This window comes from Euleptes europaea, chromosome 13, assembly GCF_029931775.1.
Source record: "Euleptes europaea isolate rEulEur1 chromosome 13, rEulEur1.hap1, whole genome shotgun sequence".
NCBI classification, from domain to species: domain Eukaryota; kingdom Metazoa; phylum Chordata; class Lepidosauria; order Squamata; family Sphaerodactylidae; genus Euleptes; species Euleptes europaea.
Window position 1 is genome coordinate 18,486,179 of NC_079324.1, and position 68,214 is coordinate 18,554,392.

The following is a 68,214-nucleotide window of genomic DNA, read 5'->3' on the forward strand; positions in this document are numbered from 1 at the left end:
GAGCCACTGCCAGTCTGAGTAGACAATACTGACCTTGATGGATAGGGTTGCCAACCTCCAGGTACTAGCTGGAGACCTCCTGCTATAACAACTGATCTCCAACCGATAGAGATCAGTTCACCTGGAGAAAATGGCCGCTTGGGCAATTGGAGTCTATGGCATTGAAGTCCCTCCCCTCCCCAAACCCCGCCTTCCTCAGGCTCCACCTCCAAAACCTCCTACCGGTGGCAAAGAGGGACCTGGCAATCCTATCAATGGACCAGGTGTCTGATTCATTGTAAGGCAGTTTTATGTGACCATGTGTAGAAGCTTTGATTCTGCCCTCCCCAATAATCAGAGAAAATGAGGCTCCCGTCTCTGGAAAGGCAAAGAAATAAAAAGAAGACCAACCGTCACAGGGTTCCACGATCCCCAAATATTCTTTCCACACACAAAAAAGGGAAAAAAGATAGAAAAGAAAAAATAAAATAAAAGAAACTGAGAGCCATGTTTAGTAACAGAATGTCCTGTCTCCAAAGTTTGGGATAGCACACCCTAAGATAAGAATTGTTGAATTAATGGAAAAGATGAAATCGCTTGGGCTCAGAAGATTTTCATGGAGCCTCATCAATGAATCAGGACTTCAATATTTATCCAGAAGTTTAATGATTCAGAAGAACTCTGGAGGGTACCACCTTTATGTCTGTAAGAACCACCCATTCAGAAACAGCTGCCTTCATCTCTGGAGGATGCTTGGCTTGGAACCTCCTAACATATTGTGATTGGCCCCGGTTCCCATGGCAGCCATTTTGTGGTGGTGCCCCATCTTCCATTCCCAAAAGCACCCACAAGTTCGATGAAATTGGGGACCTCTGCTATATGGTCCCCAACCACTGATCCCTCCAGTCCAACATTGTCTAGTGTGACTGTCAGCAGCTCTCCAAGGTCACTGAAGATCTCCTGCAGATGCTTTTAAATAAAAACAAAAACATTGTGAGATCGGAACACAGATCACTCTCATAGTGTGTAGTGTGCCCCCCTTCTGGTCTGGGACAATGCTTTTTACATGGCTTGACACCTTTTGGTCCTATCAAATCTTTTTATGGCCTTCAGAAAGGAGGAGCTCTTGACACACAAGATTCCTGGCATCTGTTCTTGAAGGCTTCTGATTGTTATCAGGCATGGCAGTTCAGGGATTGGTGGTTGCTTATCGTGTCCCTGAGGCTCCAGGTGAGACTAGGAGTGTATCCCAAAAGATGGCTGAAGTCCAGGGTTGGAGGGTGAGGAAGAAGATCTGAAATATAATGACATCCAGACTGCTTGAGGCTCTTCTCTGCCTACTCTTCATTTCTTCTGCCACTCAATCATTACCCTGGATTCATTTTCTCTGCTGTAGCCTCTTCTGGACTGTTTGAAGTCAGTGAGATCAGTCAACCGACTGTCAGTGTTTCTTTATCAGGAGAAGAAAGTTTAATAGTATGCTTAATCTCCCCGGGGATCTGCTTGCAATTATCGTAGAATAGTAGCAGCTTAAAACACGCTCTGCCACATTCACTATCTCGATAGGTAGCTGTGGCTGTGCGCTAAGTATGTTTTATTCATTTGCGATATTCATGTACCACTTCTCAACACGTGTTCTCGAAAAACAGTTTACATTTTTAAAAATGGCAAAACAAAATGTCTGGAACACAGAAGCGGAAACGACATACAAGAGGAAATAACAGCACTCTGCATGGTAGCACTGCATCCAGGCATTATGGAAGGCACCCGGCTGCTTCATCCTCTCCCTAGGGTTGCTAACCTCCAGGTACTAGCTGGAGATCTCCCGCTGTTACAACTGATCTCCAGCCGATAGAGATCAGTTCTCCTGGAGAAAATGGCTGCTTTGGCAATTGGAGTCTATGGCATTGCAGTCCCTCCCCTCCCCAAACCCCGCCCTCCTCAGGCTCCGCCCCCAAAACCTCCCACCAGTGGCAAAGAGGGACCTGGCAACCCTACCTCTCTATCTGATGGCTGCGCTGCTGGCAATTGAAAGCTGGAGAGACTCTCAGCTGGAGCTGGATCTAGGCCCAATGGAAAAGCGCCTGGCCGTGTCTTGCAAGGCATGTGTAGGTGTGTATAAATGAAGCTAGTTATTTGTTTAAACCATTTCTACATCAGGGCAGTATCCCTCCGGGAACTTTCAATGTAAGTGAAATGGCCAGTCCGCCCCGACTTCTACTGTTCACAGAGCAGATTCCAAAACAACATAAAATGCATCAACAAAGCAATAAAAGGAACAACGATAAAACATCATAAATAAAATAATATTTAGCCCTACAAACTGTGTTTCTCAAAATCTTTTTGGAATGGGACCCGCTTAGGGTCGCCAGCCTCCAGGTACTAGCTGGAGATCTCCTGCTATTACAACTGATCTCCAGCTGATAGAGATCAGTTCCCCTGGAGAAAATGGCTGGTTTGGCAATTGGACTCTATGGGATTGAAGTCCCTCCCCTCCTCAAATCCCGCCCTCCTCAGGCTGTGCTCTAAAATCCTCCCGCTGGTGGTGAAGAGGGACCTGGCAACCCTAAACCCACTGCTAAATCTAATGCAGTTTTTGGGAACCTCTCGAAAAATAACTGCCTTTCCCTCTCCCAATCTCTCGTTAGTTAGTGCCAGTCAAGTGTAGAATTTGTTTTTCATGTTCACTATTCATAAATACGTAGCACTACTGAGCAGCAGGCTGTATTCCGTGGCCATTTCACACATACAAATTTGCCATCAAGCCTGCCAGAGACCCCGGCCTTGTAACTCAACTGCAAGAGAGTCACAGACCCACTTTTCAGGTCCCAATCCCCAGTCTGAGAACCTCTGTCCTACAACAAAAGTAGACCCCGTTGCCAGATGCAAACCCATGCCCCACAAAATGGCTACCAGTGGAAGAAAAATCCCATAAAGACCAATTCAGCCTATCAGCAAATTAAACTCCACAGCACTGGGATTTATTTATTTATGTATTTATTTATTTTATTAAATTTATAATCCACCCTCCCCAGCCAAGGCTGGACTCAGGGCAACTCAGATATAATTATCCTAAAACATAATAAAATGGTTAAAACAATGATTAAAACCAGCCTGCACATCCATATGCAATAATATAATAATTTAGCAGTGATGGACCTCAATTATGGTAATGTTTCCATGCAATCCTAAATAGAGTTACCTTTCTTTCTTTTTTTTAATAATAATTTTATTGGTTTTTACAATACAAATTTTCCATGATAGTAAACAACAATAAAAGAAATATGAAATTCAAAATCAAAATTCTAACTCTATGTTGTTATAATTTCTTGAATTCATAACAAAAAAAAAACAAATTAGAGGAAAATTTATGACTTCCCCATCACCTCTCTCCACCTCTTAATAAAATATTCATCCCATCGTAATTGGTCTGATCTTAACTGTTATAAATTCATTTAACTTTCATAAAACATTTTCTATTAATCTAAATGATTATAACTCTTACTATTAATTGTATCTTCTAGATCAGATTAATAAGTATTCTTCCATTTTCCCCAGTTTTAATTCATATTCACAGTATTTCATCCAATCCTCCCATTCCCCTAAGAATCGAACTTTGTCTTTTTCATTTAAAATGGCTGTAAGTTTTGCCATTTCCACCAATTCGAACATTTCCCCAATCCAGTCTTTTTTCTCAGGAATTTCTGCCCCCTTCCATTTTGCTGCATAAAGCAGTCTCGCAGCTGTTGTAGCGTAAATCAAAAAAGTTCTTTGTATTAGCAAGTCGTCAGGTATCATACTTAATAGCATCATTTCTGGTGTTTTGGGTATATTTTTTTGTACTATTAGTCTCAGTTCATTGTATATCATATCCCAAAAGTCTTTAGCTTTATCACAAGTCCATCACATATGGTGAAAGGAACCAATTTCCTTATTGCATTTCCAACATTTGGGGGATGTCACTTTATATATCTTTGCCATCTTCTTAGGTGTTAAATGCCATCTATACATCATTTTATAAATGTTTTCTCGAATTGATTGCGCATTTATTCCTTTCAAGTCTTTTGACCAAAGTCTTTCCCATTTGTTTAAAGGAATATCATGTCCAATATTTTGAGCCCAATCAATCATAGTTGGTTTAATTGTCTCCTGCTCACAATATAATGTTAAGAGTAGATTGTACATTTTAGAGATCAATTTCAGATTGTTCTCTAGTAACATCTTGTGGAAAGGGGACTTTTCTTTAGAAAATCCATTTTTCATATCTTGTACAAAAACTGATTTAATCTGACAATATTGCAACCATTGTAAATCCTCTTTGAGAAATTGAAATTCCTTTAATGAACATTTTTTCCCCTCCCAATTAATTAATTCCTGGTAGATTATGAATTTGTCCGGTCTAAGTGGTCGAAGTGTTAACATTTCTTGCGGTGAAATCCACATCGGAGTTGTTGGTTCCAAAATATGTTTGTATTTCATCCAGATGCGCAGTAGAGAGGACCTGATTATATGATTCCTAAATGATGCTTGTATCTTAATTTTATCATACCATAAATAGCCATGCCATCCACTAATATTATTAAAGCCTTCAAGCTCCAGTAAACGTGTATTTGATAAGGTTATCCAGTCTTTTAGCCATGTTAAGGCTACCGCTTCAGCGTAAAATTGAAAGTTTGGTAGTGCTAAGCCTCCTCTAACTTTAAGGTCCGTAAATAGAGTTACCTTTCTAATTCCACTGAGCTCAGTGGGTTTAGAAGGATGTAATATTGCTTAAGATTTCACTATCCCTTACCAAAAGCCTGCTGGACTGAGGTTGTCTTGCACAGTTTCAAAACTTGACCGAAAACGACGCTCTGTGTCCTGCTTCCGGTGACCCATTTCAGACAGTGACTGTTGAAGAGAAGGCTGTGGCTCTGAAGAAGTCCATGGACCCATCCCAACAGAAGGACAGTTCCAGAAAGTGGTGTTGGGCAAACCCAAGTGGGCACGTGTGCCCGCTAAAGATTTTTTGCAAGGCATCCCCCAAGGGAGAGGCTGTGTTTCAGTGGTAGAGCCTCTGCTTGGCATGCAGAAGGTCCCAGGTTCAATCCCCGGCATCTCCAATTAAAGGGACTAGGCAAGTAGGTGATTTGAAAGACCTCTACCTGAGACCCTGGAGAGCTGTTGCCGGTCTGAGTAGACAGTACTGAGTTTGATGGACCAAGGGTCTGATTCAGTATAAGGAAGCTTTATGTGTCCATGTGTTCAAATCTCCCCAGATGGAAAAAGGAGCAGACACGGGAAAGGTTCTAAAAAATTAAGGCTGTTCCTTGCACACTGGGACCGGTAGGGTGTATGCTTCAGTGCACAGCTTCATCCTTTGAAGTTGACTTGTGACAAACGTGCCCCAGAGACTAGCTGCCGCCCACCACACACCAAGGGCTTCTGAGCTGTCAGCAAGATTCTATGCCTTGGGCTTTGATTGGCAGTGATGCAGGGCTCTAAATATCGGCTGATCTGCCTACGAGGATGTCAGTCAGGAGAAAGCAGCTCTAGGTGGGGTGCTGAGCTCAGCGCAGGGATTGCTTGCAGCCACTGGTGTCCCAGGCTTAAGGGGTAGGGAGGGAGACTCGGGGTTCCTGATTCAGCACCGTACAGAAAAGGAGAAGGTAGTAATCAAGAACTATCACCCCCCCCCCAGTCAAAAATGTAGACAGAAGCAACGAGAAGCATCATTATCTAATCTGCAGAGAGTCGGAGCCGGCTTTGATGACAATTTTTTTCCTTGTCTCCTTTGCAAATAGAGAGGCAAAGAATGAGAAATAGACTTGCAGGATCAGAAGTAGGGTCGCCAGCTCCGGGTTGGGAAGTATCTGGAGATTTTTTGGGTGAAGCCTGAGGAGGGTGGGGTTTGAGAGGGAACTTCACTGCCATTGAGTCCAGTTGCCAAAGTGGCCATTTTTTCCCAGGTGAACTGATCTCTATCAGCTGGAGATCAATTGTAATAGCAGGAGATCTCCAGCTAGTAACTGGAGGTTGAAGCAAATAACAGCAGTAACAAAATGTGCCAATCACACTCAGAAGATATACAGTGTAATAGAAATTATGGAGTCACAAGACATATACAAAACATTGTGGAGAATATAAGATAATCATGACACCTATAAACGATATTTATACAGTCCAGCTTTTAGAAAATAAATAGTGGAAATATTAACGAAGTCCAAATCCAGAACAGCAAGTTTTCCGGAGTAGAGTTGGAGAGACAGTTCCCCTATGATTCAATCGTTATGCTGTAGGACTGTAGTATCATAGAATCTTCATTAGAAAGACCTCTGGCCTCGCAAACCCTGGAAATGAGCCCATGCAAACGAGCTACCGGTACAGGGATCCGGATATACCCTTGTTTCGACTGTGTCTTCTTCAGGGATCAACATTGACAGCTATGTAGCATGTTCCTGTGTTTATGGGAACCGTTGTAACTGGAGGTTGGCAACCCTAGTCAGAAGGGGTGTTAGAGGAGGTCCCTTTGGGAATGTTTGGCTTTCCCCTGGTCACAAGCAGGTGTTGATAATTAGGCTGGTCATTTAGATTGACAGATGATTCCCTGGTAGGGTTGCTATCCTCCAGGTGGTGGCTGGAGATCTCCTGCTATTACAACTGATCTCCAGGTGACAGAGATCAGTTCACCTGGAGAAAATGGCCACTTTGGAAGGTATAGCATTGTACCCCATTGAAGCCCCTCCCCTCCACAAACCCCAACCTCCTCAGGCTCCACCCTCCAGATCTCTAGGTATTTCCCAACCTGGAGCTGGCAACCCAATTCCCTGGTGGAACAGGGCTTGAAGGTTTCGATCCAGGGCTTGTTTGGAACCAGGCCTGCATACCTGAGCTCCAAACTCTCCAACGTGCCCCAGATGAAAATAGGAAGAGGATTCCAACAACCCCATTCTCAGACCAAAGATGTGCCATATTGCACATTGCTGAAGGCTCTACCACATCCTCACTCTGCTGTGTTCCCTTGCTCTGCTGTAGTCTTGAATGGCAGCAAAAGCCAAGATGGTGTTTGTTCTTTATCTTGAACATATATGGAAGAGGGAGGGAAAAACCCATAATTGTCTCTAATTATGAGCCTTAATAGCATGTGCACTGGCAGGCAGAGTGCCATAAGGCAACTTCATGTCCATGTGCATGTACTGACATGCATCAAAGCTAGAGACGAGACACAATCACTCTGCAGTGTAACTTCTGCAGACTCTAAAGAGGAAGGCGAGCCCTCGAGAAACGAGAAAACTAGCAACCCACACAAAAACAATTTTAACAAGGCATTCCCAAAAGGCAACAATAGGCACAGTGATTTGCTAGGAACTTGTTCCAGAACACAGGGCCCATCCCTGGCAAATTGGGAGTTTTAAAGACCTCATAATAAATAGCTCCCTTGACACTTGAGCTGGGTTCTTCTAAGGAGATTCAACAGCAAATAAAATCCTGGGTACAGCCGTGGGAAAAAGGGTGGAGGAGGAGAAAGAGGAGGAGGATGTTGGTTCTTGTAGGTTATCCAGGCTGTGTAACCGTGGTCTTGGAATTTTCTTTCCTGACGTTTCGCCAGCAACTGTGACAGGCATCTTCAGAGGAGTAACACTGAAGGACAGTGTCTCTCAGTGTCAAGTGTGTAGGAAGAGTAACATATAGTCAGAAAGACTATATCTCTTTCTGACTATATGTTACTCTTCCTACACACTTGACACTGAGAGACACTGTCCTTCAGTGTTACTACTCTGAAGATGCCTGTCACAGTTGCTGGCGAAACGTCAGGAAAGAAAATTCCAAGACCACGGTTACACAGCCCGGATAACCTACAAGAACCAATGAACTCTGACCGTGAAAGCCTTCGACAATATTTTTATTAGGAGGAGGATGGTTTAAAAACCCCATTTTTCCTCTGGATGGATCACTTTTAGAGCAGGTGAAAGAAAAATCTGCAACTGTTATAGCTCAAGGATGATGTATAGGGTTGCCAGGTCCCTTTTCGCCACCGGCAGGAGGTTTTTGGGGCGCAGCCTGAGGAAGGCGGGGTTTGGGGAGGGGAAGGACTTCAATGCCATAGAGTCCAATTGCCAAAGTGGGTATTTTCTCCAGGGGAACTGATCTATGTCGGCTGGAGATCAGTTGTAATAGCAGGAGATCTCCAGCTAGTACCTGGAGTTGGCAACCCTAATGATGTCACTTCCTGTTCCTACCCAGCCACCACTTGGCATCCAAGTCCTTCTCTGTACATTTTGGTGCTGACTTGTTTCCCTGTCACAATGCAATCTTTTTTTTCTGTCAGAGAAAGGGTGTCAAAGACTGGGAAAGCAGGAAGGAGAGGTTTCCGTTTCAGCTCCAGGGATTAGCTTGATCCTCAGGTGTTTGTTTTAGCAAGGTTATTGGCTGTGTGTGATTGGGATCTCTACCCGTCTCTCTTCCAATTTGCCAGTTTCCGTTACAGAAAAGCACTAAATACCAAAAATGGACCATATGGAAGGTGCCACATCTACTGTCATGGCTGTAATAGAAAATATACCATCCAGAGACATATGTGTCCTGTGGTTTTCTGTGTGTGTGTTAAGTGCTGTCAAGTCGCTTCCAAATCATGGGGACCCCATGAATGAAAGTCCTCCAAAATGTCCTATCTTTGACAGCCTTGCTCAGATCTTGCAAATTGAAGGCTGTGGCTTCCTTTATTGAGTCAATCCATCTCTTGTTGGGTCTTCCTCTTTTCCTGCTGCCCTCAACTTTTCCTAGCATGACTGTCTTTTCCAGTGATTCTTGTCGTCTCATGACATGACCAAAATATGACAGCCTCAGTTTAGTCAGTTTAGCTCCTAGGGTCAGTTCAGGCTTGATTTGATCTATAACCCACTGATTTGTTTTTTTGGCAGTCCACGGAATCCGTAACACTCTCCGCCAACACCACATTTCAAAAGAATCTATTTTCTTCCTAAGCTTTCTTCACTGTTCAGCTTTCACACCCATACATAGTAATAGGGAATACGATGGCATGAATTAATCTAGTCTTGGTGGCCAGTGACACATCCTTATACTTCAAAATCTTTTCTAGCTCTTTCATGGCTGCCCTTCCCAGTCTCAATCTCCTTCTGATTTCTTGGCTGCAGTCTCCCTTTTGGTTGATGGTGGAGCCAAGGAATAGAAAGTCTTGAACAATTTCAATTTCCTCATAGTCAACCTTAAAGTTGTGTAATTCTCCTGTAGTCATTACTTTTGTTTTCTTGATGTTCAGCTGTAGTCCTGCTTTGGCACTTTCTCTTTTAACTTTTAGCAGTAGTCGTTTCAAATCTTCGCTATTTTCTGCCAATAATGTCATCAGCATGTCTCAAATTATTAATGTTCCTCCCTCCAATTTTCACTCCACCTTCATCTAAATCTAATCCAACTTTCCTAATTATATGTTCTGCATATAGATTGAAGAGATAGGGAGATAAAATACATCCTTGTCTGACACGTTTGCCAATTGGAAACCATTCCGTTTCTCCATATTCTGTTCTAACTGTGGCCTCTTGTCCAGAGTACAGGTTGCGCATTAAAACGATCAGATGTAGTGGCACACCCATTTCCTTTAAAACCAGCCATAGCTTTTCATGATACACACAGTCAAAAGCTTTGCTGTAATCTATGAAACACAAGATGATTTTCTTCTGAAATTCTCTCGTATGCTCCAGTAACCAGCGTATATTTGCAATATGATCTCTAGTGCCTCTCCCTTTTTTGAAACCAGCTTGAACATCAGGCATTTCTCGTTCCATATATGGTAACAGCCTTTGCTGTAAGATTTTGAGCATCACTTTACTTGCATGAGAAATTAATGCGATGGTCCGACAGTTGCTGCAATCTTTGATGTCTCCTTTCTTGGGAATTGGAATGTAAATGGATTGTTTCCAGTCTGTGGGCCATTGTTTTGTTTTCCATATCTGTTGGCATATTCTTGTCAAGATTTTGATGGACTCCGTTTCTGTGGCTTGGAATAGCTGTTTTCTATAGCATTGCACAAATACCAGAGGTGTTATTGGATGCAGAATCTTAAGAATCTTAGCTTTTAATGCCAAAACAACAACAACCCTTAAGAAATGTCTTGCCCAGGAGTAGGCAGGCACACTTTGACGTATGTCAAGGGCCGGATTTAGGTTTGATGAGGCCCTAAGCTATTGAAGGTAATGGGGCCCTTTATATGTCCAGCTGTCCTTTGTCAACAACAAATTGTCGCTGTTTTTTTTTGTGTTGAATATATGCTATATGGTAATTTATGGACCTAATAGATATCTAAAGCCATTTGCACATAACAAAATATGTATTTTATCAAAGTAATTGTTGAACTGAAATACAATTAAGAAGAAGTATATTAATCGTGAAATAATTATATGTAGAAATGAGCAAACCAGTGATATTTTAGGGAGCAGGCTAGCAGGCGGGGCCCATTACTTACATCATAGGAGCCTACACAACACAAAACACTGTTGCTGTATGTAGGTTTTATTTTATTTGTTTTTTTTATCTTATATTTTGGAAATGCACATGCAGTTTTTTTTTCCTTTAAATTTTTTTGGGGGGGCCCAAGAGAGTGGGGCCCTAATCTATAGCTTGATTAGCTTATACGTAAATCCGGCACTGTGTGTGTCAAACAGAGGCACGCCAGACCATTTAATTCTGCATGGAGGGGCCCCAAGATTCCAAAAGCACCATTGGGTGGCAGACTGATCCTGCTATCTCTGGCTAAGTACAACCTTTGGTCATTCATGCATGGGGCTTTTACCTGAGGTTCGTTGCTCGCTGGACCCACACTTTCCTGTTGGGAATCTATGCACCACCAGTCTCCAAGCTCAAATCAAGTCCCGCCTCTTTAAATGCTGCTTTATAATTGGTTGCCTGTGGTGATTATAAATCAGTTCCAGGTGACCGGGCAGGTGAGACTCTGTATCTCAGGGGCATAGCACCTGCCCTGCAGGTAGAAGGTCCCAGGCTCAATCTCTGACATCTCCAGTAAAAAGGCTTAGGTAGCAGGTGATGTGAAAGCCCTCTGCCTAAGTCCTTGAAGAGCTGCTCCCAGTCAGTGAAGACAATACTGCTCTTGATAGAGGACAGGTCTGACACAATAGTAAAAACCCAAAACAGAAAAAGACGAAAGAGGTCTCAATACAAAAGCAAGCAAGAAAGAAACTGCAAAGTTAAGACTTCCACATAGGGTTACCAACCTCCAGGAGATCTCCTGCTATTACAACTAATCTCCAGCCGATAGAGATCAGTTCACCTGGAGAAAATGGCCACTTTGGCAATGGGACTTTATGGCATTGAAGTCCCTCCCCTCCCCAAACCCCACCCTCCTCAGGCTCCGCCCTCAAAACCTCCCGCCGGTGGCAAAGTGGGACCTGGCAACCCTACCTCCGCAAAATATAAACAAAATAGCCACACACAAATATAATATGTACATACATTCTCTTGACAAATGCAAACATCCAAATGTATGTATCTAATATCAAACATTTAATCAATGGCCAAATAATAACAATGTCATATGTAGTAGGTGACAGTATCAAATATTCCACTTAAATACAATTTTAACATTACATAAATTGCATGAGGAGCTCCCGGGTACTACTTTTTTCGAAAAGTTGTCTTTTCCGATTTCTTTTAAACCTTCCCATTAATTAGAGGATGAGAGCCAGTGTGGTATAGTGGTTCAGGTGTTGAACTAGGATCTAGGAGTGGCTGTGGCTCAGTGGTAGAGCATCTGCTTGGCATACAGAAGGTCCCAGGTTCAATCCCCGGCATCTCCAGTTAAAGGACCTAGGCAAGTAGGTGATGTGAAAGACCTCTGCCTGAGACCCTGGAGAGCCGCTGCCAGTCTGAGTAGACAATACTGACTTTGACGGACCAAGGGCCTGATTCAGTATAAGGCAGCTTCATGTGTTCATGATCTGGGAAACCCAGGTTGGAATCCCTCCTCCGCCATGGAAATTTGCTGGGTGACCACACTCTCAGCCTCAACCTTGGCAAGTATTTGGATGGGAGACCTCCAAGGACTACTGTGGTTGTGATGCGGAGGCAGGTAATAGCAAACTACCTCCGAACGTCTCTTGCCTTGAAAACCCTATAGTGTCGCCATAAATCAGCTGTGACATGACAGCCAAAAAAATAATAATAGACAAAATAAGTGGTTCATGTAATGCCACATGAAGCTGAGAAAGAGATAACATTACGTATTGTGTTAACTGTAACAGTCGCTTTACAGTTCACTGGATACAGTTAATTATCAGAACCCACTATTATCAAACATCTATACATAATCTATGTATAAGAGCCCCGTGGCGCAGAGTGGTAAGCTGCAGTACTGCAGCCCAAGCTCTGCTCACAACCTGAGTTCAATCCCAACGGAAGTGAAGTCACCCCATGGGTCAGGAATGATCTGGTGCTTGCACAGGGGACCTTTACCTTTCTATGCATAATTGAAAGCTGGACAATGCTGAATGGAAGAAAGTAGATTCCTTTGAAATGTGGTGCTGGAGGAGAATGTTACGGATACCGTGGACTGCCAAAAAGACAAGTAAGTGGGTTCTAGATCAAATCAAGCCTGAACTGACCCTAGAAGCTAAAATGACTAAACCGAGGCTGTCGTACTTGGCCACATTATGAGAAGACAAGAGTCTTTGGAAAAGACAGTCATTCTAGGAAAAGCTGAAGGCACAGGAAAAGAGGAAGACCCAACAAGAGATGGATGGATTCTATAAAGGAAGCCACGGCCCTCAATTTGCAAGACCCGAGCAAAGCTGTTAAGGATAGGACATTTTGGAGGGACATTGATAAATAGGATCGCCATGAATCGGAAGCGACTTGACGGAAGCGACTTAACACACACATACGTAATTGATAGAAGGAATAATATAAGCAGTTACCTTGACTAGGGATTAATCAAAAGTCTTTGCCATTCTAGCTAAGTGTGGAGAGATAATGATGACCCATTTGGTATTCAAAAAATTACAATAAATATATCGGAATTATTTAATCAACAGTATAAGGCAGTTCCATGTGTCACGTGAAGTAAGTTCTTATAAAGCGTCAAAAAGATGGTTCTGTCCCCTCCCCCTTTTCAGGCTCTCAGTATGATACAAGTGACTGGCATAGGTGTTTGTGGTTAGGCAGTATTTTGAACATTTGCAGGGAGGAGTACCTTTTGGAGCCTTATTTGCAAAGGTGCCTTAAAGCTCCAAAACAGACTTGAAAGTATGCACGCAATAGGGATAAGTGGATTTCCCCCAATTATTTCCTTTATTCTGTGGGTTTGCTCCACCCTTAATCCATTCCTTCTGTATTCCAGTTAACTAGACATATTTCTACAATTAATTCCAGATTTTGAATATGAGCAATTTGTGGCAGCTTTTTATTCATTCTGTCTATTTGCCTCTATTCCTACGCCTTGCACTACCCATGTACACACAAACAGTGATAAAACACTGCAAAAAATAATCAGTCCCAATGTGATGGGATGAATGACTGCACCGAGTGTCTTTTTGTCTGGTGTTACACTGACGCCCACAGTCGCTCTTGCATGTTCTAAAACACCACACAAAAAGAATCTTGATACAACCCTATCATCATATCAAGATTGTTTGTTAATGTTTTGTTAGTGCACCCAAATGCACATGTAAAACACTGCACACAAAATTTCAGGATGCGATCATACATCAGTCACATCAAGAGATATAGATATATGTATTTTCCCCTTCCTTACGGCTCAAGGTAGCTTGCATCTTACATTTAAAACATTACAATTTAAAACCAATAAATTAAATCCCTACATATGCCTTCCCCACAAAGTTTCATGCAGGTTAGATCCCATTAAAACCACTGGCAAATAAAATTTCCTAGCAGTGCCTCCTGAAGATTTCTAATGAAGGTATTCCCTTCACATTCTAATATAAGGTTTCCAGCTCTTGGCTGGAAAATTCCTGGAGATTTTGGGGGTGGACCCAAGCTAGGCCAGGGTTTGGGGAGGAAAGGGACCTCAGAAGGGTAAATGCCACCCTCCAAAGCAGCCATTTTCTCTACGGGAACTGATCTCTATCATCTGGAGATCAGCTGTAATTCTGGGAGATCTCCAGCCCTCCCCCTGACGTTGGTAACCCTGTTCCTCGGGGATCCTATTCCACATAATGAGAGTTGCAGTGGGAAAAGCTCTGGCTGATGCCAGCTGAGCCACCTTGATTGGGGAAAGAGCCAGAAGGTGGAAGCTTGAAGACTGTACTTGGTGCATGGGGATATATGGGAGGAGACAGTCTTCTCCTAGACCCTAAAGGGTTTTATAGGTTATAACCAGCACCTTGAACTGGACGTGGAATCTACCTGAAAGACAATGTAGCTATTTTAAGATAGGCAAGGTATGTTCTCATCAGCTAGCCACTGGCTGCTGCATTCTAGGTCACAAAAACACAGATCAGCATGGCTGAATGGGTTGATTCTAAGAAGGAGAAAGATAGTATCATGCAAAAAAAGTTCAGTAAATTTCGGGTTCGGGTTTACTGGGCCCGATATTTTTCAGTAAACTTGGAATAAGCAGAATACCCATACCGGTAAAGGGGTATTTTGGCTTTATTTCCAGGTTTACCAAAAAAATTCAGGTCCATTATAGTCATTGGGAATTTTTTTGAAGCTCCTGTGGGGGTGTTTTTGGAGGTAAAGTCACCAAATTTGCAGCGTGGCTGCAAGGGACTCTCCTTAGATGGTCACTGAAGTTTGGTGAACTTTGGGACAGGGGGTCCAATTTTATGGGCCAGCAAAGGGGTTGTCCCCATCCTCCAGGCATTTACGAGCCGAGCTGTCCATTGTTTTTCAAGTTCAGAAGTTCAGTGTTGCCGAGGACTGGCAGAAAAAGCTGATTGGCAGGCTGGTGCCTCAAAGTCTGGGGCTCCCTTCGTATCTGGGGCACATAGCATGATGTCCATGCAAATTAGCTTCCAGACTGAGGAAAAAGGCTTAAATGCAAGAAAAATAAGGCATGGAAAACATTTCTTTCGGTGGCAAATGACATCCTGTGAACAGTGCTTTATTATAGTCATCAAAAATCTGATTTCAAGAGATGGTCACAGTGCGGGAAAACGAAGCCTCTACTCAGGGTGACCTTAAGTGTGAGAGCAGGTTTGGTGGGGTGGTATTGGAGCCAGCCGAAGTCAAGACCAAGGCAGCTCTTGTGAAGGAGATTGCTCATCAGTGTGGGTGAGGAGTCTTCTTCAGAAGACGAATAAGCAGCTGAAGAAGCTAGCATTTTTTAGTTGGAGGGTATATCCCTCCAGACGAGACTGGGTGAGCCCTGCCTTTTAAATGACCCTTCTGCCTCCAGACTATTCAGATGGACCCTTTGGTTAGACCAAATTGACTCCGGTTATACGACCTCTACCTCAAAAGGGCCCCAACTATGGGGCCCTAACAAAACCAGTCAAAAGGTAGATAAATGGGAGAAAGCACAAAGCCATGCATCAGAGCAAAGGCGAATAGCCAAACCTGAAAAAGCTGAATAATTATAATGAATTAATTATAATTAATTAATTTAAAAGCAGAATAATTATAATTATTTGCCTATTTTGGGAATCGCCCGAAATAATTATTCAGCTTTTTCGGGTATCACCTATTCAGCTTCGGGCGGATTCCCAGGTTTTGGTATTCGGTCTACCTGAAACCCAAATATTGCTGAAACAGCTAATTTCAGGTTTATTTTTGGTTCGGGTATATCAATTCGCAGAACCCTAAAAGAGAGTTGGCGAACCAGGTGCAGATGAAAGAAGGTGCTCCTGGCCACTTTGCCAACCTGCTTGTCAGACAGCAAGTGTTTTTAGAGCCTTTTATCGATGCTGGCATCAGTAAAGCAGGAGATGGGGAAGAGTTGATAGCTACCAAAAGCTGTGGTGTGTTCAACATTTTTAAAAATTAATGATTCTTCACGCATCAGTTCTGCTCTGGAAACTGGACTAAATAATGCAAGGAGACATTCAGAAAGGAGAATTCTGGAAGCATTCCCACAGGGTAACATCAGGTCAAAGAAGCCAGAAAAGGGATAGTTGAGCAGGATTTCCAGTATTCAGGATGCAAGAGCTTCCATGCCCTACAAAGCTTTGTCCCTTCTCAGGACTAGCAGAAGACATAAATTCGGGGAGGGGGAGTGAACGTGTATGCAAATGTGCTCAATTCGAATAACTTACCAGGTTATTTCTTCTACTCGGTGCCTAATTTTGTTTTTAATCACATACAGCCTGACTTTCCCTTTCCTTTCTACTGGATGGTGAGGATTTCATGATTTACAATTCTAATAAGCAGAGAACAAAGCGTAAAAGCCTTGCTAGACCAGCTCTTCTGCTGCAGACTACGGCTACCTTCTGAAACTATCCCTGCCAGAGTGGCTTTTGATCTAATAGAGAGGAGGGGAAAAAGGGAAAGGGGACAGGACTGAGGGAAGAGGAAACCGGGCAGATTCATGTGCATTGAATTTACATTATGAGAAGGGCTGGATGGCCACTGAAGGACATGTTTGGGGACTGGGAAGAGCCAAGTGACAGTTGGTTGCAGCCCAAGGTGAAAACTCTTGGGCATTAGGCATGAGCTGAGGGGCAGAGGCTAAAGGGCTTGTAGACCTTCGGCTTTAGCCCAGGCTTTCAGAGGAGCCAACCTTCAAATCCAGGACCACCCCAAGATGTAGTCTGCTGTTCTGCTGTTTTGTGTATTGGTTTACTTGTAGTCTCTTTTTAGGTTGTATGCTGCGTCAGGTCCCTTTGGGGAGAAAAGCGGGGTAGAAATAAATAAACCAATGGAGAGGGCCTTGTTGCTTCACCTTCTGATGGCTGCCAGGTGGAGCGACAAGTGATGGAGACAGTTCTTCAGGCACGCTTCCGTTCATCTGGTCATCCCAGTTATTCTGCCAGACTTCATATTCTTGAGGCTGCCATGATTGTTGTCCTTATGTTTGCTTGGTTTGCATGTGAAGAAGGGGTGGGAATTATTTTCACACAACAATGGATGTGCAGGTAAGAGAAGATGAACCCAAATTCATCTTGCATCCACATATCCATTGTCTCAATAGTTATCTTTAAAACATCAACATTCTGCCATTCCTTGTTCACAGGTTCAAGATGGCTTACAACCAGTTCACAAAATACATGGTTTTCCTCCTTCAGCCTGATTCTGACCCTAGATTATTGGGTTGCCAACCTCCAGGTTGGGCCTGGAGTTCTCTTGAAATTATAACTGACCACAGACTACAGAAATCAGTTTCTCTAGAGAACATGGACTCTATGGCATCACATCTCCTCTGAGTTCCCTCCCTGTCCCCCCTCCCCAGGTACCACCTCCAAATCTCCAGAAATTTCCCAAGCTGGAGTTAGCAACCCTATCCTAGCAGTGAGCTGGCCTGGGAGAAAAAGTGCCAAGGACAATGGGCTGGGACTAAGGATGGTGAGAGCACAGTTCCCAACACCTATACCTCCATTTCTTGTTAACAAAAGACCCTCCCCTGCTTTATACATGAATGAAGCTTCTCTGTTCACAGGGGCCTGGGGCTAGCATAGGGTTGCCAACCTCTAGGTACTAGCTGGAGATCTCCTGCTATTACAACTGATCTCCAGCCGGTAGAGATCAGTTCACCTGGAGAAAAATGGCCACTTTGGCAATTGGAATTTGGCCAAGCCCCACCCAAACCCCACCCTCCTCAGGCTCCGCCCCAAAAATACCCAGGTATTTCCCAACCCAGAGCTGGCGACTCTAGGCTTGCAGCCTGTCTTGACTCAAGCAGCCACTGATTCCAGGACCAGCCTGAGATGCACATTTTTTGTTTTGTTTGTTGTGATCTGGTTTATTCATGTACCTTCCTTGCTGTAAGCCACTTTGGGTCCATTTTGGAGACAGGCAAGAGATACATGCTCAAATAAACAAACAGACACGGCTACCTCGGGCTCATCTCCTTTGGCCCGTAGCACATTTGGATAAACAAGACTCTCCTGTCATCTCGTCCCGCTCCTGCTTGCCCACCCATTCTGGTTTTTCTGTTTTTGAAAAGCCCCACCTCTTTGCCGTTTCTGAGCAGGATCCTTGTGCCTGTGCCATGCTGTGAGCAAACTGTCAAGAAAAGGCAGGGACGGCTGTTGCTTCATGAGTCACGGACAGAAAAACAACTGGTGGGAAGGATTACATGCTCCCCAAAGCCGTACCTGACAAGTGCCTCCAACATGCCCAGGTTTGCTCGAATTTGCAAAGCCAGAAATTCCAGTGCAGCTTGAATGGCAGGGGTGAGCTATTCCAAATTTAAATGAGGAAAAGAAGAAGAGAGGGCGGTGTGGTGGTTCAGATCTGTTGGTGAGAGTCTTGGTGTACCCAGCATGTTCTTCCAGGCTGGATGTCTCTGGACCACTGCAGCATGTAAGAAAGATGGGACAGGAGGAAAGAACTAAATAGAGTATTCTGGTGAAGGAGATGTCCTTGTAGAAGATGACAGCTCACATACACATACCACTGCCTTATACTAAGAACATAAGAAAGGCTATGCTGGATCAGACCAAGGTCTATCAAGTCCAGCAGTCTGTTCACACAGTGGCCAACCAGGTGCCTCAAGGAAGCCCACAAACAAGATGACTGCAGCAGCACCATCCTGCCTGTGTTCCACAGCACCTAATGTAATAGGCATGCTCCTCTGATCCTGGAGAGAATAGGTATGCATCATGACTAGTATCCCTTTTGACTAGTAGCCATGAATAGCCCTCTCCTCCATGAACATGAACCACAGCAGTGGTCTATCAAGGTCAGCATTGTCTGCTGTGACTGCAACTGGCCTCCAGGGTCTCAGGATAAGGGTTTTTCCCATCACCTACTACCTTATTTTTTTAACTGGAGATGCTGGACATTGAACCGGGGACCTTCTGCATTCAATCATATGCCCTACCACTGAGCAACAGGCTCACCCCAGACATTACGGCATCCTCTGTAGCCAAGTGCATTCCTGCCGCATTGTGGGTATCATTCATACCCTGTAACATTTCAACATTTCTGCTGCTTTAATATCTCAGTTCTCAAAGCCGGGAACTGGAGGGGATATAGATACTTTTAAAGAGGCTGATAGACTGTGATTCTCTTAGAGGCCTGCAGTGGCAGCAGTGAGACGAGGAGAATGAGTGGAATAAAGGCTGGCGAGGGGTCTAGCAAACGGAAACCAGTTCCAGCAGGATAAATCCCTCATTCCCAGTGGCAAAACTGGGACCTGGGACCACTTCCTGAGGCAGTATTCAGCATTGCTGAGGGCTGTTCTCAACACACTGTCTGCTGTATTCTGCACTCAGTCTTCCACCAATTTCAAAGCCAGGAGACTGCATATTCTTTTGTTTAAAGGCATACCAGAAAAACATCATTGTCTTGTAACAGGTAGAGCAACATTTTAGAGTGCAGCTCTGTCATGTCATTGTGTGGGACAGCGGGTCATGTACTGTAGGAGGTCTTAGTCTTAATGCGCATGAATTGACATTAGGGATGATACATCTGCACCACATTCCAGAGAAATAATGACACCTCTAACAACTCATACTCAAGAGGGCAAAAATGGGGACAATGATTTACAGAGACAGAGACAGCCCAGAAAACAGAGGCCATAAATACGGTCAGCTTGAATATGTGATCATTCACAGTGCAGGGTTGACCTATAAAATCTCAAATGCTCCGATTTCATCCTCCAGTTGAGCAAAAACTACAAGTGGAGAAATCCCTAGTTCAAATCCCAGCTCAGCCAAGCACTCAATGGGCAGCAGGGCTGGCATTTTACAGGTTTGGTCAGGAAAACGGCATTCTCATGGGTAACCACAACTGGGGTCCGAAAAGCCATTTCCGATTCTGCAAGGTGCTAGCTGCCCATAATCTGTCAGCCTTGTGCATAGGCTATCACTGGGCCAAACATGTACAACCAGTGCCATAGCTACAATCTCAAGTCCAGTAGCACCCTAGACCAACAAAGATTTCCAGGGTATAAGCTTTCGTGAGTCAAAGCTCCTTTTGTCCTGACAAAATAAGCGTTGACTCTTGAAAGCTTACAGCCTGGAAATCTTTGTTGGTCTTTGAGGTGCTGCCGCACTCTAATCTTGCTCTTCTTCTACAGACCGACATAGGTATTTTCTGTATGGCTGTTTCCCTCACTGTCACCCCTCTGATGACATTGGGTCTTTGTGTTGATTATGCATGCCGTTTCCGACTGTCAGAGGTCTCCTCGCTCTCCCCCTGCGTTTCCCCATGCTTTGCCCGTGTTTTCAGGGACCTGTTTTATCTCGAATTTGAAAACACAGGGAAACACAGGGGGAGAGCGAGGCGACCTCTGATGGTCAGAAACAGCATGCATAATCAAAACAAATACCAGAGGTTGTCGGAGGGGTGACGGCGATTGAAACAGCCTTGCATAAAAGACCATAGCTGGATCTGGGGATGCTCGGACAAGACATGTACAAACAATAGAAGAAGAGCTATTCTGGAGCTGGTCAATCATTCATCTAGTCCTGTATCTTCCTTCCTACAGGGGCCAACCAGACTCATCTGAAAGGCCCGCAGCAGCACAGAGGCCAAAATCTCCTCTGTTAGTTCACCCCAACCCCTGGCATTCAGAGGGATCGTATCTCTGAACACGCAGGTCCTGTGTCGCCACCACGGCTGATTGCCATGCAGTCTCCAGATTCTGCCAGGCGCTGCCTGTGACCTGCCATCAAACAAATATATTATTTCATTGCAAATACATTATTTCAAAATTGGCTCCATGTTTAAGTGCATACTTCCCATCCTTTCCTCCCCTGTCCTGCCTCCACCAAGGCAGGAATGCAGACGCAGCATGCAGAACGCTTATCACTTCTCTCCTTTCATCCTTGGTTTTACATTTACCTATCTAATAACAGTGGGGAGTATCTCACACCTATGCTAAGTGAACTGATTGCCTCTTTGAACTGGATCTTGTTTTGAACTGGCCTCTTTTTTGGTGACATCCTCTCCACTACCTTTCTGTAGTGTATATCAAATCAGCCCAATGGATTTGCACTTCAATGCACCCAATGAAGTGAGCCCTAACCAAAGAAAGCTTATGCTGGAATAAATTTTGTACGGTGCCACTGGAGTCCTGTTTTATATTGTCAAGATTCTGTTGCTGTCTTCAGGAAGGGAGCGACATTAAGAAACCTAATAATTTAATAAATCTTATGCATACTGGCCCTGACCTAGATGGTCCAGGCTCGCCTGATCTTGTCAGAAGCTAAGCAGGGTCGGCCTGGGTTAGTACTTCGACGGGAGACCTCCAAGAAATACCAGGGTTGTTATGCAGAGGAAGGCAATGGCAAACGACCTCTGTTAGTCTCTTCCCTCAAAAACTCTTCTGGGTTGCCATAAGTCGGCTGTGACTTGATGGTGCATTACACACACACAGTGCATTCGGCAAAAGCCTACTGCAGTTTTGGGGCAATTCCCCTCTGCCATCCCTATTACATTGTTATACCATTGGGAACCACACCATCCAATGCAAGTGCTTTTGAGAGATGCCTAGATCATGATGGGTAGCTGTGTTAGTAGGGTTGCCAACCTCCAGGTACTAGCTGGAGATTTCCCACTATTACAACCAGCTGACAGAGATCAGTTCATCTGGAGAAATTGACCGCTTTGGCCATTGGACTCTATGGCATTGAAATCCCTCCCCTCCCCAACCCTGTCCTCCGCAGGCTCCGCCCTAAAAACCTCCCGCTGATGGTGAAGAGGGACCTGGCAACCCTATGTGTTAGACTGTCTGTGGCAGTAGAAAAAAGCAAGAGTCCAGTAGCACCGTAAAGACTAACAACATTTCTGGCAAGGTATGAGCTTTCATGAGCCACAGCTCACTTCGTCACATACCTGTCCAGTAAAGAATAGGAGGTTCCCAAGCAAACTCCCCTTAGCAATCCCACTGGGAATTTGGGTGCTATGTCTGCTTCTCTCAGAAGGTGTTCACAATTCCATTAATACCTTGAATTTCTTTCTCCCCTCCCCAGCTGTATCTGCTGCTGCAAACTTTGGAAGCAGAGGCAAAAGGAACTCACTGAGCACCATGCTGTCTCTCAGCAATATGAAAGGTAAGAGTTGTTGAGAGTTCTCCATGTCCCTGAGTGGTGAGAAATCCAGGAAGGAGTACAACAGGGAGGAAGATGATACAGCTCTGGAGAATTGCACCATCTTTGCAGTATCTGTTTGCTTTAACAATACAAAAAGCAGAGCAATTTCCCCTGCTCTTCCCACTTCTATGGAGAATTAGCCTCTAAGAGAAAAGATATGGCTGAGATAAATGTTTGTGTGTGCATCCATGTAAAATGTCTGTCTCCTCCTCTCTCTGCTTGTATGTGTGGAGAAAACGTCAGAATTCTCAAAAGACAGAGCAAAGCTGTCCTGTGGTATGGGTCGTCAGCCTCTGACTCTGGATTCAGATTCCCCAGACTTGGGCCATTTATGTATGGGAGGTTTTGCCTTGGATACGCCACTCTGTAGATACACATTTTCCCCATCCGAATTCTCAAAACTCTGCATGGGAGCTTATTTTTGAGTTTTGAGAACTTAGATGGGGGAAATGTGCATCTACAGAGCAGAAAATCCAAGGCAAAACCTACCATGCATAAATGGCCTTTATTTTTCTCACACAAAAAACATGGACATTAGACCTTGCCCTTGCAGGAGAAATCATCTCCAGACCACCCCTGGCTATTCTATTAGCAATCCTTTAACAAACATCTGAAGATTACACCCCTCCTTCAAACTATAGGCTCCTGCAGCCTCAGTTTGCCTTGGAGCCATGTGAAGGGGGTTTAACCCATCAGCTTCCACCCAGAATTAAAGGGGGGAACGTATGCTTTTAAAGGATTTGTCTTTTATCTTTTCAAATATGAATAGTAGAGTGGGAGGTGGAGCCTATTTGAATACCCAAACCCAGTGGAGCCCAAAGGGTTAAATCCTCTCTCCCTTTCCTGTACTGTCCCAAGGCAAATTGAGACAGAACAAGCCTACAATTAGGTCAGAGCAAACTCTCCGTCTCCTCTGTAGAGCCTTAAAGCCTTACTTTGGCACTAATAACCAGGATCAGACATATTTTGTACTAAGGGAACCTAGATTCTGCCCTTATGCAAGTATGCCTGTATGTAATTTGCCTAATTGCATTTGACTGTAATAGCTGGCATTTGGGAACATTTTGAAAAGGGCAAGCGTAAGTGGAAAGCATACGCTCAGGAAATGTTCTATGAGAAAAGCATCCCTGAAGCTGATATAAATGGATAATTCTAGCTCACATTTGCTTGCAAATACTTGTATTTGTTAATATTCCAAGTAATGCATGTTGATGGGGAAAACCGCCTCAAAGAAGCAGATGTTTTGAGTTTGGCAAGTTGGTATTTAACATGATTGGGTTTAGAATCAATGCAACATTTGTGTTTTTAAATGGAACGTTCAGCATTCATTCATATCCTGTCCTTCTTTGAAAGACCTCAGTGGTCCTTCAATTGGATGGTCCAATTTTGTTCCTCAATTGGATGGGATGGTCCAATTTTGTTCCTCACAGTAACCTTGTGAAGTCGATGGAACTAAAAGAGAATGACCAGCTCAAGGTAATCCAGTGGGTGTCATGGAAGGGAGATCTTGACTCAGATAAGTCCATCTTAGTTCAGCATTCTGTGAGCTAGGGTTGCCAGGTCCCAAACTCGTCTCCAGCTGTAGGTTTCGGGGGTGGAGCTGAGGCAGGGATCGTGTGCGCGATTCCTTTCGGTTTACACCCGGAAGCGCTGCATCACAACAGGACTTTTACCACTCAAACTGAGCAATCATGTCGGCGCAGCCGTGCACACACGTGATCCCCACTTCCAAGCAATTGCTCACCAGCAAGTGACCTGGCAATCCTACTGTGAGCAGCTAAACCCCTCCTCCATTTATGGGGTGCCATTACAGGCACAGGGGTCTGAGACTGACATAAGAACAAGGCACTGCTCCGCATAAAATGGTTACCTCTCAGGGAAGTGGGGCACCATTTTGTGTGCATGTCACAGGTAGGAAGGAGTTGGCAGCTGTGCAGTTTCCCATGGCCCGGGGAGTGCCTGGCTGGACAATGGGGCTGATTAATCTCCATCGTCTCATCTTAAGGTGATTCAATCAGCACCCTGAGCAGACCATTAATTGCACTATCTACTACACCCATCCTGGCAATCGCTCAGTATTCAGGAGAATGCCTCAAGCATTCTGTTTCCCTGAACTCTCATCAAAGATTCATACCTGCACTGATCCCAGCAATCAAGCAGTATTCTTGAGAGTCATTCAGGCATTCCTGTGCTTCCTGACGATCCATTAAGCTTGTCCTTCTCTTTTGTCTGGACCCCGAAAAAGCAATAATTTCTTTGTCCCTGGCTTACCTGCCATAGAGTCCAATGGCCAAAGCGGCCATTTTTCTCCAGGAAATCTGATCTCTATCAGCTGGAGATCAGTTGTAATAGCAGGAGATCTCCAGCTAGTACCTGGAGGTTGGCGACCCTTCCTGGAGGGCCAGTAGCAAGCCCCAAACCAGTATTGGCTCGTGGGGTGGGGCTGTGGGTGGGGCAAGGGAGGAGATGAGGGGAGGGGACATGCCAGCCCAAGGGATATAGGGGCAAGTGGAGGCCGAGGAGGATGGAGGCTCCAGACTGGCCAGAGGAAGGTGACTGACTGGCCAAGCTGGCAGCCCCAGAGGGGGAGGACAGCTCTTACTCCCCCTCTGACTGGTCTGAGGCTGAGGAGGCGCCTCTGCGTCAACCCAACGGGGGCAGGGCAACCCTGGACTGACGCCCGAGGAGCCGCGGCGTCACAATGCCATCTATCCTCTGATATAACTTTTCAATACCTTATCCAAAACATTTGTGTGAGGCCCTCCCACAGTTAAAGAAAATTATTTATCGAGCTATGCTCTTGAAATTCTGTTAAAAAAATGGGGCTTATGCTCTGCAACTTGATATTTGCCACGTTTGCTCCAAACCGGGAGAAAGGGTGATTTTCCCAAGGGTGTATGATGCATCCATGATGGAGATGGGATTTAAACCCAAGACCTGAACCCAGGCCTCTCTTTCATAATCCTAGAACTCAGGATCATTCAGTGAAATGATGAACAGCCGATGCAGACCACACAAAATAAAGTAACTTCTTCACAAAGTGCAGAATTAGGTTGTGGAATCTGCGGCCACATGGAATGGTAGTGATGCCCCCTGGCTTAGATAGCTTTAAAAGGATGTTTGACACATTCACAGAAGACAGGTCTGTCCACCACCCATAACAGCTAAACGAAACCTCCATGTTTAGAGGCAGTCTACTTCTGAATAAGCAGATGCTGGGCAGCAAACAGTGGGACAGTCCCTTTTCATGCTCTGCTTGTGGGCTTCCTGCTGGCCATGTTGGAAACAGAATGCAGGACTCAATGGATCTTTGGTCCTCTCCAGCAGAGCTCTTGTTCTGTTCTTATGCTTTTAAGGCCAACAAATCATTTGTTGAATGATTTGTTCGCCTTTGTCTGTTCAACTTCTCCTTTGTCTGTTCAACAGGTGGCACCACTGTACCCAATGCGGAAGACCGGAAGAAGATTCTCACCCAGATGAAAGTGAAGACGACACTTAGAGGTGACAACAGCTGGATCCAGAAGAAATCGGACTCGGAGGAGGAGAAAAATCACAGTCCATCGTGAGTAGAAACAGCCAGCGGCCTTCTCTGCTCACCAGGATTCACCCTCACTATTGTGGCTCTGTCTGCCAGGATTGGGCCTCTATCCATTGAGGAGCTGCCACATGATGACATCTCCTCCCTGCATCCCAAAAGAAAGCTCTCAAGGGATCAAATAGCATACTCCGAATTCTGTGTAGTGCCATGGTATACAAACAGCCCTGATTACAAAAGAGAGCAGTGTCTGGCTGGCCAATATCTCCTGGAAGATGTTGGCATACCATTGACCATCTGAAGCAAGGAAGACGGTTCTCTGAAAGTACAGACACAGCTAGGATCACGGACTCCCTAATGACTCATCTGTTCAAATTGCTCTTAGGGTCATACCAGACGTGCCAGAGATCACAGATCACCTTGTCCTGTGGTCTCCAACATGGTGTTCGCTGATGTGTTTTCTGGTGTTCACTTGCTTCTTCCTCAAAGTGCTTCTTTCCCAACCCACAGAACCCATCCTAACTTTCCTCCACGTCATTATAGAAGAAGAATCCAAGGAGACATCCCATTGAGGGGTGGGGCTGCTGGGAGCGCCTGTTCCAAAATAGTGGTTTTTGGATTGGAGCCTCCCAGCATTTTTGTAACAGCCTCCTATAGCGGCCATTTTGTTATTGATCCAACTTCCCATGGCAGCCATTTTGTGGGAAGGATCCCACTACCCTCTCTAAAAATTCCCAAAGTGCCCACAGACTCAACAAGTCTGAAGACTCCAATCTTCTAAAGGCAAGTCACAGTTGCTCATAGACCCAATTCAGAATAGTTTAGTCCTTCCACCCCAGCATGATTTTGCCAACAAAAATCAACCCCCCAGTCTATTAACCTTTTAAAGGAACAATAAGAAGGTATGTTTTACATTTTTAAGGACTACAACAGCATGAAGAGTCTACTTTTGTATTATGAACGTCTTATAGATAAAAGGGTTATATACTTCTTCATGCAACCCCAGTCTGATTTGGGATCGAGTATTGGTATATCTACTGTGGTTTTAGGAGTTCAGAGTAGCATACACATTTCTTTCTTCCACATTTTATCCACACAACAACCCTGAGTGGTAGGAGAGGCTGAGAGAGAGTGATTGGCCCATGGCCACTCAACGAGTTTCATAGCAGGCTGGGGATTTGAATCAGGGTTTCCCAGATACTAGTCCAACACCTTAACTTCAGCACTACATAATACATGGCTGTAACTAAGCTCTAAAAGATGCTGGGAGAGCTGTTCATGGAATGTCCAGAGGTTTTATCCATTTTGACCCTTAGATTGAGGGTATCTTGGCTCTAGCAGGATAGAACCCTTCAAACAAAGTAATTAACTAAAATTCTGTTGGCCTCCAAAATGTCATGCCGCACAAACAAGCTTCTTCACCAGAAATGATGGTGTCCAACTCAACAAGACCAAAGCATGTTTGACCAGTTTTATTATTGTAGTGATATCTTTCTTTTCTCTCTCTTCTCCCCCACCCTTCCTGTCAGGCAATCACCAGTACGGAGAAGGAAGACGGGCGAGAGATCACCTGTCTCACCAAAAGTTTCGCCTCTAAATCACAGGTGATTGTGGGCATCTTGTGGACCTCCTTCATGATTGGAAGGGATCTATTCATTAGGGATTCTAGTGTGATGTAAAATGTCTTCCAACCCTCTAGTCCTTAGGATGGCATCATACGGCTGTCAACATCTATGCTGCCTGTTCTAGAAGCAAAATCAGAACCAGCCCACTAGTTCTCTCTGGGCCCTTGTTCTTTCTTCCCTAAGCATCCGGATTACATACTTGCCAAAAGAGCTCTCTGGATTGGAATGTTCCCTATTTTAATGGGAATGTTATGATGCTGTGTGCAGTGAAGGGATTATGGCCTCTAAGCTTCTGCATAGCCTAATGCTAATTTAATGGCCTTTGATTTCTTGCTCATTGTTCAAGAAGGAAACATAACATGCATACCTACACACCGGGTGACCCATCATGCGACAAAGCTTTCTCCTGCCCCATCACAGGATGGCCATCACTCAGTGGTAGAGCACATGGTTCAGATGTAGAAAGGCTCAGATTCAATCCCTGAGGTCTCCATCTCAGGTAGCAAGGCTGGGAAAAGGCTATGCACAAGCCCTTGGGTAATTGTTACCTGCCAGAGGAGGACAGGCTGAGCTCAGAGGCCAGATGTTCATATGCTTTATTCAGCAGCCGATGACTCCACAACACTCCAGCAATCAATGACTATTTATTGAGTGTTTGTTGATCTAAAAATTATCTCTTCTCATGACACAACACCATAGCATTCCCTTTCCATCATGCATTTGCGATGCTTATCCTGCCTGATGTTGATATCCTTATCCTGATGATATTGCTCTTCTGTTCTCCCAGGGCAGTCTTTGAGGAACTAGCTTCTCAAGCTGAACAACAGTCCCCTGTGGCAAACAAACCATGCAAAAAGTAAGTTGCCTTTTTCACTGCCAGAAATACACTACAGCTTAGAAAGAAAAGAAAACTTCCCTAGATCTACATTTTGGTGGACTCTGATCTGGAGAACCAGGTTTGGTTCCCCACTCCTCCACATGAGCGGCAGAGGCTAATCTGGTGAACTGGATTTGTTTCCCCACTCCTACACATGAAGCCAGCTGAGTGACCTTGGGCTAGTCACAGCTCTCAGAGCTCTCTCAGCCCCACCTACCTCACAGGTTGTCTCTTGTGGGGAAGGGAAGGTGATTGTAAGCTGGTTTGATTCCTCCTTAAGTGGTAGAGAAAGTCATCTTATAAAAACCTTCTTCTTCTCCTTCTTCTTCTAGATTCTAAAGTATTTTGAGCTATGTGTGTTATATCTGGCATTTCAGTCTGGGCTTATTGCTATTCAACACAGATACCACTGGTGTGCGTTTTTTCATGCCTAGATAAGCAGGTAGATCAAAATGTAAGAAGTTGGCAAAGTAGCGTAAGAAAATGGCAACGTTTTCAGACTTTAGCATTTGGACAATCCTTACAGTACACTGTAGACTCTTACTCCTATGGAAGTTTCCCCCATCTAGGCAATTAATCAAAGTGTGGCCAGACTCCATTTAAAGCTTTGCAGACAGACGCACAAAGAGCAACCACACTCTATAGTCTAGACCAGGGGTCGGCAAACTCATTAGTCAAAAGAGCCAAATATCAACAGTACAACGATTGAGATTTCTTTTGAGAGCCAAATTTCTTAAACTTAAACTATATAGGTAGGTACACTGTTTATTAATTTAATAAACTTTAATTAAAGTTTTAAGTCTTAATTAAACTATAGGTACACTGAATAAAACTTGATATCATACTTAATAGTGATCTTATTTATTGATAAAAATTAAATTGTAAGTCCCTGCCATTTCCCCCTCCCCGTCTGGAGTCCTTGTCTGGAGGCCTGGTCTACCGCCATAAAAGCCTATTGGTGAACCTGGCCTCCGGCTGAGTCCCATTGGGAGGCCAGGTCTACCCATTGGCTTTCTTGGCAGTAGACCTGGCCTCCGGAGGCCCATAGAAGCCAATTGGTAGACCTGGCCTCTGAAGGGGGACTTTTCCCCCTCCTCGGAGTCCAGGTCTACCGCCAAGAAAGCCAGTGGGTAGACATGGCCTCCCAATGGGACTCAGCCGGAGGCCAGGTCTACCAAAGGAAGCTCGCCCCGCCCAACAGCTGATAGTTGGGGGGGGCAGGAACCGCCGAGCCGCCCGCCCAGCAAACGCGTGGCTAGAGGGGAGGGGAGGCTTTAGCCTCCCAACCATTGAGGGCAAGGGAAAGGGGGACCCGGCCATTCTCCACGGCGGGGGCGGGGGGAGAGACAGCGCGCCCGCTCGCCCGCTCGCCCTCTCTCTCTCAGGCGCCGGCTCCACAGCCCGGCTGCTGGTGCGAGCGGGCGCAAGAGCAGGGGCTCCGAACCAAGTTCGGAGAGCCGCACTCAACGGGCCAAAGAGCCGCATGCAGCTCTGGGGCTGCAGTTTTGAGACCCTGGTCTAGACTGCAGACAGTGTGGGGGAGAAACCATTCTGAAAGAGATACAGTTGTGTGTGCATGTTGCATGTTTCCTTTTTACAACAGAGACAAAAGATTGCAGCTGCCATGCTTCAACACTGACAAGAGGCAGCACACAGTTTATAAAGAAGAATCGAAAGGAGTCCTGAATTGCGGGGATGCTGGGAATCTTATTGGTGTACACAACTGGTGTTTTTTAAAAGTGTCAATACACTCTTATTCTTCAGTACAAAGAGTTCATACTCTAACAAAGTTCTTATTACATAAAAGGTAATGATTGAACTTTCTCAAAACAATGGAGGTATTTGGAGTTGACATGGATGCTGTCCAGTAGAACCCTGTGGAATGTGAGTAGCTAGCCTATGGAACACTCACCATCATAGCAGACGTGCAAAATGTCTCCAGCATTTTGAATACTGGGAAATGCAGCTTTCCCACAACAACAGTCATTTCTCAGGGGTGAACATCTAGATTCTTTCAGCAGCTGAAAAGCCACTGTGGATTCATTTCTCCAAAGTTGGATGTCTGGAGAAGTCCAAAGACTTGCCATGCCATCCTAAGCAGAGTTACACCTTTCTAAGCCTGTGGATGTAATTCCGTTTAGGAAGGCACTGTTAATGTCACTGTTATCTTTTCATCCTTTTGGAAACCATTAATTTCTGCTCTCCATTCAGGTCCCACAGCACAACAGCAAGTTCTGGTTATCTCATCAGGTAAATGTACCAAAATCAAAAGGGACAAGAAGGGGTTGCATCCTGCTCGAGATGTGAAATGTGGCTCTTTGAGTTAACTTACCTTTTCTCTTCCCTGTAGAGGAGTTTTAACCAAGACCGTTGATAAGAATGCTCCTTCAAACACAGTCTCCAATGGCTCACAGAAAAGGTCAGTCTGGTTGGTTGCTCCCTAATAGCCAGTGTCTTCGTACATTGATCTACTCGTGTATCCCTATACTTGCAAGATTGCTTTCTGAATTATTGCTGCCAGCATGGTGCAGTGGTTAAGAACAGTGGTTTGGAGCGGTGGACTCTGATCTGGAGAACAGGGTTTGATACATGAGTGGCAGAGGCTAATCTGGCGAACTGGGTTGGTTTCCCCACTCCTCCACATGAAACCAGCTGGGTGACTTTGGGCTAGTCACAACTCTCTTAGAGCTCACTCAGTCCCACCTACCTCATAGGGTGTCTGTTGTGAGGAGGGGAAGGGAAGGTGATTGTCAGCTGGTTTGATTCTTCCTTAAGTGGTAGAGAAAGTCAGCATATAAAAACCAACTCTTCCTCTAGTGCTGCTGTGAATGAGTCTATTGTGATGGGTTTTAGCTTTGTTGGTCTGTAGAACAGCTAGATTAAAGTCCAGTAGCGACTTAGAGACCAATAATGTTTTGGAGGTATAAGCTTTTGAGAGTCAAAGCACCCCTTGCCAGATGTCAAAGCAGTGGTATTTGACGAAGGGAGCTTCGGGCAGGGGGCGTGGCTCAGTAGTAGAGCATTGCTTGGCATGCAGAAGGTCCTAGGTTCAATCCCCGGCATCTCCAGTTAAAGGGATTAGGCAAGTAGGTGATGTGAAAGACCTCTGCCTGAGACCCTGGAGAGCCGCTGCCGGTCTGAGTAGGCAATACTGACTTCGATGGCCCAAAGGTCTGATTCAGTATAAGGCGTGTTCATGTGCTGACTCTGAAAAACGTATAAGCCCAAAATCTTGGTGCTACTAAGGTGCTACTGGACTTGAGTCTAGCTGTTCTATCATTACGGCGAGTTGGGAGTGGGGGGGCCTTTGACAACAGCATGTGAATGTTCCCTAATGTCTGTAAATGATTTCTCTGTGGGAGCTAATTGTCTGGAGATAGTCTTCAGATATCTCTCTTATTCAAGCTCCCATCAGAGCCTGGAGAAAGTGGCAACCAATGGGGAGTCAGAGCCTTTGACCACAGAATGTTAATATTCCTTAATGGCTGCAGATGTTTTCTCACTGGGAACGAATTGTCAGGGGGTAGCTCTTTTCTTCATGGAGGTATCAGAGCCAGGCTCTGACCTGGATGGCCTGATCTTGTCAGATCTCCGAAGCTAAGCAGGGTTGGCCCTAGTTAGTACTTGGATGGGAGACCACCAAGGAATATTAGGGCCGTTATGCAGAGGAAGGCAAAGGTAAAGCACCTCTGTTAGTCTCTTGCCTTGAAAGCCCTAGGTCGCCATATGTCGGCTGCGTCTTGACGACACTTTTCACACATCCGACCCAGGAGAGGGTGATTCCCCCCACCCTAGCTGAGGGGAGGGAGCAGGTGTTTGTGTGCACGTGCATGTGTGCGTGCCTGCAGGCACAAGGGCAGTCTGCAAGGTGAGTTTGGAAATAACAGATGGAAACAGAGACAGAGCCATAAATTATCTAAAAAGTGAAGGGTGTGCAGGATCTCTTCTTCTCTGGGTGATGGACCTGCTGCCTTGTGGGAGCACTTCTTTGTTTCCAACAATTTTCCTTGTGTGTATTTGTAAATAAAGCAAATATTACAAAGAGACCAGGCCGGGGGGCAGGGAGAAGAATCTCACCTTAAAGATAAACTAAAGCTTATGCTGCAATAAATAAATAAATACATAATCAGGAGCCCTGTGGCACTTTAAAGATTAATACATTTTTATTTTATCATAAGCTTTCATGGTGAGCCCTGACCTGGTTGGCCCAGGCTAGCTTGATCTCGTCAGATCTTGGAAGCTAAGCAGGGTTGCTCCTGGTCAGTATTTGGGTGGGAGACCACCAAGGAAGTCCAGGGTCGCCATGCAGAGGCAGGCAACGACAAACCACCACAGGTCTCTTGCCTTGAAAACCCTACGGGTTAACCATTAGTCGGCTGCAACTTGACTGCATTTTCCACCACCCCTAAGCTTTCCTAGACTAGATTGCACTTCATCAGATACATCTAATGGTTACACACACACAACACATATATACGAGTTTATGAAGGGGGGGAAGACAGGGTGAAATGTAATGATGTAAAATTCCAATATAATCCAGTGTAATCATGTAATGATGTAAAATTCCAATATAATCAAGAAAAGTATAGAGCACTATATTTTACCTTAGGCTGGAGGAAGTTCCTCCAACTAAAAAGCTGAACTTAAGTGGTTCTTTTTTCTTCTGATGGAGACAGAGCCGCTTAATTCGGAGGAAGACTCCTTAGCCTGGAGGAAGGTTGAAACTGCTCAGTACTGGGATAGGATGCAGGCCACTGCATCTGACGCACACAATGAAGCAGGCTCTAGTCCCCCAAAATATACTAGTGTCAACTTTGGTTTGCCTTTGAGGTGCCACATGACTCTTGCTTATTTTAGCTGCTGCAGAATACCAGGACTATTCCCTGGAAATAAATCTTTCAAATGCCCAAGACTCCTTTTTGCTTTTGCCACAACAGACTGATACAGCTGCCCCACTGGAACTTGTAAAAGTCCCAAAAAGTTTCCATTGTGCTCTCGTCCAAAGAAAACCAACCCAGGCAGGACAGCTACATTTGAGTCCATTAGTAGCACCTTTAAAACCAATGAGATTTTTGGGGATAGAAGCCTTTGAGAGTCAAAGCTCCCTTCATAAGGTTGCCAGCCTGCAGGTACTAGCTGGAGATCTCCTGCTATTACAACTGATCTCCAGCTGAGAGAGATCAGTTCACCTGGAGAAAATGGCCCCTTTGGCAATTGGGCTCTGTGGCATTGAAGTCCCTCCCATCCCCAAACCCCGCCCTCCTCAGGCTCCACCCCAAAAACCTCCCACCAGTGGCAAAGAGACCTGGCAACCCTATCCCTTCATCAGATACAAAGATCGGACAAAGGGAGCTTTGAGTCTCGGAAGCCTATACCTCAAATATCTTGTTGGTCTCTAAGGTGGTATTGGACTAGAGTCTAACTGTTCTACTACAGACCAACATGGCTACCCTCCAAAACCCTGGCAAATTACTCCTTTCATTACCCATGAACTGGGAGAAGTAAGAGAGCTTGTAAAGCTATGATCCAAACCTCATAGGGTTGCCAACCTCCAGGTACTAGCTAGAGATCTCCCGCTGTTACAACTGATCTCCAACCGATAAAAATCAGTTAACTTGGATAAAGTGGCCGCTTTGGCAATTGGACTCTATGGCATTGAAGACCCTCCCGTTCCCAAAACCTGCCCTCCTCAAGCTCTACCCCAAAAACCTTCCGCTGGTGGTGAAGAGGGACCTGGCAACCCTAAAACCTCAGGTCTAAAATTGCAACCTATCCAAATTCCTTGTTCCATTAAGGGGGTAACTTTCAGCAAGGAGCATTGTGGGTGGTCCAAATTTCTGATGATCTTTGGGTATTTTTGCTTTCAGTGCCAAGAGTGCCAACTCTGCTCCTGGATACAGGATGTCAACTGAGGATTATAAGAGACTGTGAGTGAGCCAAGCGGGATTTTCCTCCCATTAATAAAGAAGCCCTAAGCGGCTGTCTCGATCCCCCTGGGTCAAAACAGGCACCTATCAAAGCCCTCAAATTGCTCATTAAAATCCTCTGAGTTCAAAGAGCAGTTTGAGGACTTGGCTTGAAATTTGTTCAAAGAGGAAAAAGGAGAGGCATGCTTCAAGCGTAGTAGAGACAATTCTCATTTAAACAGCTCTCACACTTAATCCCAAAGCTGTTAAATCAACAGCTCTATATAGCCCTGTGAGCCACTCTAATAGTTAGAGTGTCAGGCTGGGATCCAGAAGACCCAGGTTCAAATCCTCCCACTATGCACATGACATTGCTTTCCTCAGGGTCTGGTAATACCTGTAGCTCTGGAATGACTCGGTCATGTCATGCGCTGTGCCTGATACACTTTGCTTCCTGTCACTGGTTTGGGGTCTTCCGCAGAGATGAGAAACCCCACCTTTGACCTGCCTCCCCTCCCCTGTCTGTGCTCCAGAGCTCCCTACAATGTCAAGCGGGACACAGAGCCAGATCGCGTGGATCTCCCCGTTTCTCCAGATGAGCAACAAAAGAGGTATCTGGTCACCGACACTGACCCTGTGCATATGTCTGAGTTATTAACTTTAACAAATATGGTTGAAAGTGGCTTTTCCCGCCACCCCAACCTTCCCACAATGGTGTTTTATGCATGGTCGCTTAATCCTCCTTTATTCGCTGTTTCAGCCAGGATCAAATTTTTGGGAATGCACGTTATCTCATTCCTTTGAAGCTCAACGCTGCTTCAACACAAAACAAACCCGGCTTTTCCCATTCCTCTTCTTGCCTGAATTAAACCGTGAATCACTGAGCGAGCGTACAACTTTCTCGGGTTTAGCTTCGCCCCACCCTTTTCCAAACCCTTCTTCAAGGCAGCCAAACAGGGGAAGCACAGAAGATTGGCTTCTTTCACAGCCAATCACGAAGCAGTGTGTAAAGAGGCAGGGATTCCAGTGCTTCCTGCTACCTCGGAGCTCTTTCTGAGCAAAAGAAAGGCTCTTTTAAAACGAGGCTTGGATTCCCCCCCTTTCTTTCAGATTGCTCTGTTTTTTTGTTTTTTGTTCTTAAAATGCTTTTTTATGTGGCAGTTGGGTCTGGGGGGGAAGGAAGTCTTCTCTCAGGGCGAGTTGCGAAGTCAGCCAATTCCAGAGGAGCATTTAAAGGGGTGGGACTTGATTTGAACTTGGAAGGCTGCTTTTCTGTATTCATGCCTCCATTAGCACACAGTTTCGTCCCTGGTCATTCCAGCCAATGCATACAGTTTCCCCCAACCCGGGTTACTTTGATCCTGGCTGAAATGGGGAATAAAGGAGGTTAAAGCAACCGTGCATAAATGACCAATGACATTTTAAGATAACCACTGTTTGACCCTGGGGTAGAAAGTATCATGATTCATGACCAAAATGGACTTTGATTTCAACCCCAAATCTGGGCTGTACCACTTCAGAGTGTGGGTGGGTACACGGGTGATTAAATGCTTCCCCATACCAACATAATTCCCTCCAAGCAGAAATCTAAATGTTGGGGATGAAGACTGCTGTATGGACCCTCGTAATCTTTTCTCACAGGGAAGCATTCAATCACACACGAACTCTCACGATCTGAAATTATACAGTTCAGGCAGAGGGTTGAACAAGATATGATGGAGTCAGATAATTTTTTGGTCATGTGTCTGCTCTGCCTTGTTTCTATATCAAGTGGGAAGGGGGGAGTCTGATTTGTAAAGTGAAAGGGGTGTGCGGGTGAGAGGGACTGAACTTCCTCTGTCACTCACCTTAGCACCTTAGGGGGGGTTTGTGTGACATATGTGGGCATAGGATCAATGTGTAGGGTTGTCAGGTCCCTCTTTGCCACCGGCGGGAGGTTTTTGAGGTGGAGCCTGAGGAGGTAGGGGTTTGGGGAGGGGAGGGACTTCAATGCCATAGAGTCCAATTGCCAAAGTGGCCATTTTCTCCAGGTGAATTGATCTCTATCGGCTGGAGATCTGTTGTAATAGCAGGAGCTCTCAAGCCACCACCTGTAAGTTGGCAACCCTAGTTGCCAGGTCCCTCTTCGCCACTGGTGGAAGGTTTTTGGGGTGGAGCCTGAGGAGGGTGGGGTTTGGGGAGAGGAGGGGCTTCAATGCCATAGAGTTCAATTGCCAAAGCGTCTGGAGATCCATTGTAATAGCAGGAGATCTCCTGCTAGTACCTGGAGATTGGCAACACTAGTAATAAGGCTGTCTCCATTTTGGCTGGTTTTGCCTTGAGTCTAAGCAGTCGGCCGTGTTTGTTGCGCTGCTGCGGGAAGTGGCACTGCCAGATCCCAGAGTCCGGGTTTCCTTGCTGTGACCTGCCTTTCCTCTTCCCTTGCAGGACTGAAGCTGCAAGCAGCGTGCTCAGGCAATCAGCCCGCAAGGAGCGCTCCTATGTCCTTTCAGCTGCAAAGAAAAGCAATGGGTGAGTTTGAGGGGCAAAAAGAAGGGAAGCCAAGAACAATTAGGGCAGTGGCTGAAGGCCTAATCCAATTCAAACCAGCCGTGACAGCTGTCGCGTCTAGTGGGGGTTTGAGAAACACCAGCAGCCTTCTGTTTCGATCTGGAATTAGAGCTTCCTCTTTTGAGACATTTTTAACCTCCAATCCTGCCCAGGTGCAAAAGGCATCACACATAGGGTTGTCAACTCCAGGTTGCAAAAGTCCTCGAGACTTGGGGAGGGAGGCTGGGGAGGGAGCTCAGCAAGGATGTGATGTCACAGAGTCCACCCTCTGAAGCTGCCATTCTCCAGAGGAACTGATGATCTCTATAGTCTGGGGATCAGTTGTAACACTGGGAGAATTCTAGGCTTCACCTGGAGGTCGGCAACTAGGGTTACCAACTCCAGGTGGGGAAATACCTGGAGATTCTGGGAGTGGAGCCTGGGAAGGGTAAAGTTTGGAGAGAGGAGGGACTAGGGTTGCCAGCTCCGGGTTGAGAAATATCTGGAGATTTTGTGGGTGGAGCCTAAAAAGGGCAGGGTTTGGAGAGGGGAGGGACTTTAATGCCATAGAGCCCAATTACCAAAGTGGCCATTTTCTCCAGGGGAACTGATCTCTATTGGCTGGAGATCAGATGTAGTAGCATGAGATCTCCAGCCAACTCTATGGCATTGAAGTCCCTCCCCTCTGCAAACCCCGCCCTCCTCAGGCTCCGCCCTAAAAACCTCCCGCCGATGGTGAAGAGGGACCTAGCGACCCTAGTATGGACAGCCAGTGTGATATAGTGGTTATTGTGTTGGACTAGGATCTGGGAGACCCAGGTTCAAATCCCTCTTCTGCCATGGAAGCATGTTGACCTTGGGGTAGGGTTGCCATGGAGTCTGATGGCCAAAGCGGCCATTTTCTCCAGTTGAACTGATCTCTATCGGCTGAAGACCAGTTGTAATAGCAAGACATCTCCAACTGGTACCTGGAGGTTGGCAACCCTATATGTAGGGATGCCATTTTTTTTCAAGGTGGGTGTGAGAGAACTCTCCTCTGCCCCTATTGCCTGCCCTCACTCTGGTGAGTAGCAGGGGGGAAATGCAGGGGCCGGAGCAGCATTTGGTGATGGGATGATGTAATTTCCACTGCATAATCGGAAACAACGTCACCCCGTTTACCTGAAACTCTGTGGTTTTAACAAAGAGCTTTGGACGAATGCTAGCGCATCTGGCAACGAGTGATGTCCTTCCTGGTCACGCAGCCAGAAATGATGTCATCATGTCGCCAAATGCTGCACCATGAGTCTCTGCCCCCAAATGTTTCCCAGGGGCTGCCAGTCATGGGGTGGCAGCCCTAATGGTAGGCACCGGGCAAGCCTCGAGGGGGAGGGCATTGCAAAGGTGAGGCGCCACCGATGAAAATGACCTGTCTTTAATTGTCACCTGCCTCTCCTTTGAAAGTGGAGGCACAGAGAGCAAGACTTGGGAGGAAGATCTTAACTGGCGGGCTGGATAGGGTTGCCAGCTCTGGGTTGGGAAATACCTGGAGATTTTGGGGGCGGAGCCTAAGGAGGGCGGGGTTTGGGGAGGGGAAGGACTTCAATGCCATAGAGCCCAATTGCCAAAGCGACCATTTTCTCCCGGGGAACTGATCTCTATTGGCTGGAGATCAGTTGTAATCGCAGGAGATCTCCAGCTACTACCTCGAGGTTGGCAACCCTAGGGCTGGACAGTATGGAAAGAGATGGGGAAGTACAGGGGTGCATCCCTGATGATTCTCCTGCACCTCTTAGTGGCTTACAATACCCATAATCATGGTATCTTTCTGTATAGGCTGCCTCGGTTGGGAACCAAGTAAGGTTGCCAGGTGCCAGCTGGTGGCGGGCAAACCCCTGGCAATTGACCCCTCTGCCCGCCGACCACCTGAGGGTCGGTGGGCAAACGTGCGCGCACGTCACGTCCGGTTTAGAAGCGGAAGTTCCACCTCTCGAGGGGCCTTATACCTCTTAGTTTGAGTGGGAAAGGGCCACTTTACCACTCAAACGAAGAGGTATAAGGCCCCTTGCGAGGCGGCACTTCTGGTTCTAAACCGGAAGTGACGCGTGTACGTCGGCGTCACTTACAGAACTTACAAAAGCCTCCTGCTGGAGAAGAGGGACCTGGCAACCCTAAAACCAAGGGGACTGTGCTTTGGTGGTGGTTCTGCTCTTACTTGACTGGTCAATTCTAAAAACTAGTGATGGGGGACTTTTTCTATTCCTCGGTCTCCCTGTGTTACAGTACCATTCCAGTTTGGGCTTAACTATGGCTGATTTTAAATAAAATTTTAAACTTCGGGACATCTAATCAAGGATCTTCCACGTCTCTTCCATCTGCACTCCAAGACATACCCAGGAAGTGTTAATCTTTGAGACGATATTCTGATTTAAACTTGTCCTATATATGTCACTTCATACATGTCATACTCATGCTTTGCAGAAGTGCCGCTCAAGAAGCGCCATCTTTCATGGCCAAAAGGTGAGTGAGGCCATGGTCCTAGTGCCCCTCCCATTTCGCCCAAAGGCCGTGTTTCACGCTGTCCCTTCTATGGGGTTTAAACGAAGAGAGAGGGTGGTCATTCCCTGCTGTTTTCAAACTGGCGATAAGGAAAGGATGTGGCGCGCTGAGAAAAGCTGACTCTAGGAGGCTGTGAAACAAGTGTGCACAGACTGAAACTAGGTTTGAAACTGGTTCCAGAAGTCTTACGACTTACCCATAAAAAAACTCTGGAAAATCTAATCTCGTGAGGATGTTTAGGATACTTTTTCCATTCACTATCTTTATGGAAGACTACAGTTCCCAGAGTTCCTTGGCTGGATGCCATGGTGGTTCAACAGGCACTCGTATAAGGGAGGGACAATCACTTCTGTGGTTGTTTACAACATATTTCACAAAGTCAGTCCATAAACAGGTCAAATTGCTTGGTCCTCAGAATGGGTTCCCTGTCACAGGGAAGGGGCTGTGGCTCAGTGGTAGAGCATCGGCTTGGCATGCAGAAGGTCCCAGATTCAATCCCTGGCATCTGCAGCTAAAGGGACTAGGCAGGTAGGTGATGTGAATGACCCCTGCCTGAAACCCTGGAGAACTGCTGCCGGTCTGAGTAGACAATACTGACTCTGATGGACCCAGGGTCTGATTCAGTATAAGGCAGCTTCATGTGTTCACTACCAAATTTTGCTGGAGGGAGGGTAGAGTTGTCAACTTGGACTTGAGATTTGGGGGTGGTACCTGGGGAGGGTAAAGTTTGAAAAGGGGAGGGACCTCAGCAAGGTATGATACAATAGAGTCCATTCTCCAAAATAGCTATTTTCTCCAGGGAAAGTGATCTGTAGCTTGGCAGGGGCAGTCTGGGGCCATGGGCAAAAATCCAAGATGGGGCTCCAGAATCACAGCCCTGCTCTTGCTGCCCCGCCCCCAAAAGAGCCAAGCCAATGGTGGCCCTTGTCCTGTGTGCAGTAGATAGGAGCCACTTCTGCTGCTGGAAGCCAGCTGTCTGATCCCCAGATGGTAGGGTTGCCAGGTCCCTCTTTGCCACCGGTGGGAGGTTTTTGGGGTGGAGCCTGAGAAGAGCTGGGTTTGGGGAGGGGAGGGACTTCAATGCCATAGAGTCCAATTGCCAAAGTGGCCATTTTCTCCACGGGAGCTGATCTCTGTCGGCTGGAGATCAGCTGTAATAGCAGGAGATCTCCAGCTAGTACCTGGAGATTGGCAACCCTAACAGATGGGGCAGGTACAAGTGGCAACAGGAGCCTGCTCTTCTTCTTTTCCTTCCTCCTCTTTGGGGCAAGGCTGTGGGCGGTTTGGGTCCATCTATAATTCTGGGACAACTCCAGGCTGCGCCTAGAGGTTACCAGCCCCAGAGGAGGAACAGAAGAGCTATTTGCCACAGACACCATTCATCTCGCACCCTGAAAATGAACTGGGATTGAGAAATAAGGCTATTTGTAAATGGAAATTTTTGTCTTTCTTGAAAGGATTGAGATTGACGATGACACAGGCCCACGCTCCAGAAGTCAGACCATGCCAGCTTCGTCATGGTTCAGTAGCCGCGGGAAAAGGTAAAATTCCTTTATCAAGACTGAATGAAATCGTGCAAGTGTGATTCTTTAGGCAAGTGTTGTGCGTAGCTCCATCGATCAAAGATGGCAGTCCAAGTGGAAGCCCCTGACTCCCTGTTCCTTCCGAAGAGCAATTTGGGGTCTGCAGTAGGGGTGTGCATCAAAAAAAAAAAAAAAACCCTGTAAAGTTCAGATTTGGGTATATTGGACCTGAAAATTTTCACAATCCCCCAAAAATCCTGAATAGGGTTGTGCAAATATATATATATATATATATATATATATATATATATATATATATGTAAATTTCAAATAGGGGTTTATTGGGCCCAATATATATTTTTTTTTTTGGTAAACACAGAATAAGCTGAATACCCATACTGGTAAATTTGTATTTTGGCTTTATTTCTGGGTTTATCAAAACAATTCAGGTCCATTATAGTCTATGGGGATTTATTTCAAAGCTCCTGGGGGGCATTTGTGGAGGTAGAGTTCCCAAATTTTCAGGGTAGCTTCAAGGGGGTCAGGGGGTCTGATTTTATGGGGTCCAGAAGTGGTTACCCCCTCCTCCATAGAGAAGCATTGAGATTGAGTCAAGGTTCCAATTTTATGGACCCCCCAAAGAGGGTGCCCCCGTCCAATGAAGGAAAAATGGACGCTTATAAAATTGGACCCCCTCACCCAAATTTTAACCAAACTTGGGGGTTCTTCTAAGGAGAATCACCAGCAGCTATGCTGAACATTTGGTGCCTCTACCTTGAAAAACAGCCTCCCCAGAGCCCTGGAAATATTTCTCATAGGCTACAATGGAGTAGGGTGTGTGATTTAGGTGTGATTTAAACACCTGCAAAGGCATCTTTTTTCCTTTTAGCGGCTGTATCCAGCAACTCCGAAATGATCCTGAAAAAAGCCAAATCTTTTTAGCTTTACCGAGATAGCAGGCTACAGAACCGCTTTTTTCGGCTGAAAATAGCCAAAAGGTATCGGTAAGGTAATTTTCAGCTTTTTTCCAGTTTGGCTTTGCTGAATGCACACTTCTAATCTGCAATGCATGGCTCCTGTTTCAACAGAAGCAGCTTAGCAGATTACATTGTTTATACCAAAGAGAGGATGGCAGTAGCACTGCTCTGATGGGGATTAGCCATGTGATACTTCGGTCAGAACATTAAGAGACCATGCTAGATCAGACCAGTGGTCCATCTAGTCCAGCATCCTGGCCAACCAGTTCCTCCGGAGGTCCAACAACAGGGCGTAGAGGCTGAGGCCTTCATAAGAACATAAGAAGAGCCCTGCTCGATGTGGCCTATCTAGTCCATCATCCTGTTTTAAGGAAATCCATAAGCCGTGCATGAAGGTGATAGCCCTCTCCTGTTGCTTTCTATACCTGCTTCTGAACACGGAGGTTCACTTTTAGGTACTGTGGCTAAAAGCCACTGATAAACTGTCTACTCTCCCCTTTTAATAAGGTGTGTGTGGATAGGAGAGCACACTGTGGGTTCCTGTGGGTTTTAAGGAGCTATGACCAGACTTGCTCTTAGTAGGTTAGCTGGGCTCCACTCACTGGATGCTGGAGATCTACCTGGCTGCCAAGTTCCCTTGTCTGTTTCCTTGACACTGGGTATCCTTTCATGGTGTTCATGCTCCTGTATCGAAGAGGGGAGAGCCAGCATGGTGTAGTGGTTAAGAGTGGTGGTTTGGAGCAGTGGACTCTGATCTGGAGAACTGGGTTTGATTCCCCACTCCTCCCCATGAGCAGCGGAGGCTAATCTGGTGGACTGGATTTGTTTCCCTACTCCTCCACATGAAGCCAGCTGGGTGACCTGGGGCTAGTCACACTCTCTCAGCCCCACCTACCTCACAGGGTGTCTGTTGTAGGGAGGGGAAGGGAAGGTGATTGTAAGGCGGTTTGATGCTTTCTTAAGTGGTAGAGAAAATCTGCATATAAAAACCAACTGTTCTTCTCCTCCTCCTCCTCCTCCACATAGTACAATGTGTTTTAAAAAAAGTGGTTCCTGGGATTATTTATTTCATCTGTTCTTAGACTGCATCTCAGCATGTGGTCCCCAGGACGGTTTGCAACACCTAAAAGAACAGCAAAAAAACCCAGATGTAATAGCTTCAAACACAGAAGTACCTGAAAACCACCAGTAGAATCGGACATAGCCATGAAAGCAGCAAAGAAAAACAAGGCAGTTAATCCGTTTTTTAAAATCAGCAGACTGCAATGTTGTTATCGTCATTATTGTTGTTGTTATTTAGTGGTGTCTTATGAGTGGGCAGTTTGCCTGCTGGCCCCAAAGGTATCAAAAAGTCAAATATGATTTCTAAAACATTGCCAAATCTGGAGTTCCTGCACAATTCTGCTTCAGCTCTAGGCTGCGGGATGGACTTTGACATTAAAGTTCTGATATCAAGGTAGAATTGTACCAAAGACACACTGCAAATGTCTACTATGGGTTGTCAGTCTCTGGAGAGAACAGAAATGTCACGGACTAACTTCCCATCCCTTTTTGGTTGCTTGCAGCACAACTGCGGAAAGAAGGAGCATGTGGGGTGACCAGAGAATGTCTACCACTAGGTTGGGACAGTCTGCATTTTCTTTTTTCCTTCCATGTTACAGTAACCCCTAAGAATCAGAATAGCCTTGGCAAAGGAACAAAATGTGCCATAGACTCACAGCTCCAGTTATTTAAAATTGAGCCCTGCCAGATAATCAAAACATGTTGGTTATTCTTCTAGTTATATTTATGACCTTACTTACAACTACATATGGAGAGATAGGAAGTGAATATATTGAGAAGGGGTTTAGGGGCTAATGTAACTCTAGGTTCAGGCATGTGGAATGAAGACAGACTTCTGCATTATATTTAGTTAATGTTTATTTGCAAGAATTTATATGACGCTTTTCAACACAAGTGTTCTTTTCAACACAAGTGTTAGGCAAGCTGCTCTTACTTAATCCAACCCTACATTTATAATGTTCGATCCCAACAGAAGTTGGTTTCAGGTAGCCGGCTCAAGGTTGACTCAGCCTTCCATCCTTCCGAGGTCGGTCAAATGAGTACCCAGCTTGCTGGGGGTAAAGGGAAGATGACTGGGGAAGGCACTGGCAAACCACCCCACAAACAAAGTCTGCCTTGGAAATGTCGGGATGTGACGTCACCCCATGGGTCAGAAATGACCCGGTGTTTGCACAGGGGACCTTTACCTTTTACCTTTACTTTTATAATATGAGGATAATCATACTGAGATCCCCAGAAGGTCTGTTGTAAGGATTATATTGTGTGTGAAGCACTTTGAACACTAAAAAATGCTGTGTTTGGTTTTTGCCGTCAAGTCACAGTTGACTTATGGCAACTTCATAGGGTTTTCAAGGCAAGAGACGTTCAGAGGTGGTTTGCGGTTGCCTGCCTCCGTGTCACACCCCTGGTATTCCTTAGAGGTCTCCCATCCAAATACTTGCCAGGGTCGAGGCTGAGAGTGTGAGACAGGCCCAAAGTCATCCAGCAAGTTTCCATGCTCCGAGTGGGGATTTGAACCTGGGTTTCCCAGATCCTAGTCTGAAACCTTAACCACTACACCACGCTGGCTCTCCAAAAGTATTGTACAAATGGTCAAATAATATTTATTTTATTTATTTAGGAAACGTGTCTGCCACCTTTGCAGACCAGCCCGAATAATAATTTATGCAAATCTCATCCATTTGCTGGGGGGTGGGAATAGAAATTTGAGGGGGCAATCTGGATTTGGAAAAGCAGAAAGAACCTCTGCAGAATTCTGACCATTCCATCTTGTGCTACATTACTAAAAAGCCTCTTTCTTCCATGTCTCCCTTCTTCAGCTTTGACTCGGGCATCAAGAACCAAGCCCCCAAACATTCTTCTGGATACTCATCAGCATTCAACCACTTCACGTCTCTGGAGAACAGGTAGTGTGTGAGACCTAATCCCCAGGGAGCTCCTCTCTTCTTCTGTGGCCCCCTAATTTTGTGCCAAGCAATACCAAACTTCCAAAACCCTTATATGTGTGTGTAAAGTGCTGTCAATTCACAGCCAACTTATGGCAGAGGTCTTCTTTCTCTCCCCACACATTTTGCCCGCATTTTCCAGATTCTGGCTAAAACAGCATCTGGAAAATATGGGGGAAATGCGCAGGGAGAGCAAGGTAACAGATGCCAGGCAGGAAAGGCATGCATAATCAAAAGGAAGCCGTGAAGCAGTCGGCGGGGGTAACCACAGGGAAACATCCCTGCATAAAAGGCCTCTGTGCATTCTTAAACCCTGCAAGGAGGGTAATACCCCATCTGTGGATGTCTTCTGTTTCATCTACAAGAAGCAATTATGGGGTTCCCTCCAAATACAGAGTTGACCCTTTTCTTCTTCAATTCATACTGTGCTGCACCCAAAGGTCATGTTCTGATTTTGTTCTCCTCCCCCAGTAACAAGCAAGATCAAGAGAAGCACAATCAGACTTCCGGGAATGACTCTCCTCGAAAGGGCTCTGTTTCTTCTCTAAAGAGAAGGTAACACCTGTGTAAAAGTAGTTTACTTAAATACACTTTCTGGTGCCCAGACAATGAACACATATGTAGCTGCACTATCCTACTGGCCTGTCTAGCTCGGTATGGTCTTTTCTGACCACCGGTGGCTCTTCTGGACCTCAAGCCGAGCAAGGCCTTTCCCCAGCATCTGCTGCATGAGAGCCATGCCCGGGAGATGCCAGGGATTGAACCCGGGACCTTCTGCATGGAGGGCATATGCTGGGCCATTAATATGGTTGTTGGCAGCCTGGAGAAAAAGCGTTCTGTCCCTTTAGTAGATGTTTAACATGTGGAAATGGCCAAGTAAAGCTTTTCATGGCATGGAAGTAAGTAACATCACCTGGTAGATAACATCCCATTAAGCCTCCATTAAAGGATCAGGATTGTCTCATCACTGGGTTTTCAAGGTAAGGGTTGGTCAGAAGTGGTTTGCCATTGCCTTCTTTTGTACAGTACTAACCAGGGTTAGCTGTAGGGGCCCGGCCCTTGTCTACGAATTATCCTCCGCCAGTGTCCCCATCCACTACTGCTGCTGCCCAGTAGCTACCTTCAGGGCCAGTGCTACCATTAGGCGAACTAGGCGGTCTCCTAGGGTGCAGACCTCAGAGGGGCGCAGAACTGGCCTGAGGGGTGCAGTTTTAAACAGATTAGTTTCTTCAAAAAATGCAACTGACAATTATATATTATTTGGTTCTTGTAGGTTATCCGGGCTGTGTAACCGTGGTCTTGGTATTTTCTTTTCCATGCGGATTAACCTTGGATTCCACATGTTACCAGATCACTTCAGGATACAATGGTTCCACATTAACATACCACACCCTCATTAGAACATTATCTTGATACTTACAGGACAATGATTTGCACATTACCTTTAATACTTTGCAGGACAATGACTCAGCTCAAACCCAACCCCCTTCTGACTATATATTACTCTTCCTACACACTTGACACTGAGAGACACTGTCCTTCAGTGTTACTTCTCTGAAGATGCCTGCCACAGCTGCGGGCGAAACGTCAGGAAAGAAAATACCAAGACCATGGTTACACAGCCCGGATAACCTACAAGAACCAATGAACTCTGACCGTGAAAGCCTTTGACAATATATATTATTTATTTTAAGATCAGTACCACAACAATGCTATGGAATATAATGATAACATCTTATAAAAAGTTTGAAAATTGGTTAGCAATTGTGGGGGGGCACAAGTAGTTAGCCTTGCCTAGGGCGCAAAAATGACTGGCACCAGCCCTGGTTACCCTTCAAGGATACTTCTGCCCAATCACCACTGGAATTGCTTGTTCTCATCTGCTGATGTGGCCATTGATCCCTGAAGGGGATGGACACATCTTCGTCTGGTGTCTCAGCTGTGACCATTCCGTCTTGACTGACTCTGCTAGGAGTTTAGTCACTTGATAGAGTTCTAGACCCCTTACGGCACTGCTCCCAGCTTCGCTGATGCGCAGAAACCCCCTCACCACGTTAAGGCGTGTGTCCGAAAGGGAGCACCACAGCATCTGAATGTGGTGCTGGAGGAAAGTGTTACAGATACCGTGGACTGCCAAAAAAACAAATCAGTGGGTTATAGATTAAATCAAGCCTGAACTAACACTAGAAACTAAAATGACTAAACTGAGGCTATCGTACTTTGGTCACATTATGAGAAGCCAAGAATCACTGGAAAAGACAATAATGCTAGGAAAAGTTGAAGGCAGCAGGAAAAGAGGAAGACCCAACAAGAGATGGATTGACTCTATAAAGGAAGCCACGGCCCTCAATTTGCAAGACCTGAGCAAGGCTGTTTAAGATTGGACGTTTTGGAGGACATTGATTCATAGGGTTGCTATGAGTTGGAAGCGACTTGACAGCACTTAACACGCACACAAAGGGCCAGGATACTTTTTCTCTAGGCTGTTGGCATCCCTGGCCACTGAGTCTCTTGCCTGAGGTTGCCAACTGCCTGCAGGAAAAAAAAATGTCCTGGCCCTTTAAAAGAGGCTTACTGGGATGCAATTTCCCATGAAAAGCTGTCCATTCCCACACATTAAGCCTCTATTAAAGGAACAAGTGGCGCAGAGTGGTAAGCTGCAATACTGCAGTCCAAATTCTGCTCACTACCTGAGTTCGATCCCAACGGAAGTCGGTTTCAGGTAGCCGGCTCAAGGTTGACTCAGCCTTCCATCCTTTCGAGGTTGGTAAAATGAGCACCCAGCTTGCTGGGGGTAAAGGGAAGATGACTGGGGAAGGCACTGGCAAACCACCCCGTAAACAAAGTCTGCCTAGAAAACGTCAGGATGTGATGTCACCCCATGGACCAGGATGTGATGTCACCCCATGGACCAGGATGTGATGTCACCCCATGACCTGGTGCTTGCACAGGGGACCTTTACCTTTTACCAAAAGGAACAAGACATATTGGCAACCCCATTCTTGCCATTGGCTTTTGTTGTCGTCACCATTGTCTGGGCTAGAAGGGGCAAAAGAGACCCGAGTCCCAATTCCCAACTTCTTTTGCTTGCATTTCCACAGTGAGAAGAATGAAGGAAAATTCCAGCCCACTTCTGGCTCTGAAATGCGAGATGCCATTTTTTCGGAGGACAGGTAATACACTCCAGGGTGTTGTACCGTATTAACTGCAGCAGTCAGTGCTCTGCTTCTTTACTTTCTGCACAGCCATGTCAGAGGGGAATAAACAACTGCCTTTCCTTTCTCCTGTACGGAATGCAAGGGTATGAGTGCTTTTGAGGACATGAAATGGTTAAAATCTGGGGATATTCAACTGCTGTAAGGGGGGTAACATTGCACATGCTGGCCCCATCCCCAACCTCCACATGCCTACCTGCTCTTCAGTCTTTCTCTCTATAACGTGCATCACCTGGAAAGATGCCTACAAAGGGGCAGAGAGCCAGTGCGGTTTAGGAGTTAGAATGCCAGAGTGGGATCTGGGAGACCCAGGTTTGAATCCCCACTCTGCTGTGAAGCTTGCCGGGTGACCTTCAGCCAATCGCATACTCCCAGCCCAGCCTACCTCACAGGGTTGCTGTGAGGCTAAAACAGGGAAGACAGAATCAGCCATCCGCAAAGAGTAGAGAGGCACATTCCTCTGAAACTGGAATAAGCACCACATTTGCTGGCACAAGAGGATTTCCAAAACTGATGAAGCTGTAAGCGAAATGGGACTATACCGGAAGCCCATCTTCTGTTGGACAATTGGAATCTAGTGTCTTCATGTTTGACACCGTGGTGCATTATCTGTTTTGATAACCTGGAACTTGACAAAACTGGCATAGTAAAAGCAACGTGACTGTGTGTATGGAACTATATTTTGAAATTTATGCACTTTGAATTGCATTGGAATTGTATATAATACACTCGCATTGGTAATTTGGTCATACGTGCTGATTTTTTGGTATAACTACCCAACACCAGCACAAGCTCGTTAATTTGATTCCTCAACCTCCAGGTAGTAGCTGGAGATCTTCTCCTATTACAACTGATCTCAGAGGTCAGTTCACATGGAGAAAATGGCCACTTTGGCCATTGGACTCTATGGCATTGAAGTTCCTCCCCTCCCCAAACCTTGCCCTCCTCAGGCTCCACCCCCCAAAACCTCCTGACAGTAGCGAAGAGGGACCTGGCAGCCCTAATTCTGCCGCCAACTCCCTCGAGGAGTCAGTCAGTGGATGGAGGTTGGGAATAGGGTCAGTAAGCATGATTATTCTAAGCCTTGATGTTGTTGACTATCCCTAGATGTTATTCATCTGTGCTGTGTCGCTTTACAATAATGCTGCACATCCATTTTCCGGATTCAACTTGTTTGTTTTTCTTTCAGCCTCCTAACTCAAAATGAGGCTTGGATTCCCCCCTTCAGATCGCTCTGTTTTTTGTTCTTAAAATGCTTTGTTATGTGGCCATTGGGTTTGGGGGGGGGGGATTTTCTCTCACAGTAATCACTACAAAGTAAGCCAGTTACAAAGCAGCATTTTGAGGGGCAGGACTTGATTGAGCTTGGAGACTGCTGGTGCCTAGATTCCCAACAGGAAAGTGTGGGTCCAGCGAGCAACGACCCTCAGGTCAAACTCCCATGCATAAATGACCCATGTCCTCCTGTGTGTTTAACAGAATGTTCTCATGCGACTACAACCCCCCCCCCCCCCCATTGGCCACATCAGACTGTAATTATAGTGGTTCAGCCACTCAAGCTTCCTCCTTGCTGCTTTCTGCTTGGCAGGTCCAGCTTCCATTATCGAAGGGGAGATGCTGACACCACAACAGAAATCCATCATCAACCTGAGACCAGAGAACACCTGAATGACAACGGGGCTGACTCTGCAAGGTGAAAAGGCTTCAGGAAAAAACAATAAAGGTTTAAGAGCTAGCCCACATGTAACACTCAGGGTGAAATACGTGTTATATGGAGACCTGTGATTATTTGTCCCAGCAATAATAGACTACAGTGTAAGAGTTGTAGTTTAAACTAATGTGACTACCTGTCTGGAATTTTGCTCTTCCTTGGCAGATATGTTGCAGAGCGAGAAGAGGGAACCGAGAACCAATCAGCCACAAAGTAAGAACTCTGTGCATGGTGGATGGAAGGGGGAAATGGATCAAATCTGTATCTGCTGGGAGGAAGGGGAGGGAGAGAGAGAGAGAATTCTGCAGGGACGGTGGTCAGAGCAATCCTGCTTCTCCTCTTAGCAGGTGTCCAAAGTGCAGCAAGAGGCATGGTATCCTTGCTCTCTGTCCATGAATCTCCTGCCAGTGTTCTTCCCCAGAGCAGGAAAAACAATGATGGCTCTACAGGAGCTCCTGACCCAGCAGTTGGGCCTCCATTATCCACCTGGAAGTTCTAAGCCATGGGTTGAAGACCACTGCGGTACAGAACTGGTCTCCGTCGGTCATCTAAGACTAAGCCATTTCTCTGTCTGATCTCACTCTTTTGCTAGAGACAGCACAGATCCTCTCCCTGGGGAAGGATCCAGTGGGCCCACCCCCATCAGCAATTACCAGAACATTGACCCGAAAAGGTACAGAAGAAGTAGAACTATGATGGGTGGGTGGGTGAAGAAGATCGACAAGCGATTGTATAGGTAATGATTAATTCAGGCTGGTCAGTCCTGAGAGATTGAATCAGTCTCTTCTCTTTCCGGTCTCTTTCTAGCTTTGAGAAGAAAACCACACAAGAAGAAGCACCTGAGAGCCCAAGCGAGACAGAATGCAAAAAAGTGGAAGCTGACCTGGCAAAGTAAGAAAACAATCTGGGGTATACCACAAACGTGGGTCTTAATAAAAGATGGGTTTGTCCTAATCAAAGGGATTGTGTGGATGTCATTCTTGGTTTTACGCTACATTCGGTGCAGCAGAGCTGTGTTGTGCAGCCCAAGGCTGGAACCTGCCCTACTAGAGCTGACCCCCACATCTCACATTCTGACTCCTTACTCCCCCCCACCCCAGAAACGTGGCGAAGTTATCCAAGGGGAGGGATCAGAATGCCAACTATCAGCTGATAGTCAACACTCTGACCCCTCTCCACTCCCCCTCCCCAAACTTCTCACCATGTCTCAGAGATGTAAGCGCCTTGGATGCGATGGGGAAATTTCTCCCCTGGTACTTGCAATTGCAGGACATGTCTCTCTCACTTCCCAGGCAACAGAAATTCCTGGTGGGGGCGGGGATCAGAAGGCTGTCTCTCAGTCCTGAGAGATTAATAGAAGTAGGCTGAATCTTGCCTTTATAGGAACATTTTAGTGGCTGTCCATTTAGTGTTGCTAGAAACCCAAGAGTGTTTTCACATGAGGCTTATAGCTGATTTTGTTCCAGAAATGCTACAGGTAGAGTATCCCTTATTTGGACATCCCATAACTGGACTGATCCAATAACCAGACTCTTTAAGCTGGCATGCAGGCAGCACGCTTTTAATGTTTTCTCTCACCCCCAAAAATAAAATACAGTGTACACTGCATCATATCTGGAGACTGAAAGCCTGCCTTTGTTAGTTGTTTGTTGTTGCTGTTGTTTAATAGCTAATACAGGTATTCTGGTGAGATAATTACACCTTTGCTTTCTGATGGTTCAGTGTAGACAAAATTATTAAAGATATTGTTTAAAATGACATTCAGGCTATGTTCAGAAAGTGTATATAAACCATAAATGAATTTGGTTCCCATCCCCAAGATATCTCATTATGTATATGCAAAAATTCCAAAATATTCCAACGTACAGAAAGAGCTGAAATACGGACCACTTCTGGTCCCAAGCAGTCCGGGTAAGGGATGTGTGTGTGCGTTAAGTGCCGTCAAGTCGCTTCCGACTCATGGCGACCCTATGAATGAAAGTCCTTCAAAATGTCCTATCTTTGACAGCCTTGCTCAGATCTTGCAAATTGTGGGCTGTGGCTTCCTTTATTGAGCCAGTCCATCTCGTGTTGGGTCTTTCTCTTTTCCTGCTGCCCTCAACTTTTCCTAGCATGACTGTCTTTTCCAGTGACTCTTGTCGTTTCATGATGTGACCAAAATATGATAGCCTCAGTTTAGTCATTTTAGCTTCTAGGGTCAGTTCAGGCTTGATTTGATCTATAACCCACTGATTTGTTTTTTTGGCAGCCACGTTATCTGTAACACTCTCCTCCAACACCACATTTCAAAGGAATCTATTTTCTTCCTATCAGCTTTCTTCACTGTCCAGGGATATTCAACCTGTATAAATAAATAATATTTTGGCATTGAAAAATGGTTAAAAAAGCACCCCATAGACTACTGCAGGTCTGCAATTTCTAGCCAATACACATATGCCCCACCTTTTAACCCAGTTTCAATTTAAAACTATCTGTTAAAACGATATTTTAAATAAATAGCAATAGCAACAGGAACAACTGATTTCGGGGTGGGTGTGTGTCATTTAAGCCAACGCAAACACACATATGAACCCCTTCTCCAAATAAACAACCGTAATAGAATATGGAAACAAAATCAAAGCCAAATTGAAGAAGAAGGTATTCATTTGGCACTTGAAGTAGACAAGATCAAATGCCCTGCAGAAAGCTGGCAGGCAGGTATTCCACACTCAAGGTGTGATTGTGGAGAAGGCCTTGTCCTTGGTTGTCACTCACCTCACCTATGGGACCTCTGCAGATGGTGGCTTAATTCACAGGCCAGCTCATAGAAATCACAGAATCATATGGTTGGAAGGTACCACTAGGGTCATCTAGTCCAACCCCCTGCACAATGCAGGAAATTCACAACTACCTCCCCCCCCCACACTCCCAGTGACCCCTACTTCATGCCCAGAAGATGGCCAAGATGCCCTCTCTCTCATCATCTGCCTAAGTTCATAGAATCAGCATTGCTGACAGATGGCCATCTAACCTGTTCTTAAAAACCTGGAGAGCGTACCATCTCCCGAGGAAGACTCCAAGATCCTTTTCTCACACACTACTGTTAAGACAAGTCATATGGGAGCAAGCTGTTCTTTAAACACCCCCCTTCCCAAATACTTAGGACAATTTGAATTGTGTCCAGAAATGGAAGAGCAATCAGTATAATTCTTTTACAATGGATAAAATATGATCCCGGTGATTAATGAAGCGTGGTAGGATTTGAACTGGGATAATCTCTCACTCTGAGCCACCACAAGCTTGCTTCTTCAATTTCTAATGTCATCTGTTATCCTTGCTATTGTCATCTGTCACAATTATTTATATAGTGCCTGGCATATTCAGGGCTGTTGTTTTTCCCCTGTCAAGTTGCAGCCAACTTATGGTGACCCCATAGCGTTTTCAAGGCAAGAGACGTTCAGAGATGGCTTACCATTGCCTGCCTCTGCTTAATGACCCTGAACTTCCTTGGTGGTCTCCCATCCAAAAACTAACCAGGACTGACCCTGCTTAGCTTCTGAGATCTGATGAGATTGTGCTAGCCTGTGCTGTTCAGGTCAGGGCACCTGGTGGTGTACAAAGATGATAATACCAATGTAGTCCCTACCTATGAGCTTACGGTCTCAACGAGCAAGATTTGCCAGTGTTAACCTGTTCCCTTTGACAGATCAGACTCATCATCCAGTGAAGGCAATCTTAGTGCTGCGGGTACCCAAACTGAGCTCCCAGGTGCTGCCAAAAGTGAAAAGTCAGAGCTGGAGGCAGCCAGGTGAGTGCTGGATTTGAGAGAGATCAAGGGCAGGGCACCCGCTTTGCATGTAGAAAGACCCAAATTCAGTCTTTGGCATTTCCGGTGAAATGCCCTGACAGCTTCACCGCATGTTACAAAGCCCTTGTGTCCCCCGTGTCTCCTTCCTGATCCCGTTGACCATATTTACTCTCGGAGGTCTGTGCTCCAGACTTAATTCCTAAGTACATGTGGGTCTGATTCCAGTTGGGACCACAGCGTGCCGGGAGAAGGCCTTAAGCCCCCCCCCCATCTGCCTTTCAACCCACAAATTGGGAATTGTAGGTGTTAGGAGGTGAGGGTGCTTTTCCAGCATGTAATCAACCCCATGCTCTGTATTAGGACAACAGTTATAGGAAAAGTTCGACTGGCTTGAAACTGGTTTGCTTGTATCATGTAAATTTGCTCATTTCTCTTTCTCTGCAGGTCCAGCTCCATCTCCGTTGGCAGCAGCATTGCCACTCCAGAGAGCCACCAAACAGAGCACAAGTCTGACTCAGATAGCAGCAGGTAAGAAATCGTAGCAGGTTGCCACATCTAGAAGAAGAAGAGTTGGCTTTTATATGCTGACTTTCTCTGCCACTTAAGGGAGAATCAAACCGGCTTACAATCACCTTCCCTTCCCCTCCCCACAACAGATACCCTTTGAGGTAGGTGGAGCTGAGAGAGCTCTAACAGAGCTGTAACTTGCCCAAGGTCACCCAGCTGGCTTCGTGTGTAGGAGTGGGGAAACAAATCCAGTTCACCAGATTAGCCTCTGCCACTCATGTGGAGGAGTGGGGAATCTAACCCAGTTCTCCAGATCATACTCCACCGCTCCAAACCACCGTTCTTAACTACTACACCATGCTGGCTCTAGAGGATGCCATGTGTCTTTCTTATAGCCAGACATTCTTGCTGCATCCAGGAGTGATGATCCAACACACCTGTCCTTGTGTGTACAAATGTGATTAGATTGTGGGTTAGTTCAGATCCTCACTCGGCCGTGAAGCTCACAAAGTGACTTTGCACTAGTCTCTCTCCCAGCCTGACCTACCTCTCAGGATTGTTGCATGGCTAACTACATACGCCACTGCGGGATCCAAAGAGGAAGGGACAGATAAAAACATGACAGATGCAATGCACTGTGAAGCTGCATCCCAACCCCACCTCCTTGCACTTTGAGAGCTGCCTGACATGCAGAAGTGAAGCAGCCAAGGCTTCCCCCGTTACTATCTCCATGCCAGAAAACTGATAACAATAATGAATACAGGTTGAGTATCCCTTATCCGGACATCCGATATTCAGACTGACCCAAAAACCAGACTTTTTGAGCCAGCATGCAGGCATTGCTTACTGGCCTTCAGCTGCACACCAATTTGCTTTCTGATGGTTCAATGTACACAAAATTATTAAAAATGTTGTTTAAAATTACATTTAGGCTATATGTATAAAATGTATATAAAACATAAATGAATTTTGTGTTTAGACTTGGGTCCCTCCCCAAGATATCTCATTATGTAGATCAGGGGACATTGAAACCATCGAACATGCACTGATATGTTGCCCATTCTACCACGAAGTTAGATCAAAGCTTATTGCCCCCCTACTTGGTAAATTCCCTGATGAGTCAGTTGAGTTTTTGGCAAAGAAGCTCCTATTAGGAGAAGATCCTCAGCTTATGCTCCAAACTGCCAAGTTCTGCACTGATGCTATTAAAATACGCAAAGCTTTATTAGAGAATGATTGCTAGAATATTTTACAATTTTATCAATTTTAATGTGATAATTTTAACCAGGGGTTGCTTTTATTGACATTACACCTTTATATGTATGGGCAGTCTGTGATTCTGCGGTGCAAAACTATTGTGTCTGGAAATTTTGATGTGTTGGCACGTGATTGGTCAGTCGACTGTATTAATAAACTTAACTTGACTGTCTCATTATGTATATGCAAATATTCCAAAATACGGAGGGATTCAAAATACGGACCATTTTTGGTCCCAAGCAATCCGGATAAGGTTATATTCAACCTGTACTGAGATTCGGATAGAACTTTGAATACAACACCTAGTCATTCTAACAACCCTTATAAGGTAGGTCAGTATTATGCTGAAGCTGAGAGACTGTAATTTGCCTGTGTGGAGTAGGGTAATGAACGTGCCCTAGCTGAGTCCATGGATAGTCTGTTGAATTTGGAGTTGGGGTGTCTTAGGTTCAAATCCTGCTTGAGCCCCTAAGGTCACTGGTGACCATGGGCTTTGTCATTCTCTGCTTCACAGGATTCTTTATAAAGAGACAAAGAACAGGCTTATCCCTGAGCTTCTTGGATGAAGGGCAAGATATTTGAGGAAAGGAGGGAGATACACATATGAAGCTACTTTATGCCAAGTCAGATCATTAGTCCATCTAGCTCTGTGCTGTGTACATGTGGCAGTTTTTGGGGTCTCTGGCAGAAAAATACTTTTTTCATTGTCGGCTACCTGAGGGCCTAAGTACACATTACACTGCTTATGGGCCTGTCAAGCAGACATGTGCTGTTGAAATTTAGGGCTTTCCCGCATTCTCAGTTTCCTCGCTTCTACGTTCCTGTTTATTCGGGTGTTTTTCCCCCCAGCTCCACATGTGTTTTGCTCCCTCTAGTGGTTGATTCGACATCAAACAGCTTTAAATCCAGCCTATCTACCTGCAGTTCAAATCTGCAGGGAGATAGGCTGGATTTAAAGATGTGTGATGTCAAAACAACCACTAGAGGGAGCAAAACACACACCGAACCGAAAAAAGCATAACTGAGGGCACATGACCCATGTGGTACTCTTAACAGGTGTATCACAAAGTAAAACATCAGGGTAGCAACTTCTTCATTGCACATGGTGCATCGCTCAGGATGATTGTTCTTCTGGTCCCAGATGAGAGCAATCACAAGGTGGGGAGGAAATCCCATAAGGTCTTCAGCATCCCTGATTATGATTGTCCAACACTATGGAAATTTTGCAGCCTGCCATTGTACTACTGTGGTTATAGTTAGGAAACTGTTCCAAATATTTATCCTAATTCTCATATCACGTAAATCCCACTGCTTATTATCCTTCCCTCTTTTGGCAAGAGGGGTAAAAACTTGCCCTCCTTCTTTCCAGGTATGTGAAAACTGTGAATTATTAGTTTTCTTTTCTCTAGGCTCAACACTCTGAGCCCTTTCCCATTAATCTTGCATTCTGAAACTTGGTCTTTTTGCTTCTTTGGCCATTTTCTTAAAATGGCAGACAAACCTGGGTTTAGTATTACAACTAACATCCTGTGGAGCTTCACTCCAGTATCTTAGATATGATGCATCTCCTGGTGTGTTGTTTTCCTGCCATGTCGATAGCATTGCCGGTGTTTTTATCCTGTGATTCCCTATCATCTACAAGATCCTTCTCAACAATGTGACCATCTTATTTTGAATTTAAACACTACTTTTTATTTGCCACCCTCTGATTTTGAACTTTAATCCTATTCTTTCTACTGTCTGCAGCTCCTCTTGAGTTTGTGTGACTAGTAATTTTGGCAAACATGCTCTCCACTGTTTCACACACGGGGTTAATGTCAATGCAGAACAGGATATACCCTTATGAGTGCTGAACGTCAACAAAAAGCCATTATTATTTACTCTTTAGGTTTGTCTTCACTGTGTATCGCCACTCCTTTTACTAGAAAATATAACCTGCATTTCAATAGCTAACTTGTTAAAATCATGCACTGTTTACCCTTCTCCATTCTCCCGTGGCTTCATCTGTATTCCATTGAGTTTGTTAAGATGGAAGCTGTCGGCTCTGAAATTTCCACAACTTGTTCCTTCAGTACAAACTCAGATCCTGCTATCTGAATTCATTTCAAATAGCCAGATATTCTTGGACTGGAGCCCTCATTTGTTGGAATTCTTTCACTTCATGAGATGCGACTTGTGATATTTTGCCATTTTTATTCCCGCCAACTTCTGCCTTCCTTTACCCTCATGGACACCCAAGTACAGCTAAAGTCCATCCAGCTATGGTTACAATTAGAATTGGGATACAAGTTAGTTGCAATTAATTTGGTCTATTGATTTTCAATAGGATTTAGCTGAACTGGGCCCATTCTTAGTGGCTCCTTCTTTCTTTCTGCCCTTTCCCCCCATTTGGCTTTGGTTGAAAACATTCTTCTTTATACATCATGTGTCTAATCTTTAACACATTTACTTGGATTCAGTCCCCAACCATTTTTCTGCTTCCAAGTAATTGTGTGTGGGACTACCGCTTTGGTCTTCTTTGGCTCTTGTTTCTCCATGCCATTAAAATAGTTTGCAGTTTTGTGAACTATTTGGCATTGTCTCTGGAAGTACAGACAGATGGGGGTTTCCTTTCCGTTCAGCTGCTTTCCATCTGGAGAATTTTACCTCCTTTCCCTCCACTGCTTTTTAATATGTGCTCATTCTTGCTGCACCACCTCCAGAATTTGGACGCTGGTGCTTTTAGTATTTTGACTCCTTCATCTCGAGGGTAAAGGGAAACTCTCTCTGCTTATGGATTAACTACTCCAGTAATTAATTATGGCAAATGCAGCCCTTGAAGAGATCTTACAACCGTGACATTTCAGGGTTTCTTTTAGCCTTTCCAGAAGGGCTATTGTTGGCTCATCGGGGAGCAATTATAGGATGTCAACCAATCTGGACCACCTAGTTTGCAATCGCAGTGTCTTGGAGAGTGGGCATAGGACATCGCCATATGTGAGCCACCAAGCCAGCTACACCAACAGGACAAGTTGTGGGATGCCATCCTATCTGAGCAGCCAACAGTACAACGTTAACATGTCGGAGATGAATCATATGATGACATCACACCTGAACAACCCAGGTTTCAGTAGTGGAAGGTAAAGAGGTTGGGAACGGTGCCCAAAACATGTAGTGAGAAATCTTCAACAGAAAGTAGAGAGGAAGGTATATGGGACTCGGATGTGAGGATTTCAGACCAGGCATGTGGGGGGGGGGAAGGAATCTGGTGTGGGAAGAGCCATCAGAAGTCAATTTTGACCCTGATGGCTGCAGTCATGACTTGAACGGCTCAACTGATAACTCAGTAACAGAGGAAGGATTCATTCATACTGAAGGCTTTTGACTGGTAAGCAGGAAGCTCTGGTCCACTCTTCTGCAGTTGATGTTTCCATCGTCATGACCTGAATTATCCAGTCAACATGTAAAGGAAGTGTCTAAAGATGGGAGATGTTGCAGGAGAGCAGATGTACATCCCATCTCTGCACAGGGAAAGCACACAGCCTGCAATGAATGGAATACAATGTCAACATGGATTGGAACGTAGTCCTCTGCAGGTGACATTATGCACATTGAAGTCATCTCACGTAGAGGGGGAGCAGGCACGTGCCTGCCAGCTCTGCTTCCCATCTACCCATGATTGCTGGCTCCTGAGCATGGAATCTACACGTATAGGAAGTGTACGTGCATTTGGCTCTGTTTTCACGATCAGGGACATTTGAAAAATGCATCGTTCCCAACCACAGGGGATGCTTTCACTTCATATGTGCATAGATTACATGCTCACAAGTTGGCATTCATGGAAAAGGGAGGTGGTAGGGCCAATGCACTTGTGGCTGTTCCCCCTCTGTGCACATCAGTTTCAACATGCATCATGTTGTCTGTAGAGGGCTATTACAAAGAAAGGGGACACGACTGCTTTGATGCAGCACTTAATCTCTAGGCAGGGGCAGTGCACAGCCTCCCATAAATGAAATAAAATAAACTGCACAAAATTGTTCCAGAAGGGAGAAAGTAGACTTGCTGTAGGGTTGCCAACCTCCAGGTGAGGCCTGGAGATCTCCTGGAATTACCATCTCCTGGAATTACAAATGACAGAGATCAGTTCCCCAGGACAAAACAAATGCTTTTGAGGGTAGACTCCGTGGTATTATACCCAGCTGAAGTACCTTTTTTTTTTTTTTTTTTAAGAAAGCTACCAAATCCACACAAAAAATTGTGCGAGCTTTCGGGCTCACCAGAACTCTTTATCAGGTTTAGGGTTGCCAACCTCCAGGTACTAGCTGGAGATCTGCTGCTATTACAACTGATCTCCAGCCGATAGAGATCAGTTCACTTGGAGAAAATGGCCGCTTTGGCAATTGGACTCTATGGGAAGGGAAGAGGGGATTTAACCCTTCAAGGCTTGATCAGTTTTGCTAGTCAGAACCAAGCTCCCTGCACTTCTGAAAATTTTAAAAGGTAAAAAAAAAAAAAGCTGTGACCTTTAAATCCCCTTCTTTTTTCCCATTGCTAGTAAGCATGGGGAACTCCATTTCAGTTAGGAAAGCTGGGAGTTGCTGGGTTAAATCCCGTCTCCTCTTCCTGCACGGCCCCCATCTGAATGCACATGCAATTTACCTTTTATAGACAGATTGAAATCAATTATTTCCATCACGTTTATACTCATCCCCTAATGCAGTGCTTGAATATGACGTGTGCCTTTTGAAAACTCTCTTTGAATATTTCAAAGACATCTAGTGGTTGTTTTTTTAAAACACCATTACACTTGCTCTCAGGTTTCTTGCTCTGCTCCTAACCTACTGGTCTATTAATATATCCTTCCTAATAGATTCTTCTCCACTTCTAGAGACAGCCTGATTGCCAACTCAATGAGAAGTCACAGAATACCTTTCTACAAGGACATCTGCGATGCAGAGACCAGGAGGTAAAGATGGGGTTGTGAGCAGAATTGAATGGGGTGCAGTTTACTAGTGTAGTGGTTGGAGTGTCAGACTAGGATCTGGGAGAGCCGAGTTCAAGTCTCCACTGTGCTATGAGGTTTGCTGGGTAACTGGGCACAAGAATGATTGCGCAGTTTCCCCAGTCCTCACAGGTCTATTAGAATAAACTGCAAGAAGAAGAAGGGAAATTACTCTGAGCCCCTTGGAAGGAGGGTAAGATAAAAATGTAATTAATAATGTGTCTATGTATCTTTGTGACCCTTGGCTTTATCATTATTTATTTATTTGGCAAATTGTATATCCCACCTTTCTGCCCCATCGAGGCAGCTAGCAAATTAATTCATACATAATAAAATCACATTTCAAAACCATTAAAAATACTCACCCCAAACACATATAACTGAAACAAAAACACAGATAAATATATATGTGTGTGTAAAGTGCCGTCGAGTCGCAGCCAACTTATGGCAACCCTGCGGGGTTTTCAAAGCAAGAAACATTCAGAGGTGGCTTGCTATTGCCTTCCTCTGCATAGCCACAACGATTAAAACATTGTTCAGAAAGAAGGGATCACTGAAAGAATGCCTAGTGAAACAAAAAACTCTTCACCTGCTGGTGGAGAAGACAACAGATGTGGACAGACAAATCTCCCAGCGTGGTGTAGTAGTTAAGAGCAGTGGTTTGGAGCGGTGGACTCTAATCTGGAGAACGGTTTGATTCCCCACTCCTCCACATGAGCGGCGGAAGCTAATCTGGTGAACTGGATTTGTTTCCCCACTCCTACACACGAAGCCAGCTGGGTGACCTTGGGCAAGTTACATCTCTCTTAGAGCTCTATCAGCCCCACCTACCTCTCAGGGTGTCTGTTGTGGGGAGGGAAAGGGAAAGGTGCTTGTAAGCCGGTTTGAGTCTCCCTTAAGTGGTAGAGAAAGTCAGCATATAAACCAACGCTTCTTCTCTTCCCTGGGGAGAGAGTTCCAGACTTTTGGGTCGTCCGCTCTGATTAGCTCTAGAGAAGACTTTCCTATATGTCGTGCAAGAAGAGCAACTGATATTAATGGTCCCAGGAACCAACACGATTCTCCTGCTTCCGTTGTGTCTGTTGCTTTTGATTGCTTTGTCACTGTTGCGTAGTGCGAAGCCCTCTTCGCAGAGCATCTGTGAAGGGCCCAGCGTGCTGCGTAAAGAAGGGGTACAGATGGCAGAACACTTTAACACGGATGAGGGGAGAGTGTCGTAAGCCTCTTTGGGTCCCCATTGGGGAGAAAAGTGTGGTGCAAACAAAAGAGATAAATACAATGTACACAACCAGAAGGACAGTTGGCCTGAATGTTTGCTCATGACAGTCCTGTTCACGCAATCTCCTCTCTCTTGCCAGATACATGCCACAGCCGGAGGAGAGAGCTGCATTCACCTCCAGCTTCGTGACCACCCCCGCTCAGCCCAGGTATCCCTCAGCTTCTGGCTATGAATCGGATCCCACCACATCAAGGTAATGAGCGGAGGAGGGAAGGAGGGCAGGGCTCTTTCTCCAAGTTCGGGAAACCAATACCCAAATCGTTGCGCTGCCCAGGAGTTCATGTTGGGCTTCAGCAGTGGGGACTGCCTGCCCACGCAGCTGAAGCTGCCATGTGCTAAGCTGTTGCTAGGCAAGTACATAGCTCCTGGTTGTCTGTAGTCCCCCTTAGGGTGCTGGCAGGGCCAGCATCTGCATCCATGGAATCATAGAGTTGGAAGGGGCCATACAGGCCATCTAGTCCAACCCCCTGCTTAACGCAGGAGCCACATAGAGCACCCCTGACAAGTGCTTGTCCAGCCACTGCTTAAAGACTGCCAGTGAGGGGGAGCTCACTACCTCCCTAGGTAGCCGATTCCGGTGTAGAACAACTCTTACTGTAAAGGGTTTTTCCCTAATATCATAGAATCATAGAGTTGGAAGGGACCACCAGGGCCATCAAGTCCAACCCCCCGCATAATGCAGGAAATTCACAACCACCTCCCCCCTCCACACCCCTAGTGACCAGAAGATGGCCAAGATGCCCTCCCTCTCATCATCTGCCTAAGGTCACAGTATCAGCATTGCTGACAGATGGCCATCTAACCTCTTCTTAAAAATCTCCATGGAAGGAGAGCTTGCCACCTCCCGAGGAAGCCTGTTCCACTGAGGAACCGCTCTAACTGTTAGAAAATTCTTCCTAATGTCTAGATGGAAACTCTTTTGATTTAATTTCAACCCGTTGGTTCTGGTCCGATCTTCTTGAGCAACAGAAAACAACTCGGCACCCTCCTCTATATGACAGCCCTTCAAGTACTTGAACATGGTTATCATATCCCCTCTCAGTCTTCTCCTCTTCAGGCTAAACATATCCAGCTCTTCAACCTTTCCTCATAGGACTTGGTCTCCAGACCCCTCACCATCTTTGTTGCCCTTCTGTGGACACGTTCCAGCTTGTCTACATCTTTCTTAAAAGATACCGATCCGGTACCTTTCTGCCTGCAATGTAAACCCATGTTTGCGAGCTCTCTCCTCTGCTGCCGACAAGAACAACTCTCTGCCCTCCTCTAAGCGACAGCCCTTCAGATACTTAAAGGGAGCAATCATGTTCCCCCTCAACCTCCTCTTCTGCAGACTAAACATTCCCAACTCCCTCAGCCTTTCCTATTAGGACTTGGCCTCCAGGCCCCTGAGGTGGGGCAGCTGACAGGAACCATGACTTCTGATGTTGACTCCCTTCTCACGCATCGTTTCTGATGCCGGCACTCATGCCCTCCCCCTGCCTGCTTGTGTGGGCTGTGTTGCCTGTGCTCCCAGCTGCATGTGCTGCCTGGCGCAGCTGGAGAAGGGCATGTGGGTGGTGCACGAAGCATCTGCATTCCCAGTGGCCGTGGCAGTAGCAATCCTAGCTTTACCCTCTGCCCAGCAGCACTGGGGAAAGGGCAGGCAGGCGGTGTGGGCAGCTGTGACTGCAGGTGGCAGGAGAGCTGACGAGTGGGCAGAGGAAGGACACAAAGAGAGGTGGCATGCAGGTGGGTGGGTGAGTGAGAAGGGGGGGCAAGTAGTGAGCATACTGGGGGCCCTGGGCCCAGAGTGCCCCCTAAACCTGGAACCAGCCCTGGGTGCTGGAGTCCCTGATGTGTAAAAAGAAAATGCAAAGGGCGCTTTTACACATGCCGAATAATGCACTTTCAGTCCACTTTGCAGCTGGATTTTACTGTGTGAAATGTTAAAGTCCACTTGCAAACAATCGGTAAAGTGCATTGAAAGTGGATTGAAAGTGCATTATTCAGTATGTATGAAAGTTCCCGAAGTCTGATATGGTTCAGGTCACAGTGCTAGGGAAGGGGAGATTTCCCCTGTGCACCATTTCAACAGCTGGGGTGGGGGCATGACACTGGAGAAAGGGAGTTATTCCCTGTTTGGGGGGGGAAAGGAAAAGGGTACCTGGGACTTAAAAATCCAGGGGGAAAACATTCGCGGAGCCACAGGACACCCTCATGGCTGTTTTTAATGACTGAATTACCCAGCTGGTGTTCTAATAACTGGACCTGGGTGGCGCGTAGCTTGGTCCTTGGCTTTCTAAAGAGCTCATGGTGCACATCGCCACAGGAAGTCCTTCGCATGATTCCCACCCACACATATACCAAGTGTACACCAACTGTCCCTGGCAGTTTGAGAGCCAGTGTGGTGTAGTGGTTAAGAGCGGTGGTTTGGAGCGGTGGACTCTAATCTGGAGAACCGGGTTTGATTCCCCACTCTTCCACATGAGCAGTGGACTCTAATCTGGTGAACCGGGTTGGTTTCCTTACTCCTCCACATGAAGCCAGCTGGGTGATCTTGGCCTAGTCAGAGCTCTCTTAGAGCTCTCTTAGCCCCAGCTACCTCACAGGGTGTCTGTTGTTGGGAGGGGAAGGGAAGGTGATTGTAAGATGGTTTGATTCTCCCTTAAGTGGTAGAGAAAGTCGGAATATAAAAACCAACTCTTCTTCTCTGACATACCATCACTGAGGCCGTTTCTGCTCTTCCACAGCAAAGCCTTCCTGTTTGTGAAGGAGTCCATCAACAGCACAGAACTGTCTTCCTCACCACGCTACAACAGGTAAGAGGGCGCAAAGGGAATGGACGGGCAGGTTCACGAGAGCCCCAGCCGTACATAAAACTAAGAAGCATTTGTGTGCAACTTTGGGCTTTGTGTGAGTTTTTGGGGCGAACGGGCTGAATTAAATGGATATGCTGTGGGGTCATTTGGGTACCAAAACAGGCTGGTTGGGTTGACACTTCTGTAGGGCATCAGAGATGGCTCAGCTCTGTTTTAATTAGACAGCCGATAGGTCGGCCATTAGCCATAGCACTGGATTCAAAATTACTTAGGATGCCTAGGGGGCTGATTGTGACTGCAGTTTCAGTTTCAGTACCTTTATTGGCATACCAAGGGCAATCAAAAAGAGTAAACCTAGCCACTGTACATCATTTTACCTCGCCTCTTAATTACATCACCAAGAAATTTGGCTACAGATTCAATAATCTCAGAACTTCGGGAGGATAACAACAAGCTAATCTTACTATTGTCGGCTTGATTAGCATAGTTTGATAGAAAAGGATCTAAAAGGGCAGCACGAATTTCGGACTTCCTGTAGAGCGTTTGGTCCGAGCGCCATTGTTTCCTGGGGGCTCCCAGGAGACACCAAGAGTCGTTTAGATTTGGAGTGCAAAAAGCACTCCAACTCGGTCCTAAATAGTGGATCGGGAAGCAGGAAATTCCCCTGCAGCCTTCAAGAGCGGTTTGGACTCCCATATTCTCTGAGAGCTTTTATTAAGCCTCTCGTAGATTTGGAAGTTGTCCCCGCCGGCACATAGGGGCTACCATTGCCACGGACGACTCTTTGGATTATAGGCTTTGACCTCCTCTATACATTAACATCAAATAATCTATGAAAAGAACAAGAAGCCTCACCTTTGGAAGTCAGAGTGAGTAAAAAGACACTTTTTGCCTTTATCTTGATTGAGAAGACCTGAATGACGATAAAAACACCTACGAAAACTGGCAACTCCCTGCCCAGCGTAACGAGACTTTTAAAATAAACAAATGCCATTAAATGAACTGACTAAGACCTTATCAACTTGATCAGTGAGTAGACGCAATAAAAGGGACTTTTGAATGACTTTACAACTACCAATTAAATGCTTTGAGGGGAGGGAGAGAGACGAAAACCTTCCCCCCCCCCCACTTCCGGCTCTCTTTGATTCAATGTCCAGCCACGTCGCCTCTTAAGACCGGAAGATAATAAGAAGGGCTTTGTTACCATCGAAAAGACAGGGCAGATTGGAAGACTTGAAGTGAATCTCCCCGGTGTAACCATCAAATCGTTCCTACCACTTAACCACCGAGAGGAGACGACGCAGGGTCTATGATACTGCAGTTTCCTGTCTACTTTCTTTTCTTTATCTGTGCTGCTTTGAAGCGTAATTGAGGATATCTTGAAAATTACAAAGCCTGCTTCTATATAAGAATACAAGCAGATATGTCAAACAAGAGGATGGAAGAGATGTTACTCAAACAAATGGACATGTTTGCAGTGTAACAAGATTTAGTCTTTGAAAAACAACAAGCGCTCTCACATCAAGTATTTCAGCTAGCTGAGGTGATGAATATCCTATTTAAATCAATTAATGGAAAACTGGACACAATTATTGAGGAGATCCACGATATGAAGACCCAAGATATGACAACAATTATGTCAATGGAAAAAAAAGATTCTACTAAGGAGATGACGATTGAATGCTATGTGGAAATGGTGAAAAAACCTGGAAAAAATGACAATGAATTAGAACAATTTATTTTTAAAGAGGTAGCTGCAAGTGACCAGCTGGCAATGAGAGAGAGCAACATGAGAGAACTCAATACCTCTACAATCTACTTGTCTGAGTTACTGCTGACAGGAGGAACATTATTATCCCAAGAAAACACTTCCTGGCAGCCAGCGATGGAGGGAGACATGACGAAGGATTTTACCAAGAAGCTGCTGGAAATTTTAACAAGAAGCCAATGGATACAATCACTGGGATCTTTTTTTACATTTTCAGAGGCCAGAATTGCAGTTACTATATTGAAAAACGGGGGGTGGGGATTGGGAAATAAAGAAGGACTGGCAGATCCCCTCCCAAAGCAAGATAATGGCTAAAATGATGCTTATTTTTGGGGTGTAAGGGAGCCACGGTGGATTTACTTTGATGAATTTCTAATGGGAAAATTTGTTTATGTACTGATCTAATCCCTTTATTATAGAATAATAGAATGTTATATAGAGACAATGATGATAATATTATAACTAGGTAGGACTTGAAATTGCTTATAGAAGTAGTATAAATAGCTTAAAGCAAGTCTGTATGAGAGAAAATAAGGATTAGAAATTAATTTGAAATGCAAAAGTGCTAACCAGTAGAATTAGTGACTGAAGAAGATGCGGGGAAGTCACATATAGTAGATAGCATTGAATATTATAGATAACATATTCTCAGTAATAGCAATGAACTTTTTTTGTAGTTCAAGTAGTTACAACTGAATATATTGTTGAGATATGTTTATTTTTGTTGAATTGTAGAAAATAATAAAAATAATTTAAAATAAATAAATAAAAGGGCAGCACGAATTTCGCAATAAAATGGACAGTACAAAAGAATATGGTCAATACTTTCTATCTCCTCCATAACACAGTTACACACTCTAGCGGAGTATGGAATTTTCTTGTATCTCCCAAGCAGAATGGCAGAAGGGAGAACATTAAAACGGGCTAGCATATAAGCTCTCCGAAGATGGGGAGCAGTAAGACAGGAGAAGTACTCTGGGAGAGAGTTTAATAACCCCCAACATAGTGGTGAACATCTAGCAGAGGCTAAACGTCTGAATTCTTGCATCTCAACATCGATGATCCTTTGCTTAATCAAGGCGTATGCAGCTCTCTGAGAGAAGCACCATATCCTCAACACTGACCCCCATTGCTGTGACTGCAGTATCAGCATGAGTAGGGTTGCCAGCTCTGGGTTGGGAAATACCTGGAGATTTTGGGGGTGGAGCCTGAGGAGGACGGGGTTTAGGGAAGGGAGGGACTTCAGTGGGATACAATGCTATAGATTCCACCTTCCAAAGTGGCCATTTTCTCCAGGGGAACTGATCTCTCTCGCCTGGAGATCAGTTGTACTTGTGGGAGATCACCAGTCACCACCTGGAGGCTGGCAACCCTTATCATGAGTACCAGCTGCCTTTTAATGTTGTTAGAATCACTATATGAGATGGTACAGCCTTTCTCCCATTAGGATCCACAGACCATCGAAGGTTTGCAAGAGGACTTCAGGTAGGGTTGCCAACCTCCAGGCGGTGGGTGGAGATCTCCTCCTAATACAACTGATCTCCAGCTGATAAAGATCAGTTCCCCTGGAGAAAATAGCCGCTTTTGCCATTGGACTCTATGACATTGAAGTCCCTCCCTTCCCCAAACCCTGCCCTCCTCAGGCTCCACCCCAAAAACCTCCTGCTGGTGGCAAAGAGGGACCTGGCAACCCTAACTCCAGGGCATCTCCAAGTTGTGTCTGACCATCTTGCTGGAATGGGTGGGGAAGGGAAAACTGCTGGCCCTCAGGCCCCTGGACTGGAGTGGTAAACAGTGACAACGGCTGGGCAAAAACTGTGTGGGATGATGAATGAGATGGTCACCCAGGGCCTGTGGCCTCTTGTAAGGGCCGTACGTGTTGAGAGGAGAGGCCTTCATAGGTATACTGCTGCATACTCTTTGCAAATGGCCAGGAGGCACCCAAGAACACGGTCTCTCTCCCACCCCCTAAACAAGCAGCTCATTGGGCCACAGTGGGGGAAAGAAGGAAAGAGCGGCTCTAAACCTCCTTCCCCTCCATTTCTGAGGCAAAAAGGCTGTCTTGGTGATGAGGGGAAGGCTTGGGGATCTGTGAATTTTTTTAAAAAACTGGGGTTGCTGAAGTCTGGGGAATGTATTTAATGGATATTGAAGGAATGGGGGAAGGACCTTTTTGAGGAAGCTCAGCATCCAATGCTCATATAGACCTCTATCATATCTCCCTTTATTTCTAAGCTAAACAGCCCCAAGC

The 68,214-nt window shown here is 45.5% G+C and overlaps 3 long non-coding RNA genes across 3 annotated transcripts in view; all 3 read left to right on the forward strand.

The window, feature by feature from the left end:
* Window positions 1-30,412: 30,412 nt before the first annotated feature.
* On the forward strand, window positions 30,413-34,669 carry LOC130486299 (uncharacterized). The gene is made up of 4 exons (XR_008933740.1): window positions 30,413-30,429; window positions 30,530-30,598; window positions 34,047-34,106; window positions 34,619-34,669. It is a non-coding gene; the product is annotated as an uncharacterized LOC130486299 (long non-coding RNA).
* Window positions 34,662-40,678, forward strand: LOC130486300 (uncharacterized). The gene is made up of 3 exons (XR_008933741.1): window positions 34,662-34,696; window positions 36,513-36,596; window positions 40,610-40,678. It is a non-coding gene; the product is annotated as an uncharacterized LOC130486300 (long non-coding RNA).
* A 20,824-nt stretch (window positions 40,679-61,502) lies between these two features.
* The window catches only part of LOC130486600 (uncharacterized), a 7,137-nt gene continuing 425 nt past the window's right edge, over window positions 61,503-68,214 (forward strand). The window contains exons 1-2 of the long non-coding RNA XR_008933745.1: window positions 61,503-61,590; window positions 64,127-64,195. This is a non-coding gene — a long non-coding RNA (uncharacterized LOC130486600). The remainder of the gene's footprint in view (window positions 61,591-64,126; window positions 64,196-68,214) is intronic.